Raw genomic sequence first — 70,650 nt, forward strand, 5'->3', positions numbered from 1 at the left:
AATGCTAGTATTATTTCTAACATGTATACCAAGATTTCTGACTGATAGTAATTTTACAAAATAAACTATAGAAAAGTACATCCAAGAAATCACGGAGACATTTCAATCTAGAAATTTTATATTCGATTTTGTTTTGCAAGCATAACAATTATGATTAGTTAAAATTTTAATTTTTTTATTCTTTGTCATTAGTGTCACAACTATGTTGCATTGTCCTTATGAAAGCATAATCTTTTTACAAAGTAGTACTCTTTCCTTACATTTCTTTTTATTTGTTGTAATGATGTTGAATTAATTCTCTAGTTGATTAAATAAAAATAAAGTGTATTATCTAATCTTGTCTACTTTCTACAGCTTTTACTCATTCGGATCAAGAGAGACCATGGGAACATTGACCTTGAGTGGCTTAGATACATCCCCCGTGCAAAGGCAAAGTAAGATAGACATATTTATATACTCATATTAGTGCTTTATAAACTTACACAAAATATGTGACCCTTTAAGGGACTTTAAAGAGTAGTGATTGTAAAATATTCATTTTAGTGAATTGACATTATAGTTTATACTTTGCAAATAAAAAAGAATCTTTTTGTCCATGCAGGGAGTACCTACAAAGTATAATAGGGATTGGATATAAAAGTGATGCCTGCATTCGTCTCTTAGCGCTGAGACATAGAGGATTTCCGGTAAGCTACCACATCAAAATTGAAATAGTTATTGTCATAGGAGAGTGCATGTAGAACTAACAAAATTATGACAAATTCTTCTTTATTTTAGGTTGATGTAAATGTAGCTCGCCTAGTGACAAGGCTAGGATGGGTCCCACTTGAACCTTTAGGTGATTCTATAGAGTTCCATATGGTGGAAAAGTAAGATCATCTTTTTGTTTTTGTCGTGCACATTCACATACTCGATTTCAATATTTCTCATCAACATCTTTTGTCCGTATAAAGAAATCCTGTCATGGCTAGAATTCAGAAGCGTCTTGAGCCCTTATTTTGCAAGATTCCTCCACACAAAGTGTAAGTTTTTTAGTTTGAACTGTTGATGTAGCTGCTTTCCTAGAATTTTGTCGATGGAATAGCATAATATATATATAATATGACATGATGAAAAATACAGGTATGAATTGCATTGTCAGCTGATAACATTTGGAAAGGTATGTACATTGGTTTGTTTCTTGAAAGGTATGTAAATGGATCTATTTATTTATTTTTGTTTTCTCAATACCGATGATGTGGTTTATTTGCTAGTCAATATGCAGCCAAAATCGACCAAATTGTGGTGCCTGCCCATTTACTAAAGATTGCAAGTACTACAAAAGTCTCTTTGAAGGGTTAGCTTCAATATACATAGTCTATTTAATACATCGTTGGTAATATATTGTTGTATTTATGACTTTTCTTTAGCCTGAGGAGCTAAACATATAAAAGTTTCAACTAGCGAAACTAAATATAAAGTTTTCTAGTCATCCTACTTATTCATAAAGCTACAACATTTTAATTTCATTAAGTACACTTTGTTCTAATGAAGAAAATAATGCAATTGATGTTTCTTAACAGAGGCATGCACACCCTTCTAAAGGATCATCGATGGGATAAAAGTGGGCAAACTAACATGGATGAAAGAATACATGGTGTTGTAATAGTCAAACCAAGTCGTGAACATATGTATCAGTGCCAAATTGAAATGGGAAAAAGTATAGAGAGACATAGCACTGAGCCTATTATTGAGATGCCACCAACTCCAGCACATGAATATCCAGAATCATCAAGTGAGGAAGGGTATGAACAAGAGTATCAGGAAGTGTATGAACAAGAGTATCAGCAAGAGTATGAACAAGAGTATCACAATATTGTTGATATAGAAGATGATATTCCGTATTTGGATCTTCGGCGAATAAAACCCGTCGAAAATGCAACATCCGAGCTATCATATGGAACCGATATGGTTTTGATCCATCCACGTGATAGCCCAATCCCAATTCAAAGAAGATATCGTCTGCGAACAGAGTACCTTGCGTATGGCAGAATTTCTCTTTCAATTAAGACAATCAAAATATGTTATAAAATATCTCTGCATGTCGATTTTTTAATATGCCACTTTTGCATTGTATAGGTACATAATCCCCGATGGGCACGAAATCTTGGACAAGGTTAGCTTAATTCCTCCATTCTTTATAATTTCTTTATGGAAGTAACAAACTCGTAATGACAAACTGCTTGGATTACTAGTTTGAACCAAGGGTTCATGGTGATTGCAACCCATACCTCTTTATAATTCGTGATTACAACGACCATATTGTGAATGCTACCATTCTGGTGAGTTAGTGTGCTTTGATCTCATCTACCACTTATAATTGTACGCTTTTGAAAATATTACAAGAACAATGCAGTCTTTCTCTTGGGAACTCCAATTTCAAGATCTATGAATGATTAAAAACCACTTTATTTCATAATAGATACCTTGCCGGACCGCGAACAGAGAAATATTTCCATTGGATGGTACATACTTTCAAATAAATGAGGTACACTATTTTCCATCCTTATTCTTCTAATAAAGTTTCTATTCAATATATGTCTTCTTACATACACAAAACTAAATTGTTTGACGTTGACTAACTAAAAATAGCATTCACTTTTCTAGGTTTTTGCAGATCATTCATCTACATGTTCACCTATACAAATAAAAAGAGATATTTTCTGGAACTTCGGAATGTGTAGGGTGTACTTTGGCACATCATTATCTACTATCACCAAAGGTATATTATCACTTATATATAAATTATAGAAAATATGAGATGAATAGTTATTCAATAAAAGCACTAATTACATTGCATCATTTACTCAGGTCAAACACAAGAAGGAATTCAACGTTTATATCATTCAGGTATATGGTTATGATCTGTTTCTTCTATGTGAACAAAACAACTAAAATATGATATGAAGTTACTGTATAGAAACAGAGGAGAGATTCAAAGGATTGTAAATACATAGTGCAATATGAACCTCCTCACTATTAATTTAGTTCTAAAGATAATATCTTTTAAATGCTATTAGTTAGCATATTTTTCTACCCTTTCTCTTAGGGTTCATTAACCATATATATGTTCATTTGGTGTTTCTCAATAAGATCAAATCATGACTTTTTAGATGGAGAAAAGTCATTTTTGTTTTTTCTTCACAATCAATTATGTTCGGATTTGTGCAGGGTACATATGTTGTAGAGAATTTGACCGCAGTAGCAGGCGTGCAACAATATTATCTGCTGCATTTCATAATGAACTGCAGAAAAAAACTGGCAAGAAAAGGCACATACCTGATTCAAGCCCGAATTCAGTGGAAGGCAATGACAAAGACAGAGCCCAATACAGTTAGATGTTGTCACTAGTTCTGAAGGAGCAATTGCAAAGAACTAAATTAGTTCTGTAAAGTTGTGTTTATATATTGTTTTATTTATCTCTACTACTACCTACTAATTGAGTTCTTCACCCCATTTTGTGGTGCTTTCCTCTGTCCAGTCCATCATCTAAAAACAAAGAGGCGTCAAACTTGATCCGTCCTAATGATATTGGCATTGGTGTGACAGCAGCCTCACGGTGCCAGCGTCGACTATCTGAAACATAATCTGAAAAGAAGCATGCACATTGTCTGGTCTGCACGCCAAAAACACCTGTAGAACGTTGGCTCTTAAAAAATTTCTGGCTCCGCCGTTGGCTACTGAATTATGCTGCTACCGCGCGGCCACGGCGTTGCCATTGGTGACAGCCTGAAGAAGCAGACGCTGAGCAAGTCAAATCCAATGCAGAATTAGAAGTTAGGGGAGCATTTTCAGATAGATAGATACATATATAGATGTTTCTTGATGTAGTTCTTTTTTTTTTGAGCAATCAATGGGGGGATTTTCCAACCTGGTTTTATTGAAAGGTGACACATTGTCACAAAGGATTTACAGAGATTGTTTTTGTAAGGGAGACTTTACAAGTATATACACGCTAGTCTAGGCAAACTGGTTTATAATCGAGTGAAGAAAAATACACCAAGCCGTGTTGACGTCCTTCTCTTTCTTCTTGAACCTGGGACGCCAAGCTTCTGCATCCATGGCACAGGCGTGTAACACCTGGCGAAGCGTAAGACTTTCATTGCGGAAGATAAGAGCATTTCGTCGCTTCCAAAGTTGCCAGCAGCACAATGCTATGAAGCTACTGAACTGTTTGACCGGAACGTTTTGGATCTTGGGCAAGGACTGTAATTGATGTACAGAAAGTCCATCATCGATTGAGTGCCCCAAGGCATTCTAGAACCCTCTTGCAAAAGGGCAGTGTAGCAGGATGTGATCCGTCGTTTCTTCCAACCCTTGGCAAACCTCACAGGTTTGGGTTGCTACAATTCTCTTCTTGAAAAGGTTTGCACGGCATTGTAATCTTCCCTTTGAGGCAAGCCACATGAAGAATTGAACTCTTGGGGGGAGCAGTCTTGATTTAGTTCTTCAGTGCCTGGCCGTTTTTCCTCCCATTCTTAGAGTTGTAATCCATGACAGGTTCCAAGAGCTGATGGCCTCACCCTTGTTCTGCTTTCTTCAACTCGTTCTTCCAGCTTTAACATTTCCCATGGAGGGCAGGAAGCCTATTTTCTCTTCCTACCTGTAGCTTGAGTTTTGTTTCATATATACAGAGGATTTTATTTCTCCTCTTGCTTTTCTCTATTGGCTCAAGATTTGTTAAACAATCTCTCAACAATTCTTTGTATTGTGCCTCCTCGCACGGTGGCACCCGTAACTTGAGTTTTGATTCATATATATAGTGGAACAAATGAAACAAAGTACAGATTATAGTGCACAGTTTTTTTCCCAACAGAGAACATATAGAGGATAACCGAACCCTGCAACTGCAATTAGGGACACTTCTATGCAGGGGCCTGCAATCCTATATATATATATATATATATATATATATATATATATATATATATATATATATATATATATATATATATATATATATATAAACCAATGCAAAAGAAAGATAGTGACACTAATTAAGGTTCAGAACATGTGAACTCTGAATCTCTGATGATCCCCGTTTTAAGAAAACATAAAAGAACAGGGGATGTAGGTGCGAAAAAGCCTTGTACCCTATCCCTTCGGCTTCCTCGAAGTCACGGTGCCACACTGCTTCCTCTTCCCCTTTCCTGCTCTGTTCGCCAGCTGCCCAGCGCCCTTCTGCTGGGACTGGAAGTGGAAGCCTTCAGCTCCTTTGCCTCGACCCGCCTTCTTCTGAGCTCCTCCCAAGACCCAAGGTTGCCCAACAATCCCCTTGACCAATTTGCTTCGTTAGCACCGCCGACCTCTGAGCTCACCGTCCCTTGCAGCCCAGAACGCGCACCAAATGCTTGCGACATTGTCACAATGGCCACGACGTCGTACCTAGCCTCCTACTCCCGCGCTTCGCCAGCACCGGCAGCGGCGGCTGCGTGCCCGTGCAATGGCCATGCCCGGCCACCCGCGCTGCGGCCTCAGCCTCGGCGGCGTGGGCACCGTCCCGCGCCCCTCCGGGTGTACGCCATCTCCGACCAAGACCGGCTCCTCGCCGCCCTGCGCGAGCAGTCTGACCCCGAGGCGGCGCTCCGGATGCTGAACTCGGCGCTCGCGCGGGAGGACTTCGCGCCCAGCTCCGCCGTGTACGAGGAGATCGTCCAGAAGCTCGGCACCGCCGGCGCGTTCGACCTGATGGAGGGCCTTGTCCGGGAGATGCGGCGGGAAGGGCACCAGGTCAGGGCTGTCGTGGTGCGGTCTTTCGTCGAGAGCTACGCGCGGCTGCGGCGGTTCGACGACGCCGTCGACCTTGTTCTGAACCAGCTCGACAATGACACCTTTGGGGTTCAGGCGGACACGGTGGTGTTCAACCACCTCCTCAATGTCCTTGTGGAGGGGAGCAAGTTGAAGCTTCTGGAGTCGGTCTACAATGAGATGACTGGTCGGGGGATTCAGCCTGATGTTGTGACACTCAACACGCTGATCAAGGCGCTGTGCCGGGCACATCAGGTCAGGACCGCGGTCTTGATGCTGGAAGAGATGTCGAGCCATGGTGTGGCGCCTGATGAGACCACATTCACCACGCTGATGCAAGGCTTTATTGAGGAGGGAAGCATTGAAGCGGCTCTGAGGGTGAAGGCGAAGATGATGGAAGCTGGATGCTCACCGACAGGGGTGACTGTTAATGTTCTGATTAATGGCTACTGCAAGATGGGGAGAGTGGAGGATGCACTTGGCTACATACAGCAAGAGATTGCTGATGGATTTGAGCCTGATCAGGTCACATATAACACTTTTGTTCACGGGTTGTGCCAGAACGGGCATGTCAGCCATGCCTTGAAAGTCATGGATCTGATGCTTCAGGAGGGCCATGATCCTGATGTTTTCACCTACAATACTGTCATCAACTGCCTCAGTAAAAATGGAGAGCTTGATGAGGCTAAAGGAATTGTAAATCAGATGGTGGATAGGGGTTGTTTGCCTGACACCACCACATTCAACACTCTCATTGTTGCTCTGTCCTCACAGAATCGTCTTGAGGAAGCATTGGACCTTGCGCGTGAGCTAACTGTGAAGGGGCTTTCTCCGGATGTCTATACTTTCAATATTTTGATCAATGCCCTTTGCAAGGTAGGAGATCCTCATCTTGGCATTCGGTTGTTTGAGGAGATGAAGAGCAGCGGATGCACCCCTGATGAAGTTACATACAACATTTTGATTGATCATCTTTGCTCAATGGGGAAGCTTGGAAATGCTTTGGATTTGTTGAATGAGATGGAATCCAATGGTTGCCCTCGGAGTACAGTGACATATAACACAATAATTGATGCGCTATGCAAGAAAATGAGAATAGAAGAAGCTGAGGAGGTTTTTGATCAAATGGATGCACAGGGTATTTCAAGGAGTGCTGTCACATTTAATACGCTTATTGATGGCTTGTGCAAGGCCAAGAGGATTGATGACGCAACAGAACTCATTGAACAGATGGTGAAGGAAGGATTGCAACCTAATAATATCACTTATAATTCTATTCTAACACATTATTGCAAGCAGGGGAACATCAAGAAAGCAGCTGATATTTTAGAAACTATGACAGCAAATGGATTTGAAATTGATGTTGTCACATATGGAACACTCATTAACGGTCTATGCAAGGCTGGTAGGACTCAGGTTGCTTTGAAGCTTTTAAGAGGCATGCGAATTAAAGGGATTAGGCCTACTCCAAAAGCTTACAACCCTGTGATACAGTCTTTGTTTAGACGGAATAATTTAAGAGATGCCCTTAATCTTTTCAGGGAGATGACTGAGGTGGGTGAGCCTCCTGATGCCCTCACATATAAGATTGTTTTCCGTAGTCTCTGTCGTGGTGGAGGGCCTATCAAAGAAGCTTTTGATTTCTTGGTGGAGATGGTGAATAAGGGTTTCATGCCTGAGTTTTCATCCTTCCGTATGCTAGCTGAAGGTCTATTGAATCTGGGCATGGATGATTATCTTATTAGTGCTATTGAACTAATTATAGAAAAGGCCAAATTCAGAGAATCTGATGCTTCTGCGATAAGAGGATATCTCAAGATCCGCAAATATTATGATGCATTAGCAACTTTTGGCCGTCTCCTAGAGATAAACAACCCTCAGTGGACATATCGTTGATGCCTGAGAATGTATCATGTAAATGACGGAGTAGATGAAAAATTTTGTGGTTGCTAGATTGGCTTAAACTTTTGCAGCAGTGGTGTAATAGATGTCTATCTCATCGCTTTGTAGTACTGATGTCAGCAGAGTATGGGATGCTCTCTTGCTTCTGGAGAGCTCCTTACCTTCATGTCCACCGTGAATCCTCTTTTGAGGCTCCTGTATTTCTTGGGTAGCTAGCTAATGATCACAATATTCTTGCTGCTCTTTCAAATGATGCTACATTTATCATTACTTTTCTTTTAATAATTAGGGATTCTTTTCAGGATTTTTATTTTTCACATCCAGAAATTTCAGGGGCAACAGATTTTAGCTATCTTACAATGTGTTGTTCATAAACTTTTGTGAGTGACTTCATACTAAGCGTTTTAAGGTGGTTTATAAGACTACCTTACATCCTATTATATTCCTTGCAAAAAAAAAAGGTCTGCTAGGTAGAATGATACTGGTGGTCACATATATACTCGTATACTCAAGGAGGGCATCATAAAGGTTGATTATTAGTACAGAGCATTTTGTGAGGTGAGGGACTGACCATATTATCTGATTCCTTGTCCTTCTCACATTACATGGACTGTGCATGTCTGGTGTCTATGATCAGTATCAGTGTCATGTGTATGAAAATAGCTGCTTTTCATGGTGATGGTTAGCTGAAGTAAAATGTTTCTGCAGGTTCTTACGGAACTGAAAGTATTATCATTGTCATGTGAATGGAAACATCTTTCATGTTAGTTACGAAAAATCTGTATTACTTAACTATCTGTAGAATGTTCCTTGCAAAGAAGATGAAAAGAACATCCAACATCCAGGAGAACTTCATGGATACCTGTGTGGTACTGTGGTGAATCCACTTTGGCATATTTTGATTGCAGAACCACACAACAACTTTGGAAACTGAAACAGAAACCTGATTAGCTTATCCATCCTTTTTAAAGGAAACTATGGTTCATGGATGTTCTGCTAACTGTTTCTAGTTATATTATATCTGTTATATTCATTTTCTAGTGCCTTAAGCCTTGAGTTTTGTACTGACAGGTTGCACAAATGCTAATGTATATTTATATTTATAATTCGTGATGGTATCCGATTGTATGATGTTTGTGGTTGTAGCACGCGGTGCCTTCTATATGATACTCCTACTACCATTGTTCCTCTATGATGACTGGCTGATACAGAAGGTTGTTTGCCCTTTGGTTTATGAGATAGGGAATTTGCTTCCAAGCATTGTATGGGATTATGTGTTTTAAATGCTTTGCGGTTCATCTAAAGGCATGTATCACTGCACCAATGTAAGACAGTAAGAGCTGTCCCTATTGTATTTTTTGTTGAACTCCAGAGGCAAAGAAGACTTTCGTGTCTGCTACCCATTGTGGATTTGTAGTTATTAGTAGTTTGCAAAATGGGAATTACATTGTTGGGCTGTTCGGCTGTAGCTACGGTACTCTGTGAGATAGAAATAAGCTGCAGTCGCAGCAGCTGGCTTATTCATCTCTCGAAAAATACTGTAGTCCGGCTTATTCATCTTTTCACAAAATACTGTAGTTGCAGCTGCAGCCATTGTGTAACCTCTACATACTCTACTCTGTTTTCATTGCGGTGAGTGAGTAGAAGGTCCGTAAAAATTGGTGGGCTATCAACACGAAAACTTTTCACAAAGTACACTCAAGTGTGAATCATTTCTAAATTTCATACAGTTGCCATCTAGCATTGTGCCGTTTGTCTTCTTATTAGAACATTTTTCAGCTAGTTCTGTTTGTGTTTGCATGTTCGGCATTCGATACATCGATATGATTACACTGAAACCGCAATAAGTAACCAGCACTAAGAAGTTGAACACTATCCAAGCTCAGAAAGGCGGGCACTGATTTTTTCTCGCAAATCACTTCATCCCTGTTCAGTGGCATCATTCAACAACAACAGTAACGATTAAGTTAAATCATCATTTATTTCATTGAGAACAATTAATAATAAGAGCATATTGTATTTCATTTCCGTCAATCACTAGAAGTCATAAGATGAGTTTTGGGGTTGCGAGGGGGTTATACCAGCATAATTTTGTCACTTCTCTACGAAATCAAGGCGTGAAAAGAAATAGGAGATTAGAAGCTCTAAACGACGACCCTGGACAAAAATATTATCAACTACAAAGTTGTAAAACATATTGAGATGAGCCACAACTTTATTGACGTTAACATCTAAGGTCATTTGAAAAATTCAAAACAAATGAATTTTAAAATTAGAGAACTTAAAACGAATACATGTGTCTCTAAACAATCTGAGATAAACAAGTTATCAATTACAAAGTTGTTAATCTTAGTTCAAGCTATAACTTTGCTATAGACTGTGTCACAATCGAGGTTATTTTATTTTTTTTTAATAAAATATGTTAACTTAAACCAATTATTTGAGCCTCTAAAATATATTAAATTTATAAGTTATCAACTATAAAGTTGTAGATTGTAAAGACCTCGACAACTTTGATATAAAGTTTATGTTCATGCGACTTCATAAAAAAAGTTTGCGTATTTTTATATAAAAGAAAGGAGAAGGACCGAATAATGGATCAGTCCCACTGCCAAGTCAGCGAACCACCTAAGAAACCACTTTAAAAATAGTCAAGAGGGTATTTGTCCCGTTTTAAAAGCTGAAACATATATGTTGTTCAGTATTAAGGCCCCGTTTGGCAGGGCTTCTCCAGCGACTTCAGGAGTCGTTTTTCTGTCAAACTGGGTAAAATGAAATGGCTCCACCAATGAAGCTCCTAAAAACGTGCTCTATAGAGTTTTGGGGTGCGAAGGAGCCAAAAATAGTGCCTTCTTCTGGCTTCACTTCATCCTACGTGGCATTCCGTGAGAGCACATTTTAAGGAAGGAGGTGTTTTGCCAAATGATTTACAAAACGGCTCCAGCTCCACCGATAGAGCTATTTATGAAGCTGAAGCCTCAAAAAACAGCTTCACTGGTGAAGTAGAGCCATGCTAAACGGGATCTAAGTTCGAGAAAGCCTTTCAAATTCAGTGATTAGTTGGGAGTGAATTAGACTTCTCTCTTAGCGAATAAACATTTTCTCATCCTCTTAGGCCTTGTTTAGATGCACCCAAAAACCAAAAATTTTACAAGATTCCCCATCACATCGAATCTTGCGGCACATGCATGGAGTATTAAATATAGATAAAAATAAAAACTAATTACACAGTTTGTCTGTAAATCGCGAGACGAATCTTTTAAGTCTAGTTACTCTGTAATTGGACAATGATTATCAAATAAAAACGAAAGTGCTACAGTGCCAAAATCCAAAAAGTTTTTACATATAAACAAGCCCTTAGTGCGATTCACTGAAGATTGAACCAAGTAAGCGACCCAGGTAGCCCATTAGTAGCTAGGATTCAGCCCATTAGTGAGTCCTCTGTCTTCTCTTCCACCTTTGTCCGTTGCCTCAACGCAAGTCTACTACCCCCGCCGGTCTCCTACCCCCCAGATCTGCCCATCCGCCATGGCGCCTCCACCGCACCGCCACCTGCTGCTGCTGCTGCTCCTCCTCCCCCTCGTCCTCCTCGCGGCCACACCTGCCGGCGCTGATGACCTTGTCTCGGAGCTCCAGTCCCTCCGCGCGCGGTCCCCGTCCGGCGTGATCCACCTCACCGACACCGCTGTCACCCGTTTCCTCACCGCCCCCTCCTCGCGCCGCCCCTACTCCGTGCTCGTCTTCTTCGACGCCGCTTCGCTCCACTCCAAGCCCGACCTCCACCTGCCCCAGCTCCGCACCGAGTTCGCGCTCCTCTCCGCCTCCTTCCTCGCCCACAACCCCGATTCCGGCGACCTCTTCTTCGCCGACATCGAGTTCGCCGAGTCGCAGCACTCCTTCCACCAGTTCGGCGTCAACTCGCTGCCCCATGTCCGCCTTATCCGCCCCGAGCACGCCACCCTGTCGAAATCCGAGCAGATGGACCAGTCCCACTTCTCGCGCCTCGCCGACTCCATGGCCGAGTTTATCGAGTCCCGCACGGGCCTCGAGGTTGGGCCCATCGTACGCCCGCCGCTCCTCTCACGCAACCAGATCATCCTGCTCGGCATCCTCTTCCTCATCTCCATCCCTTTCATGATCAAGAGGATCATCGATGGGGAGACCCTGCTGCATGACCGCCGGGTCTGGATGGCTGGGGCGCTCTTTGTCTACTTCTTCAGCGTCTCTGGGGGCATGTACGGGATCATCAGGCACACGCCCATGTTCCTCACCGACCGCGCGGATCCCAACAAGCTCGTGTTCTTCTACCAGGGGTCAGGGATGCAGCTGGGGGCTGAGGGGTTTGCTGTCGGGTTCTTGTACACACTCGTGGGTCTCATGATCGCTGGGGTGACACACTTGTTGGTGAAGGTGGAGAGCCTGCAGACGCAGCGATTTGCGATGCTCGCTGTCATGGCGATTGGGTGGTGGGCTGTTAGGAAGGTGATCTACTTGGATAACTGGAAGACTGGTTATAGCATTCATACCTTCTTCCCGAGCAGCTGGAGGTGAAATTCTTGCCGAGTGGGATGGATGCTTTCCTTTACTTTCAGAGGTATGGAATAACATCCCACCTTTTTCCAATTCTGTTGTCGGCATATTGGTCGCGATTGTTGCGTTAACATTGGGTGACCCTGAGTATAAATGATCTTGTCTTAGGTTCATAATTGATAATTCATACATGTGTTTAAGCAAAAGATGTACTGGCTTGAAAATCCAAAAACAACCTTGGGTTGATGATAATCCAGCGTTGAAATAAATGGTGTGGAGCATCTCCCTATGAAACTGATTTCTGTATCTCCAATTACTTGAAGCAATTTCCTTGGCAGTTAGCATGCTTTGTAAAATAATTGTAGTATCCTGAAAAACCAATAATTATCTTATGTATTTGTCATTCTGAGGATGGTCATTTCTAACAGATTATCCGGTACACTATTAACCAAAAAAATATTTGATGATGCATTGATATCTAGTGATCTTTTAGCAGCGTGTTTTCTTGTGTTTCCTCGGTTTGGTTACTGTCCTAGCAAACTGGACAGAGAACTGATTTTGAATTGGATTCCATTCCTTACCCTTGATTTGAGCTCTCCATTTCTTTCCGTTCTTTCATTCCATCTTTAAAAAAATCATATGCATTAGCATGTGTACGCTATGCCCTACAATGCTTTGTTTTTGAGAATTATGTTACTTTGTAGTATCTTTCTTGTGCTGGTGGTGGTGGCTGTATGCTTGTGGAGACATGTGCGATCATGCGTAATTAGTTGTAGCATCTTTCTTAGATGCTCATAGTTGTATGTCAATTGTGTTTATTTGGGATCACCGGATCAGTACTGTATTCCGTAGAAGAGGCTGTTTGTCCCATGCTCTCCATGGCTCAGTTCTACTCATATGGCGTCCAATATTTGTTTTGCCTGAACAGGCAATTTTTACTGTTACATCAAAGTTCTTTTAAAGAATTGGGATGCACGATGAGGATGTCAAACTCAAGGAGTTCGAAAGATTCTTTTACCAAGAGGATGCAGTGTGCATATAAAGATTCAGATGTGCTACTTTTGGTCACATGGCTCAACTGAAGCCTTTTAACATCAAGCATACAGTGCTATTTGTCTGTAGCAGGATAGTATTTATGAGATACACTAAAAAGTAATATTTTCATAATTCAAAGATAGTTAAACATTTGTTTTTTAATATTCAGAAAAAAAGATAACATGTTTGGATTACGTTGACCAGGATATGAACCTAGTTCTGTACAGTTTCAACTATTATGGCTTGGCAATTTCATTCAGTGTCATAGTGGCGGCATCTGGGTTGGGACTTGGGACTTGGGACACATTCGAATTTGGTGTCTGATGATTGGCTGTTCCATATTGATACCGCTTGCGGGCCCCCAATTGTGGGGCTTCAATGACATTTACTTATTATAAAATTGAGCTTATGACAGTGAGTAAATTAAATTTCTGAGTGATTTGTTGCTAACGGTATAGAATAGATGGTACAAATGGTAACAATGTGAATTCAAATGGTATCAAAGTGACCTGAAAATTCAATACTATTCTAACTTTCTAATATTAGAAAGATAAAGAGCTATGAGTAACAATCTGTGGTGCTGTCTCAAAGTTTCTAAGTTCTATATTAATCTTTGGTTCAGCACTTTAAGTAGAACATGTATACTGAGTCACGAGTCCTCTTATATATTATTCGTACTCTTTCAGGTCACACTAGTTTTAACTTTGTGAGGGCAATGAGATACCACTTTGAAAACTGATATTATAATCCTACATTCATAAATAGGAAATATTTTCTGAATTTTGGATTTGGATTATAGAATTCAGTGATTCTATGAAACATGTGCTTTTTCTAAAAGAAAAACTTTAGCAACTATCAGGATGCTATCCTGAATGGATGATTTTACCTTTGAGTTTTTGTAGTGTTTTTACTTTTTACCACTATTTAGTGTGATCTAGAATCTAGAACTAGAGAAAATGCTACCACTTAAAACCTGAATTTCTTGAGTGTCAGGCAGCGAAATAGTTAAAATGAGATTGTTAAGTTTTCCTGTTTGCGGTACCCAATCTGGATCCATAGCAGATCTGTATGATTTATAAATGGGGTGTTGAGGAGTAAAAAAATAAATTTGTTGGGGAGCACGAAGTTCTAAACCGTGGGTGTCACTTGTAAGCATGCTAGCTCGAACCAAATAAATATAGTGTGCAAAAAGCGCATCAGATTTAACATATAATGTGGACTTGGAGGATTATGGCCATCAGTGTATTCCCTTGAGTTATATACTTTCTAGCTAACATTTTTGCTTAGGTATGCTAAGGTACTTTCCAGTATCTAGTATGAACTTGGAATTTAGCAATAGAATATCATGAAGCTATGACTTCTTTTTGTTATTGATGCTCTTGACCAGTGTTACCTGGACACAGGTGCCAGTGTGAGTGGAGGGTGTCTGTGTCCAGATTTGGGTGCAGGTGCCTAATCCGGCGAACTCTAGAAAATAGGATTTGGGGTTTGTCTAATATATTAATTATTATTGTTGTTAATTAGAAAAGAAAAGAAATTCATTTACACAATCTTGTGTGCAATGTTTTATCATCGTGTTACGTTTAACTAATCCATACATGTCAAATTCATGGGCAAATGCATCAAAAGTTTAAAAAGGAGAGAAAAAGAACAGGAGAGGGAACAAAGAAAGATATATGCTATTGGGCTGCCTTTTACAGGCCTACTCAGTCCACCTAAACAAATCTTGCCCTAACCTTCACTAGGCGTATGCAGGGACACAGCTAGTAGCTGCAACCGCTCCCTCCTCTTATTGCCAAGACTACACCGACCTCTGATCTCTTGTTCCCATCGCAGAGCTGCTACGGCCATCCCCTTGCATCTGGGACTCGCAAAATTGATTGGCGCTGCCCTTCTCATCTTCACTGGTGCTCTTAATTCCCTAGGAATCAGATGTTGCTAACTTAGCAGACTGGAAGGGCAAGGCTGAGGACCTGCGGTTCTTATCAAGTTATCATCTTTAACGCTGGCAGACTCTTCAGCCCTTCTCCACTTTTCATCCTCCATGCTCTGTGGTTGGCCATCCTCCAAAGAAACCTGTTTGCCTCCGGTGCTGCTCTGGCATGTCTGATACATGTTGCCCTGTGTTGAGCATGAGTTGACACTGCAAAATTTCTTTGGGCTTGCGTATCCATGTAACATTGTTCTTGATCAAACTTTTCTTGAAGCTACCACATGCTAAGATGGCATTAGCATGTATTGAAGCTACCACACACTTTCCAGGAAGTGATTGTTTTGTTCACTTTTTGTGTGATCTTATGTGATTTTACTTGTTCATACTTCTTTCTCAAGGAAATGAGTTCTAAGCTAGAGGGAATACTCAAAGTGATTCTGAAACTTAAATTGGAGATGCAATTTTGTGAAAATAGTGTGCAGTTATTTCTAGTTTTCCTACTGCTGACGATTTGCTTATTTAATTTCAGGGTATGAAGTCGTCCAAATTGACATGCCAAAAGTTTAAGGTTGCAGTTTCTCAGCTGCTCTAGTATGAAATAGAGAGAGAACTCAAGTTATTTTAGCTGAATTTTCAATTCTGTTACTCAAAAAGAAAAGTCCCAATTTTGAACTCCTATATATGATGTGGTACTTTTACTTGGTTTAACAAGACAATGGTAAACTTAGTTGATCATGCCCTGCTTACAGCCTTTGGATGATCACTGCATTGAATGATCTGGTCTGGAAGTTTGGTATGGACTTGTGGTATCTGGATTGTATCCAGGGAAATTTTGTCCATATTGTGATATCTGGATTGCGAGGCTGTCGTACAGATATTTAAAGACATTATCTGCCGTTCTTGATGTAATGTGCATCAGTCTCGTTTAAATGTCTACTGGTTCTTACAGAGTTGAATTGGTTGTTAGTACAAACAACTCTTACAGGAACAAAGAGCCCTTAAATCAGGGCTTTTATTTTTATATTTGAAAGCTCCTGTACTTTTGAGGGCCATTTTTCTTGGTTCAACTCCATCAAGGATTCTAAATCAGGGTCTTTTTTTTTTTCTTATTGTATGTGGGATATGTTCATCGTTTACATATCGTTTTCGGTTTTTTTTTTACATCTCATTGAACGGGCGTGGGTGTGGCAGTGGCCGGAGCTTGTGGATGTGCCAGCTGAGTTCAGGCGGCTGGAGCTTACAGTGTGGGTGCCGGTGGCCGAAGGAGCTTAAGCTCGACGTCGGGGTCTATTGAAGGCCTTGGGGTTTATTGTCATGGCCATTGTTATCAAATCTGCCATGTCAGATTTTTTTAAGTTAAACCATTTTTAGTTTGATCAATCAAGTTTTAAAAAGTATAAGTATTTATATCACTAAATAAACATATTACTTTTTTTTATCAACATGTGGCTTCAATAATAGCACAGTTGCTTCAGCAATGGTTTCCATAGTCTTCTAAAGCATCAGTAAGCAAACACCAGCTCACACCCGACAAGGGCCCGTTCAGTTGCTAGAGAATGGTTCCCAAGATTAATTCCAGCCAGAATACTAGGCTGGCCTTGTTCGGTTATTCAGGAATAAAGGCATGGAATGATTCCCAGTTATGGCTTGTTTAGATGCACTTAAAAACTCAAAAGTTTACAAGATTCCCTGTTATATGGAACCTTTTGGCATATGCATGAAGCATTAAATATAGATAAAAATAACTAATTTTGTATATTTATCTATAAATCACGAGACGAATCTTTTAAGCCTAGTTAATTCATGATTAGACAATGTTTGTCAAATACAAATGAAAGTGCTACATTGTCAAAATTCAAAAAGATTTTGCATCTAAACATGCCCTTAATAAGCTGAAATAATTCCTTGCTCTATTCTGAAACAACTAAATAGACCCTTAATATGATGGAATATCATATGGCATAACCGAATGAGGCCTAAGGGCTTTAAAGATAATTTTTTCCTAATATGATGGGACATCATATGGAAGGAACAAAATGTGAGGTATTTTTTTCTTCATTTTTCTTGTCAGTGCTCAACTTTTAGTTTTGTAATTCTTTTTTGGCCTAAGGCCTCTAAATGTATCAATACAAAGATGGCTAAACTCCTATCACATTTGCGTTAAAAGAACAAATACACTAGACCGAAAAAATGCACATATTTCTTGGTCAATGTTGCGAACATGAACAAGCATAACTTAGTGTATAGCCTGTTCACTTGGCTGAAAAGTAATATCTAAAAATATTATTGTTGATTTACTATGAGAAAAAAAATACTAGATAAGTTCAATCGAACGGGCTCATGCCGTTGCATGATGTGTCCCCATTAGATTGGAGACAGCTTTGCAAAGTCACCTGGTTATCGTATTATTTATTTGAAAGAAAGAAAGAAAGGACAACGACGATATACTTACGGTGGCATTTGTTTCCATGGCCGTTGATATGTTATAAGTAATGTTTTTAAAAATGGTTGGTAAAGGAAAGTAATATTTGACTTAACATAATGCTAATGTGTCGTGTAAAAAATAACAGAGCGAGTAATTGCCTTGGTGTTGTGAATGATCTCCACGGGCTGCTCGTAGACACTTGAATGGTAGCGGCAGCAGTAGCACGCTGCCTTTGAATGATTGCTATGGATAATGATGGCCTGAAGGCTGAAGCAGCAGGCATCAGGTAGCAGGTGAGGCGTCGTGGCCGTGTTTGACCTCGGCGAGGCCGACCCAGGCAACTAGCAGGTCGTCCGGCCGTGGAAGTTTCGGAAAGAAGCCTAAACAAATGGCGAAGCTGAATGTGTGACTGCGATTTCTTTTTTATTATTATCAGACAAAAGCAGAGGTAGGAATACATATTAGGCCTTGTTTAGTTCCCACAAAATTTTGCAAAATTTATCACATTCCTCGTCACATCGAATCTTTAAACGCATGCATGAAGTATTAAATATAAACGAAAATAAAAACTAATTGCACAGTTTGGTCGAAATCGACGAAACGAATCTTTTGAGCCTATTAGTCCATGATTGGACAATATTTGTCAAATACAAACGAAAGTGCTACAGTGTCGATTTTGCAAAATTTTTCGGAACTAAACAAGGCCTTAGTAGGTAGTAGCGTACCTTATTTTGTTGGCTACAATTATTAATTGTATTTTTCTACTGGTCTCACTCATCAGCAGCAGGGGCAGCATGCCGTTAGTGAACACGTTCTCACCAGCGCCGAATAGTTGATGGTGAGAACTGGTTAACATTTGCATCCTAATTTGTCCTTGGCCCAATTTGTATTCAAGGATTTTTTTTTAGCTTACTTGACGTGTCTACACCGACGAATTTGAAAAAAAAAAGTCTTGTTTGTTTGTTTGGCTTATAAGCCATGATAAAATGTACTGTTGGTTGATTTTTTTTTAAAAAAAAAACACTACTAATAACTGATTCGACTAATAAGCTCAAATGAGCATGCGGGTCCTTGTTAGTGACACGAGCCGGATTTGTTGTAGCGGTCGTCGTTACAGTGCAGCTGTCTCAAGCCACCGTAAGCGAATCGGCACGGGCCAAAACCCAAAAGCTTCGGATTTCTATTAATTCTTCCTCAACAGTGAACCTGAACGTCAAGGTGAATATTCCTTTTATTCTGAATTATAAATTGTTCTAATTTTTTCTAGCACATAGACATATATTATATCTAAACACATTATCAAAAGCTATGTATTTAAAAAAATACGACTTATATATTTTGGAATGGAGAGATCAACCATTATGAATAATCTTTGTCCATATATACCTGCATATATACTTCCATGGCGAGAAATTCTGTGTAAAAATTACCGAACGTCATACAAGACATGGGGATTTTTGTTGGTCGATCCTTTTCAAGTTTTGATCACAATGAATTTAGTGGATCGATCAAATAAATCTTATTCCATCAAGATCAACAGTGGGAGTAGTATCAATCCTAAGACTGAGCATTGGCGTAGGTTTTGCCCACAATGATTGAACCTTAGGTTTCATGTTTGTGTCTCATTGGACCAAACTACTCCCTTCGTCTCAAAAAGACCGTTGTTGTTGACTTTGAGCACTCATATTTGACTACTCGTCTTATTCAAAATTTTGTGCAAATTCTAAAATAGATAAATCATTATTAAAATATCTCTAATGATCAAATAAGTCATATCAAAATAGATGATATTTATACAAAAAGTTATAATAAGACAGATGGTCAAACAAGACTGATAGTCAACAACAACTTTTTTTTGAGACGAAGGGAGTACTTCTCTAGTGGTAGATGGCTTGTCAGTTCATAATGAGGTGCAGAATTAAGTTGACTTTGTTAACCTTAAATCTATCATAACCCAGTTTTACATAGTAGACGTTTATAAGTCTGAGTCTATGACTGTACATGTATTCTATATCTAGAAAAAAAAACTAGAATTTGGTCTCAACATAAAGTTGATGTCCATGGAATCTTCTAGATTAATTTGTAGTTTGCTGACCGTCAGCATAGTCCAGTTTAGTCAAATTGTCGTGTCACTGGATTTTAATGCTAAGAAAAATCTAGTGCTCCAAGTATGACACTTTCTCCATTTCAAATGCAACATGGTTTAATTTTTTTCATAAGTCAAAATTTTCTGATATACCTAAGTCTTTTTAAAATATTAATATCTAAGATGCAAAATAAATGTACTATCAAGACATACTTTTTTATAGTGAATTTAATTAAACTATTTTGATGTTATAAATACTGTATATTTTCTATAAATTTATTTAATTAGGAAGTTTGACTTATATGAAAATATTTTGAAAGGAACTGAGCAGTGCCATGTGTAGCGAAGAGGCCCTTTTGTTCCATCGCGCGCTATCGGCAGGCGTCTTCCACGGTGGTGGAGTGCTTGTTAAAGTTGAAAAGGGACGTAAACGAACAGAAAATCCTCTATCATTTTTATTTTCATATTTTTAGATGAAAACGGAAGTGGAAGCCGGACAACCAGGAGCGAAAACGGTAACGGGATAAACAGTAATACGAAAACGGCGGGTAAAATCGAAAAATAGACGGAAACGAGCTGTAAGCGAAAACTTAAACCGGAACATGTAAGCCGCGTATGATAGCGCAAATACAGAGACCAAAATGCAATACCAAATATCAAATATGCACTGACTAGTGACTAGCGACTACATTAATACAATACCACATATCCATAGTCCATAGATCATAATTCACACAAATATTTATCCATACATCGCATAAGAACATATCCATAGTACATAAATCACAATTCACACAAATATGAATTATCCATACATCGCATAACACAAGAGACATTTTGGGCCATATTGGGCTTAAGGACTATGTTGGGTTACTTTCTCGTTTTATGAAAAACGGGATATCCCGGTAAAAAAACGGGATTCCGCAAATACGGACGGACAAACGCTCTACTCTTTTCGATCCCGCTCCCGTTTTAATCCGTCCCGTTTTCGGTCCCATTTCCTTTTATCCCAGAAAAAAATGAAAACGAACAGAAAAATACAGTATACGGTTGCGGACGGAATGAGATTTATCCCATCCGTTTTCAACTGTAGTGGTTGTGCTTTGCTGCTTGTAGATGTTGCTCATGCTTCTTTCTTCTTTCTTCTTTCTTTCTTTCTTCTTCTTCTTCTTCTTCTTCTTTTTTTATAACAAGGGACATACTTTGTTGTCTCATGTTATACTCCTTCTATACCTATAAAATAAGTTGTTTTGGACAAGGTTTGGGTCAAACATTGGGAATATAAATCATGAATAACTTTTAAGTTGTTGAGTTTAAAAATATGAAAACTATATGAATAGATTTGTCTTAAAAATACTTTCATAAAATATATCTATACCATTTTTTGATAAATATTTTTTATAAAAAAAAGAACTCAAAGTTAAACTTTGGAGACCGTATCATTGTCCAAAACGACTTGTTTTATGGATATGGAGGGAGTAGGGAGTGCCTATTACATGCTCGCAGCGAGGATCATTGGTGCTGTTAAGTGTTCGATCTGGACTTGTCCTGTAAACAATTTTTTTTGGCCGTGTTTCTCGTAAGACTGCTCTAACATACTGTAATATCATATTTCCTATTCTTTTATTGAAAAAAAAAACTCACACCAAGTGAATAATTGTAAGTGTAGGAATCTCCAAACCACCGGTACTAGTCCTACCTTCTCGCACTGCTCCCTTCATTCTAAAATAAGTATTATTTCCATTTTTCAAAGAGTCAAACTTTTTAATTTTTGACTATATATATAATTAATATCTGTGATTCACAATTAATATTATTTAGAGATTTAAATGTTTTAAATACTTTTTAGCAACTTAGTCAAATTTAACCAACACGAATATCATAGTGACACTTGTTAAATCCAAACCGTTACCAACCATTAGAGAAAAAAAAAACCAGGATGACACGTGTATTGCCTGCCAGTCATAGGGTCAGCCGTGGTTGCCTATGCCGTTGCTCTTCCCTCCCCTCCCCTCCCCTCCCAAGGAGACGCAGACGCTGACCAGACCAGACCAAAGCATCAGACCACGTCCAGCTCCAGCTCCAGCCTTGCCTTGGCAAATACTACGACCTCTTCCGCGTCCAGGCGAAAACGCGCCGCGCCGACCCGAGCGGAGCCTTCTTCTCCCCCCTACCAAGTTCTGCTCGTTTCTCCGTTTCCATCCTTCCGCGGTCCAACCACAGCAACTCCTCCTTCCTTGCTGTAGCTGTAACTGCTGGGCCGTTTCAATTCAACTTCAACCACCCCGCGTCACTCGTCGCCACCACCATCTTGGCATCTTCCCATTCCCCTCGACCTGCGCACTGCACGCCTAGCTGCTGCTGCTGCTGCTGCTTCTTTATAAGCCGGCCACCGTCTCACTTGGATGCATGCTCGTCTCCCTCTCCCGGCCGCTCCCGATCAGTCTCTTGCAATCCAAGGTTCAGAGCTAGCTCTCCAGCCGTCCAGGTCCAGCGCAGCGCAGCCATGGTTCTTCATCGAGCCGCATTATTCCTTCTGGCACTCGTCGCCGCCGCTGCTTCCACTTGGCCGTCGTCGTCTGAGGCGGCGGGCACCTGGACGTGGACGACGACGAGCGCGCCCGTCGCATCGTGCTCCGGCGCGGGGACCTTCGCGGCGGACAGCGCGTTCGCGAGCAACCTCCGCCGGCTGCTGTCCCTCCTCGAGGCCAAGGCCCCCGCCGCCGGCGGGTTCGACATCGCCACGGTCGGCAGCGGCGGCGCCGGCCAGCGCGTCGTGCATGGCCTCGCGCTGTGCCGCGGCGACGTGGCGCGCGCGGCGTGCGCGGCGTGCATCCGGTCCGCGGCGCGGACGCACGCGCCGCGCCTGTGCGCGCGCAAGACGGACGCCGTCGTCTGGCTCGACGCCTGCACGCTCCGCTACTCCGCGGGGCCCGACGATGACCCATTCTTCGGCGAGGTCGACTGGGACCACCGCGCCTTCTTGCCCGACGCCGTCGCGTTGCGGACACCCACTGCAGCAAGGTCGGCCGAGCTCGACCGCGACGTCGCCGGCCTGCTCAAGCGGCTCACCAGGACGGCGTACCTCTCGCCGCTGCTGTTCGCCGCTGGGGAGGACGCCTCTGCTGCTGGTGCTGGCCAGGGCGGCGGCGGCGGCCAGCAGCAGAGGCTGCGCGCCATGGCGCAGTGCACCAAGGACCTCTCCGGCGGGGACTGCAAGGCGTGCCTGGACGCCGCCATTGCGCAGCTGATGGCTAGGGGGTGCGCGCCGGAGGGCGGCAGGGTGCTGGGCGGAAGCTGCAGCCTCAGATACGAGCTGTCTCCATTCTTTGACTCCTAATAAGATAATAATTAATAACTGCTCCTCCATAGGTTTTGTTTGCACCTGTAATCTGTAAATTTTTAACTTAATTGTGCACAGTCGAGATTCCAAGGGAATCAAATCAAATTACAACAAAAACGTTATTTCCAGTTGCTGTTCCTCGTTTGACAACTGTGCTTACAGACCAATGCCAGTCCCGTTTCAGGGATCGATTTCGCTCCCGGTCACTGTACAGTGTATTTCACCAGCGAAATCATGATTAGAATTGTAAATTGTTAAAGCATAACATTACGATCGTATCCTGAAATAGATGTTCAAGATTGTGATATTATTCGTCATTTAGTGTTGCTCATACCTTTTCTTTCCTTTTCTTTTTTCATGAGCTTTATAAAATACTCTATATTTTACAGAAAAATAGTAATCTGAACATACCTTTCTAAAACTAGCTGATACACAAAGCTCTAATGAAGGATGCTAGAATGAATGCCCAAAGAAAAGACCGAATTCACATATTTCTCAACGGGGCAATTTCAGTTTAAATTTAGCGTGCAATACCTAATTTGTTAACGACCACTACAACATTTTTCTAAGGTTTTTTTTTTGTTTCAAATGGCCAAGGGATTAGTCTTATCTATCTCTAATATTAAAAGTCAAACTAGATTCTTCTGTCATAATATTTTATCTCACAATGCTTTCATACAACTCTCTTTATTTTGTGACCAATGCTCGTATACAAGTTATTACAAGGGGTATTAGAACAAATGACATAAATCTCTAAGTCATAACTCATTCAAATAACCGTATAACAAGATGTAAATTCCATTACAACATATGAACATATTTGCTAGTTTAAACAATCTCCAAGGGAAAAAAATTACCACCCAAAGCCCCAAAAGTTCCTCAATTAGACAGATATCTCCCCTCCATTCCAAGTTGTTTTGGCTTTTCTAATATACATTTTTTGCTATACAATTAAATATATCAAAAGCTATATATCTAGAAAATCAAATGTAATTTATAATTTGGAAGATGTAAGTCGTTGTAACATTTTTAGGTATAAAGTTTTTATAATATATCTAGTAGTAAAAACTATATATATAGAGAAACAGATGACTTATATAGATGACTTATAATTTAGAATGGAAGGAGTTTTTGAGACAACTCTAAAAGAGACCATTTAACCATCTTCCATTCGCAGAAGGCACTCACAAACTGTTGAAAAATCCAGCGGTGAAAGCTTTCCATAAACACATCGGAGATGATTATTATTATCACGCGCGCTACGATGCAAATGCAAGAGTCCAAGTAGCCCATCCCGTACCCATGTCAAAGTCAAAATCAGGACCTGATATTCTCAGATAGTTAGGCATGTACTAGGATTGTATATACCAAATTACCAATACAGTACCACATGCACATGCACATGCACGAAGGGTACTTTCAAATACATTATTTTTTTTCTATGAAAATTTTCCAAACAGACACGTACTAAGCATAGTATGTAACTTGAGGTCTTGGAACAACAGAGGTAAAAACCTGTGAATTCGTTAGGACCCGCCAAATGGTTGGCGAACTCCATCCAGGAGTAAAAACCCATGTCTCATATGTCACGAAAGCCTCTAGCTGCATCTGAAGTTCTTCGAATGGATAGAATCTTGTAAGTTTATTTACTTGGACACAAGGAAACAACTAACAAATTTGAGGGGGAGCATGTTCCATTGATTAAACCATCAGGTAATTCCTTCCAGTCCAGCGAGGAAGTGAGCATTTCATGCCAGCAGATACAGTCCCTTAATCTCCTGTATAGTTCCCCACCACTTTTGACCATTACAAGTTGTTTGGTGAGTTGACAAGATGGGCAGCAGTCGCCGCATTCTTACACTTCCAAATTCAACATGCACCAAAATGCTACCATCTACAATCTCCATGCTTCAATCTGTGCCTTTCAGGATCTGCCAGGGAAAGATAGAAGTCTCTGTTGTGTAGGATCTTGTAGACACTGATACTACACTCTACAGTTAAGAAATTTCCACAACAACAAAAAATTGTTCAATGATATTTAATATATTCCAAACCGATGCACCTCGAAGAAACCATAGCAGTAAAAAATGACACATGTAGGGGCAACAAAGGAGCGAGCACAACAGGGACAGAGTGGTGCACTCAATTCCTGCATTAACAATTTCAAGTCATGCATCTAATTATTCCAAGTTAGATGAACATAGTAGTACATGTTGACTTAGATAGTTTAGGACCTACCAGTTGCAATGATATTGTGCAAAGCTCAACCCAATCACCAGCAGAACTGATACGCAACCATCTTTTCAAAAATGTCTGCTATTCCTTCAAAATATGCAATAACATCTGTAGACTTTATCTGCAATATTCGTACCATGAACCTAATGCTAGAAAGTATTTTCTAAAGTACCTCCTTTTGCATTCTTCACTGATACAGTACCATGTAAAACTGACTTCTTCAGAATCATTAACAATTGAAGCACAATAAGGTGCTTATTTCAACATAGAGTATTTTCAGAAGTACCTCCCTTTGCATTCTTTACTAATATACAGTACGATGTAAAACCCCCATTTTCAGAATCATTAACAATTGCTTATTCAACATATAGTACTTATATGTCTATGCAACAAGGCACTGGATGTAACATGACAACAAGTACACATTGTATTATTTGCTTTAGCATAATGAACATCCTGATCCATCATGATCCATAAATTCCAAACAGTTCTGAACTTCCCATGATCATATTTTATCTTCCACGGTTACACCAAGAAAGTGTATGCATAGCTGTTGATAATTCTGGATGGTACAATCTGTCACTATTATATATGAGTATGACTTCTGCCCATAGAGATCATAAAAACTAAGCTTCGGTTGAGAACTCAAATGAACATTGCTAAGATAAATGTGAGACTCTAAAAATCAGCTTGGGAGATCACTGCCATCAAGTAGACCACAGGTAAAATCATTGTCTGCAAGCTCTATTTTGTCTGCCTTCACGACAGCATCTAGTTGAAGAGGTACAAAGCTCCGACCAGGGCCATAGAAATGAGGAAAATAGTTATTATCATCACTTGCCTCATAAATTAATCCATCTGCAAGCTAAGATAAACAAGGAGAAAAAAAATAAAGAACAAGCATGTGAAACCCAGTACGCAATACATAATAGGTTATTATCTGAACATAATTATTGGCACATTGCTGAGAGAATATGGAAAACTATAAATTGACAAAGCTATATGATAGAATGATAGAAAAACAGCAATAACATGACTTTTTCTTATCCATCTAGACAAACAAATAATTAACTTGTCTGTATGCAACCTCCCATAGAAATAAGTAATAAACAAGAGCAGTGAAGCATTGTAGATCTACATTATACAAAAGAGCACCACATCTTTGCAAATACTAAAGTAGTTAGAAAGTAAAAAAATCAACAACAGATATAGGATTTAAATATACCTTGGAAGCGTCAATTTGCAGTAAGTATAGATCATTCCTTCCCAGGAAGAAGTTTTTTAAAGTCATCTTCACCTTCACCAGGTCCAAGAATTAAACAATCTTCAGTTCTCGAGAAAAAATATATGAGTGACAGCATGAAAAATGAAAGGAATCACATTCAAGTTAAATCAGAGATAAGTTGCCCAGCTTTGATTATATACAGAAGAAAAAAAATGACAAAAAAATATGTTGAGTAAACATAATGGAATTCATGCATCTTGTAGGACCTGGAAAGGCTAACATTTTAAGTTTCGAACATTGTTGGCAATAAGTAAACAATGTACTTACAGATGGAGTAACGATATTCAAACAGTTATTTGGGATAACATCTAGAGTGCAATAATTTACATATATCAAAACTGAGCAGAACATTTTAAGAGAATAAAATTGCATGGTTCAATGATTTCTGGTAAACCGTACTTCAATTTTAATTGTTATTTACAATAGCATACCACAACTTCTAGATATCATTCTTGTAAAACCTATCAAAAACAGAAGGAACCTATCATAAAAAGGAAAAAAAAAGTTATAAGAGTCTTGTAAAAGCTATCAAACAGAAGGAACCTATCATAAAAAGAAAAAAAAGTTATAAGAGTGGAACAAACATGGAATGAGTTGGCAGGCGTATCCATTTGCAAGATTGCATCATATCATTACTGTACACAAGAAATGTCTTACTGCAGCTCCAGGCTCCAGCAGGCTTACAGATAAACCCATTATGTACTCTGCATCTTAAATAGTACATACAACATACTAAGCATTATCTTACAGTCAATTGTCAGTCATCCTAAATAGCATCAACCGCCAGTACAATCTAACTATGTAACAGCTGGGCATATAATAATAAACAGATAAAGAAAAGAAACATGCCCCCAAACCTCTACCCTGAGTTCTGTAACCAACAAATCCCATCAAATCAAATGGATAATAAAATTCTAAAATAACATAGCGCAAACTAAAACTAACTGTGCAGTGAACTGCATCTGCAGACAACATTGACCTGCTCCAAGCCATAGATTCCAGAACTGATTGTGATTGACCTATCCCAAGTACGTATCATACAACTCAAGAACACCGGAGCAACCCAAATCTGTTCCAGCAAGCGGATAGGTCTCCACGGAAGTACGGATTGTGGAAATTTTAGCCAAGGCGTACGGTAGGCCGGAAGAAATCAAGGCATATTAAGGTCGGGGTTACCTGGCTTATGTCGCTGAGATGGATGCAGCCGGTGGAGCGGTCGAGGTCGCCTCCGAGGGTGGCGCCCGTGCGCTGAAACTCCGTCCACTCGTCGACCGTGCTGATCCGGTACACGAACGCCGGTGGTGCCGCCTTTGCCATTGCCGGTCTCCTGCTCTCTTTCTCTCTCTCTCTCTCTCGCTCTCGCTGACTCGCGCTCTCTTGAGAAACACTGGATCTCTCTCTGTTAGAAGACGACGGTCCAAGAGATTCGGACGGCCCAAGCGGCCCAGCATCTATCTTTTTTTTTAACAACAGCCCAGCATCTATCTTAAGTTCTTAACCGTGCTGTGCTAGTGGATTTTCCTATTTGAAAATTAAAATAATCTAATCCAAGTCAATCATCGTATAAAACTCGACGCTTCTAAATGCTACCTTAGTAAAAAGTTCTTATATCTGAAATTATAATATATCCGATATATCTATCTTCTTATATCTTATACACTTTTTATTATAACATATAACATGTTAAGCACCCCTGGAGAACGCAGGAATTCCACAAGAATTTACATGAATTAATTTCTTTTCATAAGAGAAATGCTAGGAAAAGAACATTTCTGTCCCAAATGAGCAGGAACAGTGGGAGTTCTTGCCTTGATTCTCTACAGACGGCACCCTAAGTTCATGCCAGGGAAAAATTTATAGGCGACAAAATTCCAATAAACCCGATAATCCAGTTTATTTATTAGCGAGATCAGATAAAATGCATTTATGGAAAAAAAAACAATTCTAATTTTACTAGTCCTCCAATATGAAAGTGTGATATTGGCTTGTATCAATATTATTATGTAATAGTTCTTGATGTTAAGGGGGTGTTTTGGACTGTTCTGCTTCACGCTTTTCAGCTCTGCTTCACGTTTTTTTAGCCAAACGGTTTCAGCTCTACGCACTCAGTTCGAGAAAAAAAAGGGTAGGGTTGTGAGAGCATCTAAAGAGGTACTCCACGAACTCCAGTTTTTTGTGGAGCTACTCTATAGTGGAGTTTGTGGAGCAGAGTTTGTGGAGCAGAGTTCGTGGAGCAGTGCCAAACACCCCCTAAATGCTTTAGGCCAGTCTCAATACATAGTTTCATGACACAGTTACCAAGTCTATAAACTAGGTAACCAAGCCACATGAGTTTCATGGGGATGAAACTCCTCTCTCATCTGATGAAACTCCTTCATTTAATAACCCTGCCAAGTCAGCAATTTTGCTTATGTAGCACCCTATTTAATGTGCATGACACTCCCATAAAACATGCATTGAAACTGGCATTAGGGATAATTCAACTTCCAAACAGATTGAGTTGTTTTATGTTTTTGTTTTGATCGAGAAATTTTTGCAATAAAACTGTATATCGTTGGCCCTGGTATTCGACCGAACAGCTCTCATTCTTCAGTTCATGACTGGGTTGCTGAACATGAGATGCACACCGAGCTTCTTCGCACTCATTTGCTTGCAGCTCGGAATCACAGCATGAAGGCTAAATCTGATAATAACCACATAACAAAATCGTGAATGTTAAGTCGGAGATCAAATTCTCCTGAAGCACAAACCGTATTCTTTGGTGCTCCATGGAATACCCATATTATTTGTATACTAAAATATGTAGTTTTACCAGTGCTATTGGCTCTTTTTGTTTTGGAGAAAATTCCTTTTGGAATACCCTATCGTAGTGTCCTGCCTCTCCGCCACTGATCATACCCCAAATTGATCTCAAGTTCGTTGCTGCCTTCAAGATATGTCGCTTATAAACTGGAGTTGCCAGATGGTTCACAAATCACAAATCATCATGCATGTATTCAATATCTTGTACCTCAAGTGCTTTTACTGCTAGTCATTCTACAGTTTTTGCTCAGTTGCCACCACAGGTCAATCTGGACAATCCAGCTCAGATCCTTCATGGACGGCTCGTCAAGAAGGGCAGTTAGGCTATTCCTCACGAGTCCCAGTGCGCTAGAAGTTTTTCGAAAAGATGCCACAACGTAGGAGGACAACTATCTTCTCAAGATGGCATTTCCACATGCACTTGCTTTGCTTGGGGTCAAGCAAAGGGGGGAAGATGTCACAGCCAACACTACGGCAAGGCAGCAAGCTGAAGATGAAGACAGGGAGTCACGTAGGCCCCAGTGGCCAGTGTTCTGTGAGTGTATATATATATGTCTTATAATCCAGTGCTGTATCAGTGTATCATGGAGAAGATCAAGTCATCATCATCATTATCTGAATTCTGAACCTGAGGAGAATATCCTCTCGTTCTTGCTCACGCTGTCGGTTCAGTCTCGCCAGCAGGTACAGGTGTGTTACATGATGAGGAGAGAATCCTCGAAATCCCTTCCAAAGTCAAAAGCGGTTCAAGTTTCTTGTTTGCCAATTGCCATATGCGGTAGCATGCTGCAGCATCGTGTCCACACAAAATGGAACGTGTTATCACATTCCATCAAAGTCACAGTTACAAACGACCTCAACCCAGACTGACACCCACAATCATAAATTCTAAAACGCTTCCTATAAATCTGTATACGAAATGCAATCGTTTGGCTGAAAGTATTATTTGCTGATTTGTTGCGAAAGAAAAGTACTGACAGATTCGACAAATAAGCTCAAACGAAGAGGCTTTTCGAAACTCCAGCATATAATATATAGTTGAGGCAAGACGCGGTCGTAATAATATGAGTAATTGACAGTCACAGGCATCATCACATACTAGCTAGAAAGTATTACATCGCTAGTTGACGAAGGCACATCTCTTCCTGATCTCTCCCTGGTCGCCGGTGAGCACGCCGACCCTGCCCATGTTCACCATGGACACCCCAAAGTCCCTCAGGAACGCCTGCTCCGACCCGGCGGCGGCGTCCCTGTAGCGGTAGACGAGCGCCCTGGTCTCCTGGTTCCTGAGCAGCGCCTCGTCGGAGTGGAAGAGCGCCGTCCGCTTCACGACCAGGCCGTAGTAGGCCGTGTCGAACGTCGTGGAGCTGCCGGGCACCATCTCCAGCTCCGTCGTCTTGTCCCGGCGGCTCCGGCACGTCCGCCTCAGCTCCGCCGCGTACGCGCCGTCCAGCGTCGGGTCGCTGTCCCGGTGCGCCGTGTAGTTGCGCAGACGCTTGGCGATCGACGGGCAGTGCGATTTCCCGATCGCGTGGGCACCTGGATATATATAGGAGAGTAATTGCTGTTTGGTCACAACGATGGCAACAAAGCCAAGTGCAAGTTCGTTTGCAAGCCATCTCAAGAAAACTTGCTTTGCTTGGGGTCAAGCAATTCCAGAAAAAAACATACAGTAGAGAAAATCCGAATACGAGAAATTAAGGGGTACTGTATACTATAATGAAATGTGAAAGAATCTTGTCTCCACATTTCGATTTCCTAACTTGCCTTTTCTTGAGTCGCAAAAGTGCCACCTTTCAAGAAGACTATGGCCTTGTTTAGTTTCCAAAAATTTTTGATTCGAGGCCTGTAGCACTTTCGTTTGTTTGTAACAAATATTATCCAATTATAAACTAAGCTTAAAAGATTTATGTCGCGATTTACAGGCAAACTGTGTAATTAGTTTTTATTTTTTTACTATATTTACATGTGCCGTAAGATTTGATGTGACGAGAAATCTTGAAAAATTTTTGATTTTGTTGAGTGAACTAAACAAGGTCTATATAATTCTACATGCCACGTGACAGGGACCAATATGAATTGCAAAAAAAAAACATGGAACAAGTCAGTACTACAGATTGTGATGACTGATGACCATGCCGTATTAACTGATTCTTGAGTGGTGTGCCCTTCACTTTTGAAAAAGAAAATCCTTGAGGATTTCATTCAAGATACAATCTAAGCCATTTTTATCTTCGTCAAATGAAAAGTCAATAACTTTTAATAAGTAGATCTGACGATACCAAGTTGTAACATTTTTCTCTTTTTCTTTGTATTTTCCGTCTTCAAATAAAAAAACCCAGTAGACGTTTTTTTCCCCTGATTTTTTACCACATAAGCTACATTTCCTATATTTCAGTTTCAGATTCAGTAAGCAGTAGTGCAAGTGTGCGACACCGACACACGTGTAGTGTAGGTGTAGGTCTCCAGAAAATAAACTTCATTTAAAAAGAGAGACCTCTGCGTGCTATGAGCTGAAATACAGCAGCAGTACTAGCTGCACAATTAAACAAACAAAGCCCGTCGAAACAGTGCAGATTATATTAATAAATATACTATGGTACTGTGTGTACTGTACCTGAGAGAACAGCGAGATCCTTGATGCTGAGGTTCTTGGAGGCGAACCTCCTGATGAGCTTGCGGATGCCGTCCATGGAGTCCGGCAGGTTCTTGACGGCCTCCTTGGCGCTGGAGACGCGGCCGTCCCGCCTGCCGGTCTCCACCTGGTAGAGGTTCCCGTCCTTGCTCCACCTTCCCTTGGTCACCGCCTTGGTGGCCTGTTTGCATTGTTGGTTTGCAGTCAGCCTCAGCCATTAGCCATGGCTCTGCTTCCAGGAAGGAATCAGGTATTCAGGCAGCGTACAGTACCAGCGAGACGGCGTCCCTGGCGGCGATGGCGAGGATGTCGGCGCAGGAGACGGTGCCGGGGCATCGCTTCTCCAGCGCGTCCTTGATGTCGTCGATGACGTCGAAGGCGTCCAGCGTGAGGTTGGGCTTGGCGTCCTTCTCCGCCTTGTTGCCCTTGGTGGAGTTGATGAGCACGGACCCCTCGCAGCCCTGCAGCAATGGCGACGATTGGCCAATGGGGACGAAGGTCAGGGAACAGGGAACGGATTTTCAGAGTATCACTTGAAGTGAAAGTGATGTAGAGTAGTAGTAGTTTGTTTCAACTCGAAACAACATCCAGCAAAGAAAATGAGACGCTTTTGAGAGATTCGCGTGTGGGGAATCTTTGCTCTTTCTGCCTCTTCTCCAGATAAAGCTTCAGAGACGCTTTTCTTTTCTTTTCTTTTTTTAAGAGAGAAAGAAAAAGAGTCTCAGTCAGGTTAGTTCGTGCACAAGCACAACTGAGTGAAAATCATTAGAAGCTGCATTGGATACCACTGAATCCCGTTGAAAAGAAAACAGCCGGGCACTTTGCAGTGAAACCATATACTACTAATCTACTACTAGAAGTACAAGACAGCAATGGAATCTGAAGCGTACCCTGACGAAGCAGTCGTGGAAGTGAAGCCTGAGCAGCGGCGCATTGGCCGTGGGATCCTCGTGGACGGCCTTGGCGACGACCCTGCGGACGATCGCCTCGGCGTCCGGGCACGAGTCCTTGTAGAACCCGACCCTGAGCTTACCCGCACCGTCGTCGTCGTCGCCGCCGTGGCCGTAGCCATGGGCGGCACCTGACGAAGCAGTCACAAGCAGCAGCAGGGGAAGCAAGAGGAGAGCAGGAGAAGGAAGAACCGGGCGCGCTGCCATGGCAGTGTAGCAGCAGTAGCACAAGCGGCGCAGGCTGCTGCTGCTGCAGTGAGATGGAATCTGAGAGGAAGCGGTCGGTTGCTTAGCTTTGCCTCCCTGGTTTGGCGGGCTCGAGCCTCGCGCCGCGCACATGAGCAGAGCAGAGCAGAGGTGGTGATCGGGCGGGGCGGTGTCCGCCGTCCCCGGGATATGTTTATATAGGAGTGGAGTGGAAAGCGATGGATGCATGGATGGAGTACTGGTAGGGTAGTGGAGTGTGGTGGATGGATGCCAATGCCATTGCCATTGCCATTGCCATGCCAGTATGCCACATCGGTCCGCGAGATCTCGGGCAGCGCTGCCAGCGTCGTTTCTCCCGGCTGTCATGGCCGCCGCATCATGCCATGTGATTGGCCATGGATTTCCGGCTTCTTAGCGTAGGCTGTACCGTGTACGTATACGTATACGCATACGAATACTACATGGTGCAGATGCCATCTGCAGAGTGCAGACAGAAATTGTGTCCGATATAAAGTTAGTACTGGTTGCTTATTGCGATATCAGTTAGTCTTCTTCCATCATTTTTTACCACTTTCGTTTGGTAAATTGGATCGATAAACTTAAATAAATAGACTGTGGTCTGAGTACTCCACTTGTTGCGCCTATCAACTCATCATCGTGTGAATGCGATGGCTGTCATTTACCAACGATTTACTACTCCTACTTTTTTTTTTGCGTAATTTACTACTCCTACTTGGGAACATTGCACGGGAGATGTTTCTGACAATGCAAGGAGTAGTTGTTGATTAGTACTAGTAGCTAGAGTCGGCACTGTATATACTTTATACAGGTTAAACTAAAGTGCAGATCGATCAGGCTGTCAGAGCTAGCAGTGCTTAGAATTATGGTGACGGGATCGGGCTTCTCAAGGGCCCCGAGTGCAGATCACGTGGTCGATCGGGGAGGGGATTTGCTTTGCTGGAGCTCTATGATTTGTGATCTCATTGCTGATGCCCCGATCTTATCTGATCAGGCCAGCAGCTTGCGTGATGCATTGTTTAGGCCACATTTGACCAAGTTTTTTACTGCTGTTTGCTCCCTGTCTTCGCCAAATGCCGGGAAAACTAGTTTTATTATGGTCTGTTTGTTTCCCATTCAGAGTTTTAAACTAATCATCCTATGTAACATATACAAGTTCCCCCAGTGTTCACTAGATCGAAGAAAAAAAAGCAACAAATAAATTGCCCCAGGACCCAGGGGATGTGTTGTGTTTGACTTCTTTCCCCAGCAGAAAGAAGCAACTCCCAGCACTGATCTATCCCTTCGTTACTTAATCAGATTTGTAGAAGAAAAGAAGGGAGATAGCAGATCTTACTGTGCTTTTTAACTGATGACTGTGATAAACAAATGTGGTCTTACTGATATTATCAGGGTCCGAGATAAATGTTAACAAATGTATAATTGCATTGCATTCAGGTTCTGTAGATTATAATTACCTAGTGATCACAATCACATCCCACGTTCCCGAATCACACCTCCCATCCTGGAATGTGCGAGGCCGATTTTTATAAAACCAAGAGCAGAGTGAGAATCCAGCGTTGACGTGCGTACAGTGGATTTACGTGGGTTCATGCATAGTAGTGGTAGAATTAATGAATTACAGAACATAACTTGCTCTTTACGGTGACGGACACCATTTGTGCTAATAATTTGTTCATCGTTGATTGCATTGTTCTGTTGCTTGGTTGGTAGATAGCGGCATCATCAGGCCCGCGGTGACGTTTGTATGTCCATGCGTGTGGAACTGTGGAAGTGGGCACCCTAGAAAACGGGAAGCCATAATTAAGGTCTGCCTTGTTTTGATTCAGAAAAATAGCAAGTTTGTGTAGAGGATTTGGCAACAAGCGAAGACAAAGTACTATATACATCTTCCATGAACAACAGCTGTAGGATTCAGAAACCCTAAAAAGTTGGAGCAAACAAGGAGTGGAATATGCTGGTCTGCTGGCTTATGAGTGTAGATAATGCAGCAGGATCATCAGGACCGGGACCTGCAGGATCCACTCGTTAAAGTGCACCCTTCTTTTCAGACAGGGCCGAGTGATTGGTGGAGTGGATAAGCTCTCCCGCAAGCATGCATTCACGCGGTTGTTTTTGATGTTGAAAAGCGCCCTTCTTTTCACTTTTTTCCCAGCTTTATTTCCCTCAGTTGCCAAACAAGCAGTCTTTTTTGTTTCTGCACAAGAAACAGTAGACTTTTTTTTGACTTGATATACTTTATAATGTACTCTTTAGAAAAGGTGTATATGCTTCAATATATAATGGTATTCATTTCTTTTCTAAAAGAAAAAGTTCTTAATGAACTGTGTCTTTTTATACTCTTGCTGCTCTTTTGCACTACTCTTTCTTGTGCAGAAAAAAAAAGAAAAGTTCTCCATCCTAAAAGTAACTTTTACTGAGCGAATTGCACAAATTACAGCACTGACTTCTCTGAAGTTTTTGTATGAATTGCAATTAACATGGATGTGCCTCCAACTTCTCCGAAATTGGATGATGTCTTGGATATATACATTACATGCAAAAACAACACATTACTAAGTGCTGCTGCTACAAGTATATATTTGAGAAAAATCTTGTAATGTGTTGTTACAGCACAACTTCTCTGAAATCATTGCCCATTTCAGAGAAGTTAGGGGCACTAATGATGTGTTTGGTTTACCGGTTGGTTCCATACAGCACGGGTCGATTCCGAGTGAGTTCATCCAGTGAATTTTTGCGGAACCAACTGGCTTCTAAGAAACTGATTTCTTGGCTAATATGAACCTCCCTTCCTTTAACTGTGAATTTTGCCTAGTACCAGTAGAGGAAACAGCAGATCATTTGTTTTGGCATTGTCCATTTGCACAACATTGTTGGGATTTTATCGTATTTATATAGTACAAACTACGGAACGATAGAAATATCCAAGTTGTTATTCAGATGCACAACATTGTCCAGATGCACAGTCAATTATTCATGATTGCCGTAATCCTTTTATGCTGAACGATTTGGAAATCCAAAAATGAGATGATCTTCAATAACAACCAGCTTTCAATCCAAGACTGCAAAAATCTTTTTCTCAAAGAAGTACGACTTGTCTCCTTGAGGGTTAAACAATGTCAGGCGGGCGGTCTCGTTAGAGTCAGACCTGTTTAGTTCACCCTAAACATCAAATTTTTTTTAAAGATTTTCTGTCACGTCGAATCTTACGGCATATACATGAAGCATTAAATATAGATAAAAACAAAAACTAATTGCACAGTTTGTCTGTAAATCATAGGATAAATCTTTTAAACCTAATTAGTCTATGATTGAACAATAATTATTAAATAAAAATAAAAATGCTCCAATACCAAAGACTAAAAATTTTTCGGAAGTAAACAAGGCCTCAGTGGTCGCTGCCATTCGCCGGCTGTGTCCACTCTGTTGAAACTGAATCCTCATTCTTGAGTTTTCTTTAGTAATCAGTTACTCTCTATTTCTAGATAACCAAATTTTCTAAAGGATCGATTCGCTTGCCTTATATAGCCGTACTTTTTGTCAGCCAACAGTGTTTTTCTCTCACAATGAATCAACGAACAATACTTTCAGTCATGACTTTTCAGACAAGCGAATATGTTGGGCTTTGTTGAAGTTATTGTAGACTGAATGGTAATATTGAGGGACAACAGAAAAGTAGAGTGAGTGAAGGAGGTTAGGGGTGAGAGATGATGGTCTAAGAGACAAATTTTCACTCTTTAATATTAGGTAGATACAGATATAGATAGATATGCTCTTTAATATTAGATTTAAAATATAGATATAGATATAGATATAGATATAGATATAGATATAGATATAGATAAGATATAGATATAGATAAGATATAGATATAGATATAGATATAGATATAGATATAGATATAGATATAGATATAGATATAGATATAGATATAGATATAGATATAGATATAGATATAGATATAGATATAGATATACTCTTTAATATTAGATATAGATATAAATATGGAACAAGAAACACTAGAAAATTAGAGTGAGTGATGAATATTGGGGTGAGAGATGGTGCACCGAGATATAAATTTTCACTCTTTAATATGATAGATAGATAGATAGATAGATAGATAGATAGATAGATAGATAGACTTACAGATATATAGATACTCTCTTTGTCCTGTAGTATAGTGCATTCTAGGAATTTTGAGACAAATTAAGAGATAACATAAAAGACACATGTACCCTCATTTTATTTTCTAATCAGATATTATCATCAACATGATTGATTGGTTGATAAATGAAAAATATTTAATGAAGAATTAGTTTTTGTCCTCTAGAATGTATTATATTTGAGGATAATTTTTGAATACTAGAATGCTCTATATTACAGGACGGAGAGTAGATAGATAGATAGATAGATAGATAGATAGATAGATAGATAGATAGATAGATAGATAGATAGATAGATAGATAGATAGATAGACTGGAGGCACATTAGCAAGCGTTATGGGGAGCTTCAATCAAATTTCGCCAAGCTGAGTAGTGATATTTTTATTAGAATTTTCTAGTTATTATTAGAATGTTTATCTAGGTGTAGCTCTAGAGAGCATGCCATCAGTGTTGGACATGTTTGATTTATTCATTGAATAAAACAGTCAACCTCCTTTTTCTCAAACAAAAAGTCATGACAAAGGAGTCATTGACTAAATACAGAAGTCATACCATCATGTAATACCTTGTGGAGCGAGGAAGGCATAAAAGAATAAATGAATGATAACTATATCTGCATCAGCCTATCATTACTGAAAAAGAAAACACTCCACCAACATAGCCACCCATAAAAGATCCTTGTTCCATTATAGATTTCTTTTTTCTAATATACAAGTAGGTAAAGAGCACCAAAATATGTGGATATTCCCAAAAAATTTACCACCAAAATATGTGGATATTTCCAAAAATGCTATGTACCATCCACTGCAAGAGTATGTTCAATCATCTTAATTCAACCAACACAAAATGGCCTTTTGATCCCATGTAGAGATGAAACCACACAAATCACACAAATAGAGGGCAAAATTTAAATAAAAAGATATTAGAAATAGTAATAGAAGTAATAAGCACATAGAACTGATAATATTTTTTCCTTGCCTCCATAAAAAAGACATGAGTCTGCATATTAAGGTACAGATGATCAAGGTTCAACTACTCCAATCCATTTCTAATTTTTGAAACCCTACCTATATGGAAGAAAAGTAGCTAATGAATCAGTATAGCCATTGTGCCTGAGACCTCTAAACTATTAGTTCAAATCTCATTGTAACTTTCAGCCTTCATTACAAGCTTAGACAACCTGTTTTCAACAAAATCTGCCAAGAGGGCATCTCCAGAATGCACAAGGAACGCTAGATTGTCGGAAAGCTCCAATGATACCTTATGAGGATACCCAGAACTAGCACTGCTCTTGGAACTTGAAGCAATGTCATAGCTCCCATCTACTTGCCGTGCGAGCCCTATGCGCACAAATAACAATTCCTCCATCTCCATCAGCCATGGTTGTTGGCGCTCTCCTTGTGCACCTTGCACAGTGACACCACAATATTCAGTAGGAAGTATGTATTCATCCTCCATTTCACTTCCAAGTATCTGTTTCTCAATTTTACGCCGATCAAGTAGGTCCTTAAAGAGGCATGAAAGTGTAGCAATGGCATCTTTGGTCTCTGCCAGTGATTTTGAGAAGACTGAGATGGTCCAGATAGCAGCAGCACATACTAGCGGTGACTTGACATGGCAAAGCATCCTTAGAAGACCTTTTAGAAGTTGGGATTGTAACAAGGGGTTGTTGTTCATGATATCCTTGATGTAGCAAATGCAATCAGTGAACACAGCGTACTTGGGATCTAGTGTGAATTTTGGGATACTCTCTGGATAAGCAGAATGGCATTCTCTAATCGCCTTCTCCAACATCTGTTGGTACTCAATATGGATGTTAGCAGAGGCAGCCATAACCAGCTCACTGTTCAGGATCCCTAGCACATCATAGACATTCTTTAGGGTGAGGAGGCCCACCACCAAGTTTAGAACCTTCTTTTGAACAACAAGTTTGCAGTTTGCTAAACATCCTAGTACATCCACGGCTACGTCATCAAACCTTGGGTGATCGACCTCGACCGTGGTCATCCTAATTTGGTTTAGCCTTCCAAGCATCGCAAACACGCTACATATCTGAGGTGATGATTGTGGTGGCATTGCTATAAGAATATGGCAATAGGCTCTTGCAATGGTAAATGCAAATCCAGGAATAGGGGGTAAAGAGAGTAGGGCATCTTCACATGCATGGACCACAGTGGTGTACGGTGACAACATTAGAGAGGCAAAGGTTGTGACACACCTTGTGTTATTGATGTTTGCTGGTGAGAGGCGGAAGATGTCACATACCATTTTGACGGCAACTAGTTGACCCTGGGTTGTCCACATTCTCACCATACTTGCATGATCTTGAAGACAACGAAGGCCTTCATCCATAGAACAACACTAGATGGCATGGAGAGCCTTATTACGAGCTGAGGAGTCCATGTTCATGTGGTTTCTATTGATGGCTTTCCTGATTGCCACTAGAGTTTTGTAAATCTTCCTCTTGATGGCAAACTCATGGACAGGTTTCTCTAGATTGGAAGCAAGACCAGAGATTAGGCGGCACAGAAGCTGGGGTTCAGGGATTTTACCTTCAGCAATCAAAGTCGAGGCATGATTTGTGCCAGCGACATTAGCAATCTGGTTCTCAGACTCGAGATCAACCATGATCTTCTCGAAGTCACCACATGGCCCGGTGTTCTCCATGGACATTAGTGAAAGAGGTAATTCTCAACCACTTTGTTGTTATAGGCCCCAACCTTCAAACAATGGGTTGTCGCCAGAATGAATAGTGAAATGAGTAGGGTAAGTAGAACACGGTGGAAGCAAAATGTTTAGTATTAATTTAGAGAATCATTGTTCCCTTCTATCTTACAACCTCTTAGGTGGGACTATTTATACACGCCCATAGGCTTTTCTTAGACAAAAATTGCCCCACAACCACTACATATTCGAGGCATATTCTTCTTTTTCCTGGGCTTTGATGTCAAAACTAGGCAATGCCTCCCCAAGTTGTTGCCAAATGTGGCCTTCCCACCTGGTCCCCACTATGAGTTCCCCTTTTGGGCTCATAGGCCCAGTTAGGTAGGCGTTGCCGACGGTCCACATCCACGACACCTATTCACCCGTGTAAAGCCTTCAAATGAGATGGTACATCCGAAGCTGTATTAAACTGCTTATACATTTTCCTAAGGCAAAATGTAGGGGCAAAAGGCAACTTGCCCCTATCATTTTCATCATGTTAAGGGCTCACTGTGAACATTTCAACACCATAGTCCATTTTGTCTAGGCAAAATGATAGTGAGTCTCACCGATTTCTCCTCTCTCATCACTATCAGGGGCAAATATGTTTTTGTAGTAGCAAAAACATGGAATTATCCTCTCACACTCATCACCCTGCTGGTTGAACCTGATTCCTCAATTCGAATTGGCAAAAAGGCAACTTGGTTCACCGATCATCTCATGGCGGTAGACTATAGGGGACTCCCAAGGCCCTGGCTAGCCCCCAACACACTTGGTTTGACTTGTGGTATGTGTTGGGCATGGTGATAGTATGTGTAGCGTGTGTCTATATGGTGTGCGTGGCATTCATCTTCTACCTAAAAGGTTAAATATTGAATTAAATCTGCTATGTTTGCAGCGAGTTGTATGTCGAATTTTGCCTAAGTTGCACTTGATTTATTATTTGGAAAGCAATACAAACAAACATTTGTAGAACTGCATTAAAGACATGTATTCCAAACTCAGCCCCTTTGATTAATAAGTAAAATCTCCACCCAAGTGATTTAAACTATCCAATTCCCTTGTTGTAATGTGGTTGTACAAATGTTTTCAACACTCAACAAACAATGTGGTGTGTAGTCCCTACAATTGAATTTGACATAGCTTAAGTGAGACATAATGCATCTAAAGGAACTTTTCAGAGGCAAGTTATACTAGAAAGTAGAAATGATTGTCATTATTTAAAAATATGTACACTAAAATCATAGAACTTTAACTGGCAATACAATTAAACAAAAGTGTAGAAAATGTTTGAAACTTGCGATTTCCAACTTAACATCTTTTATATGGAAGTACTATTCCAACACTAAATATAGAATTAGGCTCTATATGATACATTCACATTAACTACTACATATCAAACTACATCAAGATTGCTCTTACCATTAAGAATTATATCGACACTCATCTAAGTTTCTTGGCCCTACATACCAATTGAGCAACTCAAAACCTATCACCTTCTTCACAACAATACTTTCATGCCCATATAATGGGAAGAAGTAAAGGAGACCCTATATTCCATATATGGTTGTTTGCATTGAATGTGAATAGGATACCTTGCGAAGTGCATTAGATAATAAGCAAAGACAAGAAACTTCTTTCCTCAAATGCCTAAGATTTCCTATCAACTTCTTGGTGCAATATTGTAGGTGTGTTGTTTGTGTAAGTTTAGAGAGCACGGGTATGTGGGATGTGAACATGATTCTTTCCTCTTCTTTAATGAAATGGCACACAACGCTCTTGCACATTTGAGAAAAGAAAAAACTTATTAGTGCATCAAAATCAATAAAGGACTTATTGCTAGTAGCTTAAGTGGTATTTTTAACAAAGTGATAGTGCATAAGAAACATAAAAACAAGTGTGTAGAAGTCTTCAAGCATAAACTTGAGTTTATTAATCAGGTTGTTCCTTCTATGCTACATATTACATCCTGTATTCAAAATCAAGAATACGATATTTGATAATTGCAAGCCACACTTTGTAAAACTTTTGTGATAGCATAGTGTGTCATAGTTTCTATGGTGATGGTGAATAGTCCTTTCTAAAATAAATTGTGTCGGCTAACTAAAACAAATGTGAAATTAAAACTATTGGTCTAGCTGAGACTACACTCCTCTATCTAAGTTCTCTAGCACCTTGTAAAAGATCTTAAACAAGCAAACAAGGTGTTGGCCTAGCAAGAGCTCACCTAACCAATTCTAAGAGCAAAGTCACATAAACCTATACCACTAGTACTTTGCACATTGGGGAGCTCCTACACAACTAGTAAGCAAAAGCACAAAGCTTCTAAGCTCACTAGCAGTGCTTAATAACAAGGCTATACAAGTCAAATTAGAGAGCATAAATTACTTAGCTACACAAACTAAGTAATGTGACTAACAAGGTTACTAAAACTAAATTAGTTATGCAAGGGAGCTACTTCTATGCTACACAAGAAAGAAGGAAACTAGCAAGCTACTAAAGCTAACTAGTTACAAGAGTAACTACACAAGCACAAATATATTTTGTGTTAGGGATTTACGAACCAACGAGATGAACAAGGTTGACATGATGATTTTTATCTTAAGGTTCACTTGGTTGCCACCAAGCTAGTCGCCATTGAGACAAGCTCTAAGGTTGTTGTTGGTCCTCTTGCTAGTGGTGATCTGCAAGTCACACTCTTCCACATGGAGTGCTTACCACAAGCTCTAGTAGTTGACCTGACCAGACCACATTTTGTCCTTCGCATCTCGCTCTACTAGAGTTGCTCTTCTCGGCTCCCACAGTGTGAGCACATGTAATGCCACAGAGTCCAAACGGCTCAAATCCACCTTGCACGCTGAGCGAACCACACCTACCACCACCCCACTTACGCTTTCATCCTTGCTTTATGAAAAAGGATTAACCCGAGGATGGGTGGGATGGACTAAAAGCCTTATATGTTGGTCTAACCCACCCTTAACAACAAAGGTGGGACTAAATTCTCCACAATTATCTCATAACATGCACATGGGCCAGCACTGGCCAAAATCACAAATTGGGCCAAGTGTGACATACACCCCCCTCAAAGGACCCGACGTCCTCATCGGCCCAACATACTCGCAACTAGACAAACGATGACCAGGTACATTCCCTCTTAGCACATACCACCATATGTCCAGTGTCGGCACATGTCCCACGCCGTGCACCCCGCAAGGCCTACACGCACAATGAATCCCATGTCTATGCCTTTGACCCACACGCACCCGTGGCCATGAAGGTCAGCTCTCATACCATTTGTAATGCCCTAGAGTCCAAACGGCTCAGATGCACTCTACACACTGAGTGAACCACACTTACCACCATCCTGCTTACGCTTCCTTCCTCGCTTCGCATAAAAAGATTAACCCAAGGATGGTGGGATGCACTCTAGAAGCCTTATATGTTGATCTAACCCACCCTTAACAGCAAAGATGGGACTAAATCCTCCATAATTATCTCATAACATGCACATAGGCCACCATGGGCCAATTTCTAAATTAGGCCAGGTGTCACATCACAATACCCCTCACAAATCCTTATCTAGAGCACTGCACAATTTTCTTGTGTGCTTCACGATAGAGAACTCACCACCAAGCCATCTAGAAGGTGGCAAACCTCTAAGAGTAACAAGAACCACCAACTAGCTTGCAACTTGATCACTTAGTGCCACTTGATGCAACCTCACGACGCAACATACTAGAAATCACTCTCTCAGTCGATCAGATGAACATTATCAAGCATGAGTGTGTTAGAAGGCTCCCAAGCATACCTACACAAGCCACGAAGGCTCAAAGGTGCTCAACTCTACCTCTTAATGCATGTATCCACTCTATTTATACCCCAAGGACCAAATAGAGCCGTTGCCCCCTTCACTAAGCAAAAACATGGTGTGACAGGATGCGTTGGTCAAATTGACTGGACGCATGCCACCCAACGTTTGGTCCCTCTTTGCCGTCCATGCGTTCTTTTCATTCAATGTTCGCCACATGTTCCCAATGATCAACTTGCATGCATGCCAACAGTCAAAGTGATGATAGGACATAGGACGGGCTAACCTGATGCGTGCCACCAGTGTCTGCTCTTGTGCCACTGTGTTTCCTTCACACTGAGACCTAACATATCAAGGAGACAACCTGATGCGCCATGCCCTAGAGTCTAGTTGACTCCAATAAGCACACCAAAAGGGTTTTTCATGTTCTGACATGTCCGTTCATAGGTGACCGGACCTAGCGAGAGTCCGGTCATCCCCTACATAGCTCCTGTACGCCATGTCACAAGAACTAGACATGGTGAACAGTGTTTCACCCTGTTAGGTCACCACCACATGCTAGCATCTGCTCATTGCATAGACTAACCAGATACACAGGTCAAGGGTCTAGTCCTACATCCGGTCACTGCCAAGGAGCACTTTCGCCTTTGTTTCTTTGCCCAGTTGATCACCAACAACTCCAACAACCTCTCCATTTGTAAATGTTCCAACACCACTAAGTGAACAACACCTTGTGCACGTGTGTTAGCTTTTCACAATATTTTTCCAATGGATTAGTCACTCAACTTGCCACGCCACTTGATCCTAGCAATGATACATAGTTAGATCACTCGAGTGGCACTATATGACTGATATACAAACAAGTTTACCCCTCTTGATAGTATGGCCATCTATCTAAAACCTGTTCATAAACTTCTCTACACACCAATGACTAGTGAAATAAAATATCCTAGGTTATACCTTTGCCTTGTAAATTCCATTCCACTCCTTCGGTGTTGATCCAACACATGCACCAACCAATCACTAACTGATATGATTCACTTCATATCATAATATGACTATGTTGGTTTCATCAATCTTGACCTCACTTGCTCTTCACCATTGCCTCGATCCATCGGTGCTAAGTCCTCGACATGCTCTTCACTCTTGCAACCGATCCGTCGAGCCAAGCCCATCTTTATCTTCTCTACCATGTCTCCATGTCATGTCTCATATGCAAATAGATCCTCCATCATCACATGTGTGGGCCTTGCAACATATCAAGTCATTTCACCTCCATGGAATATGTTGCTCACACACATATACATGTAGACTAATCACATGTGTATTTCACTTAAACACATATTAGTCCACCTAGGTTGTCACTCAATTACCAAAACCAAACATGAGGCACTTTCATATGGTGAACCACAAATTGCGCCTATGTACTAGGTGATAAAAATACGGCATGCAAAAAGTGTGGCAAAAAATGTGACACCGGCCTCAGTAAGTCAAACTTGGCCAACTAGGTTATGGCAAAATGTTTGGGACAACCAATTACTCTTGACTTTGGGAAATTATTTTTTTTATTACACAAGGAATTTGTAAGTTGCACTACTAATATCATCTCTAGTTCCTTGTTGGCGTTAATGGTTTTGCACATTTTGAAGTGGTTGCTAGGTACATAGCTTGACTCTATTCATGTCTCATGGTGTGTTTTTCTATAATGGGTTCAAATGTAACTATGCTTTATCTGGGTGTGGGTGTGGTGGGACGTGGAAGAACCGCCCAGTATAACCTAATCTAAAGTGCAATTGTCTGTCAAGCACACCCGAAGGGAGAACTTGAAACAATTTATATTTTAGTCAAGATCATAAATAAGTGAAATAAATTACAACATTCTAAACCATTTCATGCATCACATAGCTTCTAAATTAGAGTTGTTACAAAACAAGTTTTCATAAAGCAACAGAAGATAAAAGTAATTTATACAAAAGCAGTAGAAGTTAAGCGATTTTCAATAGTAAATATAGGTAGAGATATAAGAATAAAAAGTTCTATGGTCGGGAGAATACAAGAAGTCTCATTGAGCACACCAGATTGGTATCCACACACAACCCTGAGTACACATGTACTCCATAAGACATACAACAATGTACTCAATGAGCTTATGTCATAACTTAAACCAAACGATAGCGGAGGTTCTGTAACACCCAAAATTTGATTTGTAATTAATAGGATTTAATTGGATTTATTTATGTATTTTTGGTGAGCATTTAAATTTAGCACTTAAATAAATTTTGCGGAAAATAAAATTTATCATAAGTTTAGAAACATGTTTTTGCATTCATGCTGGGGCATAGTATTTTTGAGAATTGCTGTTTCTGTTATATCTTTAATTGTTTTGCCCAAAACTCTTTTGGAAAAAGGATTTGGAAAATAAAAAAAAGAAAGAGAGCCACCTGCTCTCGGCCTGGTGACACAATCGGCTGCGGCCCAGTCCTTTTCCCCCCTCACCCCCTGGCTTTCTTTCCACCTCGGCCCACTCCCATTCCCGGCCCAGCGCGCGCGCTCTCCCCCTCTCAGTCCCTGGCGTTTGGGCCCTGCCCCCCCTCTGTCGCTGAGCTCCAGGGCCCGCTCGTCAGCGTGCTTCCCCGTCTCCCTCGCAGAGACCGAGTCGGTCACGAGCATGGCCCAACGAATCACGAACCCCAGGATTTCCTTGCCAAGGGGGCGAATCGAGGCCTATAAAGCCCTAGAAACCTTCCCCCACACCCCTTTATCCCTACCCGAGCGTCATTTCATGCCCTAGTCGTCGCTTTTTGCGATATTTTGGATCTCGCCGAGAGGGAGCAAAACGCCCCGCATCGCGAACTCCTTCCCTTGCTCCTCGGCCCTAGAGAAGTACCCCAGCGACTTCGCGGTGAGCTTCTCCATCCCGTGGTGTTTTACCCATGCGTTCTAGTGCTCGGAATCGCGTTTTTGAAGATCTCCGGCGAGCTTCGGCCTCCGGCCACGGCGGCCACCGCGTCGGAGAGGAACAGGAGCCGGCCGGCCCGCCGCCAGCGCCCCCTGCGCGTTTTCCACCATCCGATCGAAGATCGACGGCCGACAAAAGAAGATACCCCTTCGCTGCAGGTTTTGCTAAAGAGACCCTGGAGATTTTGGTTATATAACCCGCGGTCCTCGGCGATTTCCCGAGTTTACGCTTCTCGCCTTTGAAAACGTATTCCCGGCCGGCTGTGCTGAAAGGCGTTTTCAGAAATTACAGAACTGCCACTGATTTGGTTTTGCTCATAAAATATTCATTTTAATTCCGTTTTTGTCCATTCAAATTCCGTTAGATTTGTATTTATGAGATCTACGTGTTATAAGTATTAAATCTCTGTTTTGAAACTTTTTAATTTCGCAGTAGCATTTAATTAATTATTTCTCTATAGAAAATCTTGGAAAATGCGTAACTTCCCCGTTTTAATTTTGATTTTCGTGAACTTACGTAGCGCTGTGTAGAATATTTTGATAAACTTTTATATTTGTTTTACCCCTATTTGGTGTATTGTTCTAATTATATCTTGTTGCTTCGTGTATGATTGTCTACATTGGATTGCGTGTTGTTGATTGATGACTGGGAATATATGGTGAGCCGTACGTTGGTGCTCAAGATCAAGCATTTGAAGACCAGCAGGCTCAGGAGAGCTTTGATCAAGGCAAGTATAACTTGGGACTATCCTTGTTACCTATACACCATTAATACAATATATATCATATGCATGCTTTCACCTTGATGACCTTAGCAAAATCGTAGATGATTGTATCCTGAATTCCTTGTTACCTATTTGGATATGCATTTGGGTAGTTCTTGCTAGTGCTTGGTTATTAATCCATGATCTTGTGACATGAATATTTGAATATACAATAAACAATAAAATAAGCTTTCTAGCAACTTGAATATAAAGGGTGGAAAGAACTCTGGCTTTTGCTGGATTGATCTTGACCCTCCATAAGGACTTATCCCTTGGCAAAAGCTGGGACAACTCGTACAACCATGAGGGCTATATGGCTCTGGCTTTAGCTCAGTATGAGGAACTTTTGAAAGGCTTCATAGTGATCCCTGCCGACCTCCCTAGGAAGGGGGTTAAGAGATTAGCTACCTCGGGCGAAAGGGTAAATCATGACTCATGGGTAAAGATGTACAACCTCTGCAGAGTGTTAAATCTGGTATACTAGCCGTGCCCACGGATACGGGCGGCTCGGAAAACTGACGGAATAGATGAACACTGATGAACATGATTAATGATGATAAATGATGGTTTATTATGTTGTTTATATGTGTTATTCTTAATTCTTGTATACATTGATCATGTGTTATGGAATTTATTATGCTACCTTGATATTTGCTATCCAATGATTAAACATGCTTTCCACTATTAAAAGCTAAATGCAGTCAAACCCGTGTCAGCTATTTGAGCCTCATGAACCCCTGGTTATACTTGTTGAGTACGATATGTGCTCACTCTTGCAATTTCCCAACACCTCAGGATATAATAATGATGATGACTGGAATGAGGATTATCGCTATGAGTACTAGGTTTGGAGTAAACCAGTCAACAGTGTCCCTGTGTGGAGCTTCCGTCGAGAGCGTTGTTTACTTTATGTTATCATCTTTGCATGAGACTACGTGATAATTTATATTCCGCTATGTAATAAACACTGCAATGGTACATTTGAGATTTGTCTACTTATGTGTGCGACTGTTTCTGGGGCACATATGAGTCTTTTATGCATCCTATTTTGTTCTTAAAATATGGGTGTGACAAATTGGTATGAAAGCTTTGTTGACTGTCGGACACAAGCCTAGTTACAAATTGGCCGTCTTAAGGTTTTGAAATTGCTATAAAATCCTTGCCCTATAAACCTTGATATTTTCTTCTACACTATATCCTATTCATCCTCACCTTGTTGCTAATTTTAAAGACTTGTTCTCATCCCCACTCCTTGCTTTGAATATGCTTTTAGAACCTTCTCATACCACCTTCTGGCATCATTGAAATAGGAGTTATAGGATCTTTACCCTTAATAGGAAGAGAACGTTAGTACCGCAAGTTGAGTCAATGCTTGAAGTGTGAACTTTTGATGCTTGGTTGGTTTGTTATTATGCTTATGCTTGATTTGGATTTTTGTAATGAGTGCTAGAACCTTGTGGGCATATCCACAAGTTTCCTAGTTAAGAACCTTAGGTAAGAACATGAATAAATAGTGGTTTGGGGTCATATCCTGTTTCTGTCCTTTGCTGTTTTCTGGAGCAGTCGGCAATGATTCTGGTATAAATCAAAATCTGTTTGTGCAATGTCCATCAAATTTTTCTGGGAACAAGTAGACTTTCATATCTTTCCAATTCCGCAAGAATGACCATATTATCTGTTATGAGCTGTGAGTTATGACTGTTTAAAGTTGAGGTTTCTGCGCAGTCTGGAATTCTAGAACAGTTTCGGTTATACCCAGTTTTTGATTAACCTAACGTTGGAATCTGTTAATATGATCTAAATGAAAGTTGTAGACAATTTCTTTATCTTTCCAACGGTGTACAGCATGTATCCTTTTGAATTCTGGAACTCGAGATATGACTGACTTTCTGATCTGCTGATGTTGGATGTTACCTAGAAAATTTCAGATTCCGTTAACTCTTGTAACTGTCATGTTGGACATTACTAAGATGTGTTTATATACCTTGGAATGCAATGGCAGCAAGGGGAAGAGGAAGAGGCAGAGGCAGAGACCGTGGCAATGGCAATGGTGACAATGCCCCAATCACCGTGGAGGAACTCATGCAAACCCAAAATGAGATGATGCACGTCTTCATGCAGCACTTACAGCAGCAACCTCCACCAACACCACCACCTATCCATGTGAGAGATAAGCGTGATGAATTTATGAAGGGAAGACCTCCGATATTTACACACTCAGCTGATCCCATGGAGGCAGATGATTGGCTACGTGCTGTGGAGAGGCAACTGAACATAGCACAGTGCAATGATTTGGAGAAGGTGTTGTATGCTTCTGGACAGCTTCAGGGGGCAGCTCAGACATGGTGGGAGTCATATCAAGCTGCTCGTCCCAACAATGCTCCTCCTGTCATATGGCTGAAATTCTGTAGAGATTTCAGAGCTTGACATATCAATGAGGGAATGATGGAGCTCAAGCAAGAAGAATTCAGATCACTCAGGATGGGCTCCATGACTGTGGCAGAATATCATGACACCTTTGAACAATTGGCTCGCTATGCTCCAAACGATGTCAGGAAAGATGCTGATAAGCAGCGTCTATTCATGAAAGGTCTTTACTACGAGCTCAGGTTGCAGTTGGCTGGAAACACCTATCCTACCTTTCAAGCTCTTGTGAATCGTGCTATTGTGCTTGATAATATGCGGAAGAGTCAGGATAAGAAGAGAAGGATGCTGGCACAAGGTTCTGGATGCAACAACCGTCAGCATTTCAGTTCCCATCAAGGCCATCAGCAGAGGTTCCAGGGGCCAGTTAGTCAGTGGAACCGCAACCAGCAACCCCAGCGTTTCCAAAATCAATCACAGAGTGGGAACCAGCGTCCACCATTCCAGCAACGTAACTATAATCAGCAGCAGCATGGTGAGCAGACACCTCGCTCAGGGAGCTCAAATGCCAACTCCACAAAAAGAAGTGCTTCTAACACTCCTACCAGGTGTTTCCGTTGTGGGAAGGAAGGACATAGATTGCCCAGAGAAGTTTAATCCGCAGAACAACGACCGGAGATCCACTCCTAATTCAGCAAAGGTGAACAATGTGGCAGCGGAAACAGTTCAGGAGGGACCAGAAATCATGATGGGTACGTTCAGCATCAACTCTATCCCTGCTATAGTTTTATTTGATTCTGGAGCTTCACATACATTCATATCACAAGCATTTGTTAGAGTTCATAGCCTTCCACTAGTTGCAATGAAAACCCCTATGCTAGTTAATTCACCAGGTGGGACTATACCAGTTTCTTTATGTTGCCCCTCAGCATGTCTTTCTTTAAGGGGGTAGATTTTCCTATCAGTCCCATGGTTATGAGAACTTCAGGCATAGATGTGATCTTGGGTTTGGATTGGATGAAGCAACATGAGACAAATATTAATTGCAAAGAGAGAGTAGTGGCTCTGACAACACCAAAGGGAGAACGGATCAGTGTTGATGTAACAGTGCAAGCACCACTCGCAGCTAAAGTGAACCAACTGAATGATGATGTTGATCCTCAGAATCTGGTAGTGGATGAGTTTCCAGATGTCTTTCCAGATGAATTGCCAGGTATGCCACCTGACCGAGACATTGAATTTATTATTGAATTACTACCTGGTACTGCACCCATAGCTAAAAGACCATATAGAATGGGGGTTAAAGAACTAGAAGAACTTAAGAAACAAATTAAGGAATTGCAAGATAAAGGGTTCATTCGTCCTAGTTCAACACCATGGGGTGCACCAGTTATCTTTGTTGATAAGAAGGATAGTAGTCAGAGGATGTGTGTTGATTATCGGTCACTTAATGAGGTCACTATCAAGAATAAATATCCCTTGCCTAGGATTGATGACTTGTTTGATCAACTAAGAGGTGCTTGTGTGTTCTCTAAGATTGATTTGCGTTCTGGTTATCATCAATTGAAGATCCGCAATTCAGATATACCAAAGACAGCTTTCACAACAAGGTATGGGTTGTATGAGTATACAGTTATGTCTTTTGGTTTGACCAATGCACCAGCTTACTTTATGTACATGATGAATAAAGTATTTATGGAGTATCTTGATAAGTTTGTGGTGGTCTTTATTGATGATATATTGGTATTCTCTAAAACCAAGGAAGAACATGCTGAACATCTGAGATTGGTCTTACAGAAACTTAGAGAACATAAGCTGTATGCTAAGTGTAGTAAATGTGAGTTTTGGTTGGAAGAAGTTTCTTTTCTTGGTCATGTTGTTTCTAATGGTGGTATTGCAGTGGATCCTAGTAAGGTGAAAGATGTGCTAAATTGGAAACCACCTACAGATGTAAGTGAAATTCGCAGTTTTCTTGGTTTAGCTGGTTACTATCGTAGATTCAATGAAGGGTTCTCAAAACTTGCAAAGCCTATGACTGCTCTGTTGGAGAAGAATGCTAAGTTTGTATGGTCTGATAAGTGTCAAGCTAGTTTTGAGGAGTTTAAGAAGAGATTGACTACTGCACGTGTGTTGGTATTCCAGATCTGAGTAAGAGTTTCTCTATCTATTGTGATTCTTCTCGTCTGGGTTTAGGTTGTGTTCTTATGCAAGAAGGTAGAGTCGTTGCTTATGCATCTAGACAGTTGAGGAAACATGAACTGAATTATCCTACTCATGATCTAGAGTTAGCAGCTGTGGTTCATGCATTGAAGATTTGGAGACACTATTTGATTGGGCATAAGAGTGACATATATACTGATCATAAGAGTTTAAAGTATATCTTCACCCAGACCGATCTGAATTTGAGGCAACGAAGATGGTTGGAACTGATAAAGGATTATGATTTGGAAGTGCATTATCATCCTGGAAAGGTGAACGTCGTAGCTGATGCACTTAGCAGAAAGAAATATGCTAATGAGATTCGGGCGACACCTGAATCTGAGGAGTTGTGTGCTGAATTTGCATATTTGAACTTGGGAATTGTAGTAAATGCTATGGAAATTGAGGTCACTCCTACTCTAGAGGAAGAGTATTGAAAGGACAGTTGGAAGATGAGAAACTAAAGGAGATAGCACAGAATGTGGTACTAGGCAAAGCACCAGGATTCAGAATAGATGACAATGGTGTATTGTGGTTTGGAAAAAGGATATGTGTTCCTGAAGTGAAGGCTATCCGTGATATGGTTCTGAGAGAGGCTCATGAGTCAGCATATTCCATTCATCCTGGTAGCACCAAGATGTATCTAGATCTGAAACAGAAGTACTGATGGTATGGCTTGAAGAGAGATGTGGCTGAATATGTTGCTTTGTGTGATACTTGTCACCGAGTGAAAGCTGAACATCAGAGGCCAGCTAGACTGTTGCAACCAATGAAGATTCTTGAATGGAAGTGGGAAGAGGTAGGCATGGATTTCATAGTGGGATTGCCTCGTACACAGAGAGGATATGATTCAATATGGGTAATAGTGGATCGATTGACTAAAGTTGCTCACTTCTTGCCAGTCAAAACCACTGATTCAGGAGCTCGACTGTATATGGAGCGGATAGTTTGTTTGCATGGAGTGCCTAAGAAGATTGTATCTGATAGAGGCACTCAGTTTACCTCTACTTTTTGGAAAGCAGTGCATGATTCCTTGGGGACAAGGTTGAATTTTAGTACAGCATATCATCCACAGACAGATGGACAGACTGAGCGGATCAATCAGATACTAGAGGATATGTTAAGAGCTTGTGCATTGCAATATGGAACCAGTTGGGATAAGAGTTTGCCATATGCAGAGTTTTCCTACAACAACAGTTATCAGCAAAGTCTTAAAATGGCACCGTTTGAAGCATTATATGGTCGTAGGTGTAGAACACCTTTGTTTTGGAATCAAACTGGGGAGACTCAGGTGTTTGGAACGGATGTGCTTAGACATGCAGAACAACAAGTGCGGACTATCCGGGATAATCTGAGAGTTGCTCAGTCTCGTCAGAAAAGTTATGCAGATACACGTAGGAGAGAACTAGCTTTCGAGGAGGGTGATTATGTCTATCTGAAAGTGTCGCCTATGCGGAGTGTGAAGAGGTTTAACATGAAAGGAAAGCTAGCTCCGAGGTATGTCGGTCCGTTTAAAGTTTTGCAAAGGTGTGGAGAAGTAGCGTATCAGTTAGAGTTGCCTGAAAGTTTATCTGGTGTGCATGATGTGTTCCATGTGTCACAACTTAAGAAGTGTTTGCGTGTACCTGAGGAGCAAATACCATTGGAAGAGCTTTCTGTGAAAGGTGATCTCACTTATGAAGAGTATCCGGTCAAGATATTGGAGACAGCTGAAAGAGTCACCAGAAGTCGGGTGATTAGAATGTGCAAAGTGCAGTGGAATCGGTATTCAGAAGCAGAGGCAACTTGGAAAAGAGAGGATGATTTGAGGAAGTCATACTCATATTTGTTTGAGTAAGCACCTTTCAATCTCGAGGACGAGATTCTTTTAAGGGGGGTAGAGTTTGTAACACCCAAAATTTGATTTGTAATTAATAGGATTTAATTGGATTTATTTATGTATTTTTGGTGAGCATTTAAATTTAGCACTTAAATAAACTTTGCGGAAAATAAAATTTATCATAAGTTTAGAAACATGTTTTTGCATTCATGCTGGGGCATAGTATTTTTGAGAATTGTTGTTTCTGTTATATCTTTAATTGTTTTGCCCAAAACTCTTTTGGAAAAAGGATTTGGAAAATAAAAAAAAAAGAAAGAGAGCCACCTGCTCTCGGCCTGGTGACACAATCGGCTGCGGCCCAGTCCTTTTCCCCCTCACCCCCTGGCTTTCTTTCCACCTCGGCCCACTCCCATTCCCGGCCCAGCGCGCGCGCTCTCCCCCTCTCAGTCCCTGGCGTTTGGGCCCTGCCCCCCCCTCTGTCGCTGAGCTCCGGGGCCCGCTCGTCAGCGTGCTTCCCCGTCTCCCTCGCAGAGACCGAGTCGGTCACGAGCATGGCCCAATGAATCCCGAACCCCGGGATTTCCTTGCCAAGGGGGCGAATCGAGGCCTATAAAGCACTAGAAACCTTCCCCCGCACCCCTTTTTCCCTACCCGAGCGTCATTTCATGCCCTAGTCGTCGCTTTCTGCGATATTTTGGATCTCACCGAGAGGGAGCAAAACGCCCCGCGTCGCGAACTCCTTCCCTTGCTCCTCGGCCCTAGAGAAGTACCCCAGCGACTTCGCGGTGAGCTTCTCCGTCCCGTGGTGTTTTTCCCGTGCGTTCTAGTGCTCGGAATCGCATTTTTGAAGATCTCCGGCGAGCTTCGGCCTCCGGCCATGGCGGCCACCGCGTCGGAGAGGAACAGGAGCCGGCCGGCCCGCCGCCAGCGCCCCTGCGCGTTTTCCACCATCCGATCGAAGATCGACAGCCGACAAAAGAAGATACCCCTTCGCTGCGGGTTTTGCTAAAGAGACCCTGGAGATTTTGGTTATATAACCGGCGGTCCTCGGTGGTTTCCCGAGTTTACGCTTCTCGGCTTTGAAAACGTATTCCCGGCCGGCTGTGCTGAAAGGCGTTTTCAGAAATTACACAACTGCCACTGATATGGTTTTGCTCATAAAATATTCATTTTAATTCCGTTTTTGTCCATTCAAATTCCGTTAGATTCGTATTTATGAGATCTACGTGTTAGAAGTATTAAATCTCTGTTTTGAAATTTTTTAATTTTGCAGTAGCATTTAATTAATTATTTCTCTATAGGAAATCTTTGAAAATGCGTAACTTCCCCGTTTTAATTTTGATTTTCGTGAACTTTACGTTCGTGTGATCGTAGCGCTGCGTAGAATATTTTGATAAACTTTTATATTTGTTTTACCCCTGTTTGGTGTATTGTTCTAATTATATCTTGTTGCTTCGTGTATGATTGTCTACATTGGATTGCGTGTTGTTGATTGATGATTGGGAATAGACGGTGAGCCATACGTTGGTGCTCAAGATCAAGCATTTGAAGACCAGCAGGCTCGGAGAGCTTTGATCAAGGCAAGTATAACTTGGGACTATCCTTGTTACCTATACACCATTAATACAATATATATCATATGCATGCTTTCACCTTGATGACCTTAGCAAAATCGTAGATGATTGTATCCTGAATTCCTTGTTACCTATTTGGATATGCATTTGGGTAGTTCTTGCTAGTGCTTGGTTATTAATCCATGATCTTGTGACATGAATATTTGAATATACAATAAACAATAAAATAAGCTTTCTAGCAACTTGAATATGAAGAGTGGAAAGAACTCTGGCTTTTGCTGGATTGATCTTGACCCTCCATAAGGACTTATCCCTTGGCAAAAGCTGGGACAACTCGTACAACCATGAGGGCTATATGGCTCTGGCTTTAGCTCAGTATGAAGAACTTTTCTAGCTTGTTAGCGGTTACCCGAAAGGGCGCTAGAGGGGCTGAACCGACACGGGTATAGTGCGAGCCCCTGTCCCTATGTGTATAGGCTGCGCGTCATTGTGCCATTCGGAAGGGGGGTATCTAAATCTGCTCGCGAAGGAAACCTTGCGGCCCTAACTTGTTAGACGAACTTTTGAAAGGCTTCATAGTGATCCCTGCCGACCTCCCTAGGAAGGGGGTTAAGAGATTAGCTACCTCGGGCGAAAGGGTAAATCATGACTCATGGGTAAAGATGTACAACCTCTGCAGAGTGTTAAATCTGGTATACTAGCCGTGCCCACGGATACGGGCGGCCCGGAAAACTGACGGAATAGATGGACACTGATGAACATGATTAATGATGGTAAATGATGGTTTATTATGTTGTTTATATGTGTTATTCTTAATTCTTGTATACATTGATCATGTGGTTATAGAATTTATTATGCTACCTTGATATTTGCTATCCAATGATTAAACATGCTATCCACTATTAAAAGCTAAATGCAGTCAAACCCGTGTCAGCTATTTGAGCCTCATGAACCCCTGGTTATACTTGTTGAGTACGATATGTGCTCACTCTTGTAGTTTCCCAACACCTCAGGATATAATAATGATGATGACTGGAATGAGGATTATCGCTATGAGTACTAGGTTTGGAGTCAACCAGTCAACAGTGTCCCTGTGTGGAGCTTCCGTCGAGAGCGTTGTTTACTTTATGTTATCATCTTTGCATGAGACTACATGATAATTTATATTCCGCTATGTAATAAACACTGCAATGGTACATTTGAGATTTGTCTACTTATGTGTGCGACTGTTTCTGGGGTACATATGAGTCTTTTATGTATCCTATTTTGTTCTTAAAATATGGGTGTGACAGGTTCAGACATTGGTGCCGAAAATCAAACGTGTTGTAAATGTGTTTAAGTAGTTTTAGTGTATGTCCAAAGCAGACTAGCTTAGGTTGTCTGACTTTTTATGTGGCATGTTGGCCACTAGCACATGGAGATAGGATGGTTACAAACCATATTTTTTAATGTTCCAAAAGCATAGACAAATTACTTTGGAGTAGTCTAAGTGGTATTTTCACGGGGGTTTCATTTTCATTTAAAGTTACAACACATTGGCAAATTTTCTTAGTTGGCATGATATTTAGTTTCATTAAGTCATTCTTAGTGGATAGTTTTATGGCATCGTTTTTAAGACTACAATGTCTTATAGAATGAAATAAAACATGGATGAAACATCTAAACTCAATAAAAAGTTTTATTCTATGGTTTTGTATATATTTAATTTTATAACTCATAGAGGTAATTATGCCAAGAAAGTTTCATTTTCTCTATATCTCCCTCTCTTCATGATTAACCTATCAAGTCATAAATATAATGATGTGTCAAAGTATTAAATACAAATAAATCTTTGGCAGAACCCCACATTGAGACTGGCATTAGGATGAAATCCACCATCACGTTTGCCAAGACAATGAAACCTCCATTGAGACTGATTTGTTTTATTGTCACGTGCTCTCGAGGATATTGAGATAAGCAAAAACCTATGTGTAATTGCAAGGATATATATTTCATATGCTATATTTGATCATAGCACACCACATAACAATTAAATGATCTAAGAGCAACTCCAGCAGTAGCCCCCAAAATAAGGTCCCTACTTTTAATTTAATTTAGGTGCTCCCCCTACTTTTTGGGGCTCTAGTTTTTTACTTTAACTCCAACAACAACACCCAAATTTGGGCCCCCAAACCTATTCCAATAGAGAATGACAGAAGAGACCCACTCATTGTTATTTTTTTCTTCTTCCTCTTTTTTCTTTCTTTGGACATGGACACAATTGGAGGATTGATCTGATGACCATATGGTGTCGTGCACGTGTAAGAGAAGAGAGAGGGGGCGCTAGGGCTAGAACACGTGATGGAGGATGGGGGCTGTTCTGTTGGGCCAACCAGAATGGAGTCTGGGGGAGGAATATGGGTGTCCACCCAAATATGGGGTCTGGAGTAGGGTCCCTGCTGAAGTAATATTTTTAGCGTAGGCACCTATATTTTGCTATTGGGGCTTAAGTAGGGGCCCTGCTGGAGTTGCTCTTACTAGCCTATCAAACTTGTAAAGTTGATATGGTACTCTTTGTGCTTTGAAACTCTAGATTGAGACTAGCCTTAAAGCAAGCCCACTAATAGAGCCAAGTGTCTGGCTATTAGTAATGTTATAAAAACCAAGCTATATAATAGTGATCTCCTATTTATCTACAAGAAACTTTCTCATTCTTACTTTTGCCCATATCTCACCTTCTCTATCCCAATCCTCATCATATTCACTTAATGTATGTGTTCACCTTTGCATATGCTTTCATGTCTAGTTTGTTGCTTATATGAGAGCCAACCTCTCCACTCTTCTCTCCTCCACATCAACATTTGTGTTGAGTTGTATATGGATTCTATCTATTAGGACCAAGAGGCTCATATTGATGTATGTTTATATGCGTACTCAAAAATCAGAAATAGAGTGAGACTTCTAGAGAACAACAATTTGCTTGGTTATTAGCTAGTTATTGTACTTGCTCTTATAAGCACCTCATTATCATTACACATATTGTCTACACAAGAACATGATACATGAATGAGACATATTGGCGGTTCAAACCTATGATTATCCTAGGGGAGGGGTAATGACCCCTTAACCATCCAATATATTGGTTGTTTCTCACGTTTTGGTGTAATACTTGGTCTGATTTCTTGTCACAATAGCTTTCCTTCATCTACAAAAAGACATAGGAAACCATAATATGCCTTTTAGCATTAAACTCCATAAATATCTAGTTCTCTATTTGTTTCATAATGATAAATGTTCTATTGGACTATTATGCCATGTTAACACTCCATGTTGCTATGTACTTATCGACAATTATTCACTACTGGAAACTGAAATTTCCTTGTCGGTAATTTCTGCACCGATAGGAAAAATGCATATTATCCTGTCGGGTGTGCTGAATCGACAATAATATTGCACATCGACAGGGTAATTGTTTTTTCCTATCGGTGACTTTATTTTCTATCGGTGTTCGTAATACACATAGGGAAATTTATTATTTTCCTGTGGGTATTTATCCTATCGGTGTTTCTCCAACACAAAGAAATATTATATCGAAAAAGACTATGAGCCTCATTCTCCCGCCTGCCCAAGCGTTCAGCGCCAAACCAAAATCCAAATCCAAACCAGGGTTGGTTTCCAGCGACAAAAAAGAGAGAAAATACTAGAAAATAAAAAAAACCAAACCTTATCTCCTCAGCCCCACACGGACGCGCACGTCCAACTCCAACACACAGGAAATTTCCAGTTCCAGTAGTGATTGGTTTTGCTTGCCACCTTGGGGTAATGTTGGTGCTTGTAGGATGCATCTGTTGCTCAACTGCGTGTTCGACAATTTTGTGTGCAGATTAACTCAATCCTGTGGAGGTGAGTACCTAGTGCTGAAGCAAATGTCGATTCAACTTGCAGAGTAACTAAAGTTTCTTGACTGGTTAGGCTCCTACAATTTTGGCAAACAAGCATATCATGAATTCATGAACATGTCATATGTGCCAATCGGAAGCTGAAGACATAAGGCATGCGTTGTTTGCTTGTCCTCGAGCTAGAGACGTGTGGAGTGCACTTGGTATTGGGCACAGCAAATTCAGGCGCTAATGGCAGAGGATAGATCTGGCTCGGTTGTGTTACAAGAAGCAATGAGAAGGAGAGGGCGAGCTATGCAGTGGAGTAATGTTGGCATGTCCAAGATTATTTTGACAAGATGCTGGTATATCTGGTGGCAGCAAAGACAAGTAGTTCATGGAGAAGAGATTCAACCACCACCAAGGTCGCAGCGATCACGTCAAACTATAACTTGGCGACCAAACAAAGTGCTGTGATTAACAAGGGCTGGTGGAAACCCCTGAGGGTATCTTGAAGATCAATAATGTCGATGCTTGTTTTGATGAGATTTCAGGATCGAGAAACAGGGGTGCTGTAATTAGGGACTCCACATGTGGTTTTATCGCTGCTTCACATAGCTACATTCCACATGTAGTGGATGCGGCCATGGAGGAAGCTACAGCTTTGAGAGGCACCTATTGGCAAAGCAGATTGGTTGTAGTCGCGTGGAGTAATAATTAGATTTTACGGAAGTCGTCACAACAATGCAAGAGTAAGGTTTCTCAGCCATGGCAGCAGTGACTATATACGATGAATGCGATCAGTATTGGAAGGATTTTAATGTTATCTCTATCTGTCCGTTGCTCATAAGTTAGCTAGGCAAGCTTTAGTAGATAAAAGCTCTCTTGTTTGGATAGATGATCCCGCTATCTTTATTCTGCAAATTCTTGTAAAAGATGTAACCATTTTGTCGAATGAATAAAGTTGATCGTAAGAATTTCAAAAAAAACAAAAGTTACATTGACAAGGCAAAACAAATATTATAATTGTTCAATTTGTGAAACTAGAGATACATCTGTTGCTTCACTTAAAATAGGAGAAACAAACTTTAGAAGTTTCATCGTGCTTTACTTGTTCATTACGTTAACTAAGAAAATATAAAAAAACGTCTGTCGATAATTACCTCATGTCTCACAAGTAGATCGCATATAAAAATCATGAATTCGTTACTTAATTACTATTCTCCCAAACTGTATCATCCTGCACACTGTTTAACTCTGCAGGTTATTGTTCAACACAAGCAGAGGAACACTCTGCTGCTCAGGATTGTTACAAACTTACAACAACTGCTGTTACATATATGTATGGCTATATGAATAGAAAACAACGAGAAACAGTTTACTATCTGCTCTTTCGCATTGACACTGAACTTCTGATCCATCACTTCAGCTGTTAAACCTTCGACAGTTGAGCCTGACCTCCCCTTGGCTCCCCGTGAGAACGTTGACACTCCCCAGCTTCACCATGGACCTCGCGAACTGCCTCCGGAAGTTCCCCGGCCGCGTCGCGAACATGGCCACGATCCGGCGGGCGACGCCGGAGGACGCGAGCTCCTGGTCGACCTGCAGCACGGCTCTCCCGGCGAGCACGCTCGGGTAGAACGCGTTGTCGAGGCCGAACGGGCCGAGCGGCGCGACGAAGTTCATGGGCACGACCGCGTCGCGGGACACGTTCTGGTTCTGCGGCGGCGTCGCCACGTGCGGCGGGCACCGGCGCCGGAGCACGGCCAGCAGGCCGGGGTCCATGGCCGGGTCGGACTCGCAGGTGCGGTTGTAGCTGTAGAGCCTGCTCGTGATGAGCCCGCAGTGGCAGAACCCCATGGTGTGGGAGCCCAGCAAGGTGGTGAGGTCGAGCACGCCGAGGCCTACGGCGCGGAACGCCGACAGAGCCTCGGCGAACGACGCGGACGGGCTGGGCAGGTTCACCTCGGCGGCGGCGGACACGGTGCCGTCCCTCCTCCCCGTCGGCACCTCGTACCGCACCTTCCCCGCCATCGCCGCCGCGTCCCTGGCGGCCAGCGCGACGATGTCGGCGCACGACACGACGCCCGGGCACGACCTCTCCACCGCCGCCTTGGCGTCGTCGATCACGTCCAGCATCCGCAGCGTCAGGTTCGGCGGAGCATCCTTCTCGGCCGGGTGGCCCGGCGTGCTGTCGATGAGCACGGAGCCGTCGCATCCCTGGTGGTGCCGTGGTGGTGGTGGGCATGACAGTCAGATCGAGGCGACGACGAAAAATGTGGACGGACGTGCAGCGGAGCAACAGACGACGTACCCTGACGAAGCAGTCGTGGAAATGCAGGCGGATGAGCGCGGGGAGCACGGAGCGGTCGTGCGCGGCGCGGCGGCGGACGGCGCGGCGGACGAGGGCCTCGGCGCGGGGGCACGACCGCGCGTAGAAGTGGAGCTGCAGCGCCGCGGAGGCCGAGGCCGCGGCGGCGTGCACCGCGAGCAGCAACAGAAGCAGCAGGGAACGACGCGGCAGCAGCAGGGCCATGATCTGATGGTGGTGGTGATGATGGCCGGTCGGTGGCCGTGGGGCGAGATCGATGTGCGTTCTCGGGATCGGATGAGCAGCATGGCTCCGGTTTTAGAGACGGGACGGGTAGAGTTGGGTGCACTCAAGGGCGCCTTCTTCGTTAATGCATGGGCTTGCCTGGGACCTGCTGCGTCCGCCTCGAAGTGCTAGTGACAGTTCACTCTGCATGTGGCAAACCACATGCCATGCCACCGCGACCGCGATGCAGACTGCAGGGCAGTCGCTGCATTTTCTGAAAAAACTTCGCGCGCGCCGCAGGCAGAAGGACAGAATATGAATTACTACAGTACATTTTTCATATCTGGCAGGCACGGAAAGGAAGATTTGGAGTTAGAGTTTGCGTCGTTAGATTATTATTTCGGGAAACAAATTGGGCTGTGCGCAGCTACTCCGAGTATCAAAGCTCCATATCACCTGATTAGATAGGCTCCTTCCGTTGTTAAATTTAGCCCTGTCCTTGTGTTCATAGATAGAATTGATGGTCCACCATGCATTATTTTTGCATAAAAAGCTCCTATATCACAACTCACAAGTAGACATCAATCTTGAACGAACTTGCACTTAATCAAGATGTCCAACGTAACACTGCAATCTTCTTCTATGATATTTTCACTGCCGATTCAAGTCACAAGCTAGTGGTGAAAGCCAGCCCAAGAATGCAACTCGGCTACAAACCCTAGCCCACTACTCTCTCTCTCTCTCTCTCTCTCTCCGACCACTAAGTGAGGGCGGTGCGGTGGCCCTGGCCGCTCTCCTTCTTGGCGGCAGGCAAGAGTCGCGAGCATGCCTAGTGCGGACAATAGAGTCAGGATTTATTTCTATTTTCCAAGTTTTTTAGAATATCATCACTATAGACGAGACTTCGCATGATGGCTTCTCGTTCGGAGCAACAAGCAAGCAAAGATGTAGCAGAAGAAGTGTTTGGGAACGAAGGACAACAAGCAAGGCTTCCACATGGTGCAAAGACAACCCCCCCCCACCCCCCACAGCAGCATATGTCTGAGTTAGACCTATAGATGACCATAAGGCTTGTGGCCCATCGGCCAGCCTAGGCACAACCGCACAACATGACACGATTTCCATTGGGCCCATGTCAGCCTAGCCCGACCAATCTAGGGTCGTGCCTGGGCTACTGTCTTGGCACCTCATGCCGGCCAAACTTGACCACCTTCTCATCTCATAGATGTATGTGCACATCAAAGTCCTAGCTCCTAACCGGTATGAGTCTCAACCATAGCCGCCACACCTCCTTCCTTCCTCTTCTCCATGTACTCACGCCTCCACTCCATGACTCTGATGCTCCCATCACGATGGGTGCTCTACCCCGACGCGCTACCCCTTTTACCGAGCTCCCATCCTAACACCTCCGATCCCATCCCTTCTCCAACATTGACGCTGAGTTCCCATCCTGACGCCCTGCCCTTCCCATCCCAACACCAGTGCCAAAGATGACTTCTCCACTAAAGTGAGTTAGCGATGTTGGTGTGCGTATCTGCAGTGGCTGTACGCACATGATGGCTGGGCAACACACGTGTGGCAAGCTTGGGTAGCCTTGGGCTTGGCAATCTTGTCATCATGCCCAGCAAGCCCCAAGTCTTAAAGGGTCATACTTGGGTCGTAGGTGCAACTTGTGGGCAAGCATGGCATGGCCTCATGAACTAGCGTGCCGATCACCATCAGGTCATGGGCATTGGCCCCATCCGTGACGGGCTAGATGGCCCACTTGGCCATCCATCGCTGGACCCAAAGTGTAGCAGAATATGTTTAAAACTAGTCGAAAGGATGGACAAAATGGTCAATATATACAACGTGTATGCATTTGATCCTTATAGGCTTGTACTACAGGGTACCCCATACCAGACATGTATAGGGACATGAGTCAATGTTAAGATTGAAATAAATTAAGAGCATATTCATTCATTTCCACCCCACATCTTTGCTGGAGTTCTCGAACCCTAACATACTACATACGATGATGATAGTTTGGGATGAAAAGATCCATTGCGATATTGTATCTTGTGATATTTTCCTCCAATATATCTCCACGTAGACTCCAGTGGTGGATGACGTGTTACAACCGGCTGTTAAGCGTCATGTGTTTATGCAGCTCGCGCCTTAGTAACTTGCCTGATGGCAACCGTGGTATTGAATCAACAAAACAAACTTTACGTATCTTCTTGTAAGGGGCAACCTAATGAAAGTTGATTTAATTAGCATAGATGTACATATCTAAAAATTGTAGCTAATAGTTAGTGCAATGAAAAGTGTAATCAATAAATTAAGTACAACGTTGGTAGGCTACCAGTGTAGTGTGTACCTGTTTGGCAACAAATTCCATTATTTGGTCTTCTGTAAGATTTTTGCTCCCATTTTGCCTTACAACAAATGCCATTGGTATTTGTCCTACTTCTTCATCTGGGTATCTAAGTAAAAATATATGAATGGATTTATCTCATAAACGTGAGACGTTGGGATGAAACAATTGTGATTTTTGGACAACAAACATTTGAAATTCATGCAATTTGTAAACTTCCTCCAATGACAACGATATAGGTTTGTCCTAACTCCTAATAGTCAAACGTCATCAACTTTGGCGCACTAATTAATATAATTTTTATGTGGATTGACAACACAAGATCAACATTATAAAATTCACTATGAAATAGTCTGATATAATATATACTCCCTATCCCAAAAAAAGAATTTGAGGAGTAAATCAATCATAAGTTTGACCAAATATATAAAAACACTAATATGTATGATGCATATGTAATAAGTATTATTAGATTTATCATGGAATATTTGTTTCAAAATAAACATATCTGGATATACAAATGTTGATACTATTTTCTATAAACCTAATCAAACTTTAATTGATTGACTCCTTGAAAAGCAAGATTTCCTTTTGAGATGGGCGGGAACTTCTTTTCATCTAAGCCAATATGTTTTTCATATATTTGTCAGTCAAAGATACAAAAGTTTGACTTAGGACGACAAATCTATATTGATTAATCTTTTGATTGGAGGAAGTAGTAAATACATTTTGCATACATGGAGATATTGATATAAATGGATATACATATACCTTGAAATATGCCAAACTATCAAATAAATGTTTTATTGCAATTATAAATTGATAGATAAGAAAAAAGGGGTACAACTTATAAGTATGGAATAATATAAATAGTTTTATATGCTATTTCGTTTATATATATTTATTGTTTTCTAATTTGATATTTTTTGTTGTTGTCATAATTATTAGTGGTTAACAATTTTGTAAGTTTATTTAGAAAATGCCAAAATATTATATGCTTATTAGGATACTATGCAATTCAAACATTGTTGAAACAATGTTTCATTGAAATAAACAATATATAGATCTTTTTCTTATCCATTTTCAAGAAAACATACGAGATAACTGCAGCATCCAATATCCCAGGTATCAAATGCAGCACATCCTCCAACTCCGTTGGTGCAACCTATGTGTCAAATAAAAGGATTGCATGTTAAGGCATGAAATTTGCTAATGGATGTAGCAGTGAAACTAATAAGTCACTAAAAGCTAAACAAGTCAAATACCTGATATGCCTTGTACTTAATTATATCCTTTAGTCTATCAACAACGTAAAGGAAGCCATCCTCATCAAAATAGCATAGATCACCAGTTTTAAGCCAGCCATCAGAGTCAAATGCTTGATTGCTTGTTTCATCACCACCAACATATCCTATGATTGGTAAACAATACATTTTCATGGAACTAAAAGTGGCAACCATTAATTGCTTTGAGACTTGTAACAAAAAACTATTGATTTATATTACTCCTTTATTTTAATTACTATGGTGATTGTTGTTGTTTGCTACGGAGTGCATCAATTGACAAATAATCTAACAGTAACAATTTTGTCTTACATTACTATTTTCTCTATGTTGAAATTAGTCTTTGTAATTTTGTTATGTGTACTATGTTATATTGGACCACTAAGTAGATATGAAATTGCACCATTAAATATATCTTAAGATATTCACCAAAAAAATTATATCTTAAGATAAGTGTTATTTTTCTTTTGATCACTCAATAATGTTGTGGGATGATCAAACAAACATTGTTAGATTTAGTATGATTGAGGAAATGCATGAACATGATCACCTTAGCATCTCATTGTTACTACTTGGAGACTTCCAATGAACTTTCACATTACTTATGAGACTTGTTGGAACAAAGATTATTCTTAAAAATGCTCACAAAAAGAAGAAAGATCTCTATCAATTTAGTAGAATTTAGTCACCATTAATAATAATAGTCATTGAATATATTCTATTTTCTTAAAAATCATCAACCTCTACAATTATAACAAATAACATAATGTGAGCCCCGTAAATCTGCATGTAAATTATCTAACTCTGTTATTATAAAAGATGATATAATCTAACACCTACATTTTCCAAATTACTCTGCCACTATTATGATATATAATTAAGGTAACCCCAAATTTACATCTAAATTCCCTAATTCACTATTATTGTTAAAATTAAACTAAAAAACTCTCTTCAAATTTACATCCAAATCACCAACATCTGTTATTATGAAAACAATTTATCCACATTTTTGCTATATGATATAAAAACTTCTTAAATTGAACATATATGTTATTTCCATCATGCATGCATGCATGAGCAATGAATATACATGTATATGTTGAATTAGGTAAACTTATATATTTTGAATAAATATGACTTATTTGTATTGATAATATAATGCACCCTATTTTTTTTTCTAAAAATACTACTTCAATGCCAATCTTAAGTGATGCGCCATCATAATAATTAAGAGTGCAGTCTAAGACATAAAATTCCTATTTTTAATAAAATATAGAAGAGGTTTGAAATAAAAGGTATAATAAATACAACAACTTCAACGAACATGTGGATAAAAATTATAGCAACTACTGATATCAAAGTTCAAAATTCAAAATCTAGACCCATAACTTAACAAGATATGGGCCACAATAATATCCACCAAAATTTGAACTTTGCTTTCACCTAAATGCATACTGTAAACACACTCATGGCAATGTAAAGGGAGAAACATATGGGGAACAACATAGAGTTTTTTTATGACTTAAAAGCATAGAGTATATTGATAGCTTCACACAACTATTAGAGACTACAAAGTATATATAGTGGTATTACATTAGAAAATAACACATTTCAAGAGTGTGTGCGTGAATAGATAAGTAATGTTGATTTATTATTGTAGTTACTAAACATGAACGCCATATTTATCTCATGGCAGTCTACCAACTCATGAGATAAATACAACAACAAAATTGTTATATTTATATTTCTATGAATGATATTAAAATATTAAATAAGTTTTTCATGAGACAAATACAACATCCAATTATTATTTTAATACTCTTTCAATGTCTTCAGCAAGTTTATTTTCAATCTTACAATGATCGAGGTGCCTTGTCATTAATTTAGTTGTATAACTCTTGTTTGGACTTGGAAAAGGATGTTGTATTGTGGAATCTTCTTTTTATATCTTTTTGTAATAAAAAATATTGGATATATAGGTAATATGTATAGAAGTAAATTGAGTTGTGATATAGTACCTAGCATGACACTTGGGCCTCGGATACATAATTCGCCTTGCTCATTGGTTGATAAGAGTTCACCACTAATAATGTCAACGACTTTGGCTTCAACACCGCTACATAGCCGACCTGCTGATCTTATACGATGAGATTCCTCACGATAGACCATGTTCGATATCACGCCACCCTCAGTTGAGCCTAGTGCCTGTAGCCCGTAAATAAACCCATCAAGGCCTTGTTTATCCCGTCATGGAGCATAGATAAAATAAATAAGTAATTATATAATTTATCTGTAATTAAAAAAAATTGAATCTAGTTAGTTTATAATTAAACAATATTTATCAAATACAAATAAAAATGCTACTGTATTTATTTGTAAAATTTTTTGAACTAAACATGGCCTAAAGATATAGGCCTTGTTTAGTTCCAAAATATTTTGCAAAATATGAATAGTACTAATTTCGTTTGTATTTGACAAATATTGTCCAATCATAGACTAACTAGGCTCAAAAGATTCGTCTCGTCAATTCCGACCAAACTGTGTAATTAGTTTTTATTTTCGTCTATATTTAATACTGCATGCATACGTCTAAAGATTCGATAAGAATCTGAAAAATTTTGCAAAATTTTTTGGGAACTAAACAAGGCCTAGGAAGTGTATTATGGGTATATTATTTTGCTCGCTGGCCACGAGATCCTCGTGTGGTGTGATTGATGTTGACGGACCATTTATTTATAATTTTATATAGGCAAAATTAATGGCATTGTCAGGCAGAGATGATTACCAAAAACAGCTCGATGTCGGGAAACCTTTCATGGAACGCCGACGCCGCGGCGGTGCTCAGCGGCGCGCCGCCGCAGACGATCCGAAGAAGATCCGGGAACCCCTCCGGGCCGACGCCGCCTCCTCCCCGCGCCATGGCCGCCACGACAGGCGGCGCGACGAACATCTGCGTGGCCCCGCACCTGGAGGCGGCGTCCAGCACGGCCGCCGCGCCGCCGCGGGTGGCGGTGACCACGACCGTGGTCTCGGCCATCAGCACCCCGCGCAGGAGCATGTGGAAGCCGTACGAGTGGAACATGGGCACGCCGAGGAGCGTGACGACCGCGGGGCCTCCGGGCGTCCGCCGCGTCGGCGGCGAGCGGTGCTGCAGCGCGGACGCGATGAGGCGGCTGTGCGACTGCGCCACGGCCTTGGTTCGCCCCGTCGTGCCCGACGAGTAGCCGATCGCCGCCACGTCGGACTGCCGCACCACCTCGACCGGCGTTGTCGGCACGGGCACGCCTGCGGCGGCGGCGGCCCCGGCCCCAGGTTCGTCGTCGTGGCCGTGGAGGAGGAACGACTGGAACCGCGGCGAGTCCAGCAGGATGACGGACACCTTCCCTGACGCGGCGGCGGGGAGTCTGCTGCCGACGGTCGCAGAGGTGGCGAAGACGACGGACGGGTCGCACAGGGCGACCGCGCGTGCGACGTCGGCGGGCGCGGACACCGGGCTGAGCGGCGAGACGACGGCGCCGAGGGAGAGCAGCGCGAGGTAGAGCACGGGGACGTCGAGGCTGGGCGGCGCGAGCACGAGCGCGACGTCGCCCTTGGCGAGGGCGACGCCGAGCGCGCCACCGCGCAGGGCCGCGGCGAGGGAGCGGACGCGGGCGAGGAGCGCCGGGAACGAGAGCGATGCGCCCGTGGACGCGTCGACGAAGGCCGGGTGCGCGGCCGGGAGCGGGGACGGGAGGCGCGACCAGGCGAAGGACGGGAAGGAGACCGCCGCGTCCTCCGGCGGCAGCGGGATCGGTGGGCGCAGGCTGCGGAACGTCCTCGTGCTCGGGCAGAAGCCGCTCTGCGGGTCCATGGATGGATGACACGCCGCGCGCGCGCGCGCTTGCTGCTGCGGGTGTTGCTGGTGAGCACGCTCGCGGCTCGCTTCTACCGCGGCTAGATTACACACTTGGGCGCCGGTGAAATCGTGCTTATGGTGCAGGTGACAGTGGGGTGGGTTTGCATTATTTGTGGTGCCCGCTGATATAAAATTAATAAAAACAAGCAGATCATACCACGTGGTTGCGTAGAAATTCAATCACGGCTCCAGCGGCAGACCCACTCGTTTTTATAAAGCGTGTATTTCATTAAGGGCCAGCTCACAACACAGCTTCATAAGCTGTTGTGAACTGTTTTTTTTTTTTTGCCAAATATTTATTTTCAAAACAGCTTTATGGATGAAGCTATTTTTTCCTTCTCTCACAAAGACATAAGTTAGAATGAAGCTGAAAAAAGTAGCTTATTGTAGCTCCCTCTCATTTATCTCTCTCAACTATGCATAAAGTAGTTTATGAAGCTATTTTGTCAAACACTTTTTCCAAAACAGCTCAGCTTTATCTAGACTATTTTCTAAAAAATAGCTTTATCAGTGAAGTTGAGCTGTGCCAAACAAGCCCTAAGTGATGGCCCTATTTAGTTGGGCTAGCTTTTAGTTGTGGCTTTTGTCCTAAAAAAACAAAAGCTCAACCAAAGAATCTAAAAGCTACAATAGTTTTTGTTCTAGTGCAAAACTGAAAATAAATTTTTTCTTGTTTTCGTCTGTTTTTGGGCCAAATAATTACCCACCTGCTCACAGCCCATATATATTGTACAACAATTTTTTCAAAAGTTATAGTTCACAATGGCTTTTTCAAAAGTCATAGCTCACAGCTCACAGATGTTTTTTCAACAGCCACAACTTACAACTGTTTTTCTAAAAATCATAGCTCAACCAAACAAGGCCCTTAGAATGAGTATAACAACGGCTGCCCGAATGGCAAGAACGGCGACACACTCAAAGGAAAAAACAAAAAAGAGAAGGCTGTGGTAGAGGACCTACGTGGCTAAAATTGGCGATAGGAGCAAACACACAAGACTACGATTGGCTGGTTCGGACGAGCAGCACTGCCACGTAGACCCACTCATTTTAAGCCCCTAGAGCTATTCTAAGCGGTATAAACACTGTAAACCCTTTCTCTAACCAAGGCTTCATTCGTCCATCCCGTCCGGAATGAGTGTCCCATATGCATCATCCATGGCTGTCCACCCTGTACATAGTAATAGTCAGGAAGCTGAAA

General features: G+C 41.5%; 8 protein-coding genes and 1 pseudogene across 9 annotated transcripts; 4 read left to right on the forward strand and 5 right to left on the reverse strand.

Moving 5' to 3' along the window:
- LOC110432054 (protein ROS1-like) lies at positions 777–3,447 on the forward strand. The gene is made up of 10 exons (XM_021452041.1): positions 777–869; positions 954–1,022; positions 1,123–1,336; positions 1,563–2,021; positions 2,119–2,155; positions 2,235–2,321; positions 2,462–2,527; positions 2,647–2,761; positions 2,851–2,889; positions 3,211–3,447. Exons 4-10 carry the CDS (start codon positions 1,567–1,569, stop codon positions 3,375–3,377), a joined length of 966 nt encoding a protein of 321 aa, XP_021307716.1. The 5' UTR covers positions 777–869; positions 954–1,022; positions 1,123–1,336; positions 1,563–1,566; the 3' UTR covers positions 3,378–3,447.
- On the forward strand, positions 5,129–7,990 carry LOC8065663 (pentatricopeptide repeat-containing protein At3g53700, chloroplastic). The gene is made up of 2 exons (XM_002464295.2): positions 5,129–5,297; positions 5,370–7,990. The coding sequence occupies exon 2, from the start codon at positions 5,407–5,409 to the stop codon at positions 7,681–7,683; it is 2,277 nt and encodes a 758-aa protein (XP_002464340.1). The 5' UTR covers positions 5,129–5,297; positions 5,370–5,406; the 3' UTR covers positions 7,684–7,990.
- Positions 11,075–16,135, forward strand: LOC8065664 (probable dolichyl-diphosphooligosaccharide--protein glycosyltransferase subunit 3). Its single transcript, XM_002464296.2, has 2 exons — positions 11,075–12,283; positions 15,717–16,135. The coding sequence occupies exon 1, from the start codon at positions 11,218–11,220 to the stop codon at positions 12,238–12,240; it is 1,023 nt and encodes a 340-aa protein (XP_002464341.1). The 5' UTR covers positions 11,075–11,217; the 3' UTR covers positions 12,241–12,283; positions 15,717–16,135.
- Positions 21,876–23,169, forward strand: LOC8065665 (cysteine-rich repeat secretory protein 38). Its single transcript, XM_002464297.2, has one exon. It carries the CDS (start codon positions 22,205–22,207, stop codon positions 23,036–23,038), a length of 834 nt encoding a protein of 277 aa, XP_002464342.1. The 5' UTR covers positions 21,876–22,204; the 3' UTR covers positions 23,039–23,169.
- LOC8065666 lies at positions 24,349–27,955 on the reverse strand. The gene is made up of 4 exons (XM_002466868.2): positions 27,738–27,955; positions 26,502–26,573; positions 25,280–26,141; positions 24,349–25,190 (listed from the first exon to the last, which is right to left on the reverse strand). Exons 1-3 carry the CDS (start codon positions 27,876–27,878, stop codon positions 25,962–25,964), a joined length of 393 nt encoding a protein of 130 aa, XP_002466913.1. The 5' UTR covers positions 27,879–27,955; the 3' UTR covers positions 24,349–25,190; positions 25,280–25,961.
- On the reverse strand, positions 30,354–33,536 carry LOC8063045 (peroxidase 27). The gene is made up of 4 exons (XM_002466869.2): positions 32,889–33,536; positions 32,271–32,459; positions 31,981–32,179; positions 30,354–30,902 (listed from the first exon to the last, which is right to left on the reverse strand). Exons 1-4 carry the CDS (start codon positions 33,519–33,521, stop codon positions 30,484–30,486), a joined length of 1,440 nt encoding a protein of 479 aa, XP_002466914.2. The 5' UTR covers positions 33,522–33,536; the 3' UTR covers positions 30,354–30,483.
- On the reverse strand, positions 38,471–40,009 carry LOC8063046 (annotated as a pseudogene).
- Positions 60,592–62,009, reverse strand: LOC8063047 (peroxidase 57). The gene is made up of 2 exons (XM_002466871.2): positions 61,697–62,009; positions 60,592–61,602 (listed from the first exon to the last, which is right to left on the reverse strand). Exons 1-2 carry the CDS (start codon positions 61,916–61,918, stop codon positions 60,808–60,810), a joined length of 1,017 nt encoding a protein of 338 aa, XP_002466916.1. The 5' UTR covers positions 61,919–62,009; the 3' UTR covers positions 60,592–60,807.
- LOC8063048 (4-coumarate--CoA ligase-like 7) lies at positions 63,753–69,521 on the reverse strand. Of its 2 annotated transcripts, none has more exons than XM_021457822.1 (6): positions 68,343–69,521; positions 67,576–67,762; positions 65,540–65,685; positions 65,372–65,439; positions 64,278–64,383; positions 63,753–64,151 (listed from the first exon to the last, which is right to left on the reverse strand). In XM_021457822.1, the coding sequence occupies exons 1-6, from the start codon at positions 69,405–69,407 to the stop codon at positions 64,032–64,034; spliced, it is 1,692 nt and encodes a 563-aa protein (XP_021313497.1). In that variant the 5' UTR covers positions 69,408–69,521; the 3' UTR covers positions 63,753–64,031. The 2 variants fall into 2 exon arrangements, 1 of the variants encoding a protein (XP_021313497.1); XR_002451592.1 differs by having other exon boundaries at positions 64,129–64,151; positions 64,278–64,375.

This window comes from Sorghum bicolor, chromosome 1 (genome assembly GCF_000003195.3).
Source record: "Sorghum bicolor cultivar BTx623 chromosome 1, Sorghum_bicolor_NCBIv3, whole genome shotgun sequence".
NCBI lineage: Eukaryota > Viridiplantae > Streptophyta > Magnoliopsida > Poales > Poaceae > Sorghum > Sorghum bicolor.

Excerpts from the sequence above, each read along its gene's own strand:
- LOC8063048 (XM_021457822.1), bottom strand. The coding sequence starts at position 69,407 with ATGGACCCGCAGAGCGGCTTCTGCCCGAGCACGAGGACGTTCCGCAGC. Across the intron at positions 65,440-65,539 it reads TTAAGTACAAGGCATATCAG|GTTGCACCAACGGAGTTGGA; the intron begins GTATTTGACTTG and ends TTTGACACATAG. Across the intron at positions 64,152-64,277 it reads TGGAATTTGTTGCCAAACAG|GTTGCCCCTTACAAGAAGAT; the intron begins GTACACACTACA and ends AACTTTCATTAG.
- LOC8065665 (XM_002464297.2), top strand. The coding sequence starts at position 22,205 with ATGGTTCTTCATCGAGCCGCATTATTCCTTCTGGCACTCGTCGCCGCC.
- LOC8063047 (XM_002466871.2), bottom strand. The coding sequence starts at position 61,918 with ATGGCCCTGCTGCTGCCGCGTCGTTCCCTGCTGCTTCTGTTGCTGCTC. Across the intron at positions 61,603-61,696 it reads TCCACGACTGCTTCGTCAGG|GGATGCGACGGCTCCGTGCT; the intron begins GTACGTCGTCTG and ends CGGCACCACCAG.
- LOC8065663 (XM_002464295.2), top strand. The coding sequence starts at position 5,407 with ATGGCCACGACGTCGTACCTAGCCTCCTACTCCCGCGCTTCGCCAGCA.
- LOC8063045 (XM_002466869.2), bottom strand. The coding sequence starts at position 33,521 with ATGACAGCCGGGAGAAACGACGCTGGCAGCGCTGCCCGAGATCTCGCG. Across the intron at positions 32,460-32,888 it reads TCCACGACTGCTTCGTCAGG|GGCTGCGAGGGGTCCGTGCT; the intron begins GTACGCTTCAGA and ends CCATTGCTGCAG. Across the intron at positions 30,903-31,980 it reads GGATCTCGCTGTTCTCTCAG|GTGCCCACGCGATCGGGAAA; the intron begins GTACAGTACACA and ends ATATATATCCAG.
- LOC8065666 (XM_002466868.2), bottom strand. The coding sequence starts at position 27,878 with ATGGCAAAGGCGGCACCACCGGCGTTCGTGTACCGGATCAGCACGGTC. Across the intron at positions 26,574-27,737 it reads ATCTCAGCGACATAAGCCAG|GTGAAGATGACTTTAAAAAA; the intron begins GTAACCCCGACC and ends GACCTGGTGAAG. Across the intron at positions 26,142-26,501 it reads TGCAAATTGACGCTTCCAAG|CTTGCAGATGGATTAATTTA; the intron begins GTATATTTAAAT and ends TGTTTATCTTAG.
- LOC8065664 (XM_002464296.2), top strand. The coding sequence starts at position 11,218 with ATGGCGCCTCCACCGCACCGCCACCTGCTGCTGCTGCTGCTCCTCCTC.
- LOC110432054 (XM_021452041.1), top strand. The coding sequence starts at position 1,567 with ATGCACACCCTTCTAAAGGATCATCGATGGGATAAAAGTGGGCAAACT. Across the intron at positions 2,022-2,118 it reads CTGCGAACAGAGTACCTTGC|GTACATAATCCCCGATGGGC; the intron begins GTATGGCAGAAT and ends TGCATTGTATAG. Across the intron at positions 2,322-2,461 it reads TTGTGAATGCTACCATTCTG|ATACCTTGCCGGACCGCGAA; the intron begins GTGAGTTAGTGT and ends ATTTCATAATAG.